Source organism: Triticum aestivum, chromosome 3B (genome assembly GCF_018294505.1).
Source record: "Triticum aestivum cultivar Chinese Spring chromosome 3B, IWGSC CS RefSeq v2.1, whole genome shotgun sequence".
In the NCBI taxonomy this organism is placed as follows: Eukaryota; Viridiplantae; Streptophyta; class Magnoliopsida; order Poales; family Poaceae; genus Triticum; species Triticum aestivum.
This window is the reverse complement of record NC_057801.1, coordinates 352,624,862-352,696,950: the sequence shown is the minus strand read 5'-3', so window position 1 is coordinate 352,696,950 and position 72,089 is coordinate 352,624,862. Positions and strand designations below refer to the sequence as shown.

Below are 72,089 nucleotides of genomic sequence, written 5' to 3'. Positions count from 1 at the left end.
CTTCAAGTTGGGGACGCTCCTTGTTTCTTCCGAATTGTTGTCGGTCTTGAAAACTGGTTCAACAAATCATCTCATCTTCGATCTTGAGGATCGCCGAAGTGAATCCAAAGAGTTTAGACGTCGGGTATCCGAGGAGCCCCTTTAAGTTCTCGGCCTTTATCAATGCCTTGTTATTTTTTTACACCACACCTCGGATTTGAAGTTGTTCCCGTGAGGCGGTGTCCTCTTGCATCCGAGCTCCAACGCCGGACTGCATTCGAGATATCTTTTACAGCCAAGAACCAACGCCAGACTATATCCGAGCTCCAACGCCGGACTATATGATGTAGGGTGGAACCCTATAGAGAAGATCTTTCACAAATTGGAGGTGGAATCCCCAAGAACAAGATAAACAAAGGAGAGAAAACAAGAGGAGCACTCAAGAACAAGTCAAATCACACATCCACTAGACAATCAAACACATAAGATCCACAAGGTACATGAACAACAAAGGGAAAGAAGATACATGGTAGAGTTCATCCCAAATCCTATGAAGGAGATGAGGGCTTGATGATCTAGATAGATCCTTCCCACAAGGGGGTCTTGAGCTAGGTCACTCCAAGAGGAGGTCTTGATCTCCTAGTGGAGTGGATCCATGGAGCAAAGCTCTCATATGTCTAACATATCCTTTGCTAAGTCTAAATGGAGGAGATGAAGGAGTATATATAGTCCTCGGCAAAGAGGGGAATAGGTGGGGCGAAATGGTAAAACATGGGCAAAGCCCGCAGCATCACACAGGGGGCCCCGTGTGCACGGGGTAAGTGGAGCCCGTGCGCACGGGGTATCCAGGGACCTGACGCAAGGGCCCGTGCGCACGGGGTCCGTGAGGCCCGTGGACACGGGGGTCCCGTGGGCACGGTACACGCCCGTGCGCACGGGGTCTTCAGGACCGCCAGCCTGGGAGGCCCGTGGGCACGGGGTCGGAGGGGCCCGTGCGCACGGGGTCGCCTGGGAGCTGCTGCCTTCTTCTTGGCGCTTCCGTCTCCACTTCCAGGCTTCCCTCTTGGATGGTGTAGTAGTTCTCTTGCGCTTGGACTCCTCCATGATGAATGTGTAGCTCTGCTCACACCTAAGTATGCACACGAGAGAGGGGTCAAGTAGTATACCATCCTCGAAGGGTACAAGTGGACACGTGTAAAGGAGATGATTCACGTTTGTATGCATGAAGTAGATGTGGCACGTGTCACTTGTCAAATGGACTCTTGACATGGTGATGTCCATGGGATGCTCCGCATCATCCCCTCCCCCTTGGGAAAGATCCGACCTCGGATCGAAATCCAAATCACCATGGGAAAGAGATGATGGCGTCGTGTAGAAGTGGACGATCACCAAGCATTCGTCATCTTGTAGTTCCAAATGGGCACTCTCCAATGTCGCACCGTCTTGTAATTCCTTCAAAAGGAGCAAACATAACAAGCACTTGGAAAAACAAATGTGGTTGTCGTAAGAGCAAAACCAAGCATTCAAGAGGTGTTTCACCCAACAAGTGTTGTCATCAAGCATAGCATATGGTTTGACAAAGAAGTGTGTCATGGCATTTGAGCATATAAATTGAGCACAATCAAGTATATCATGGGAACAAGCATGCAAATGGGAGGTCAAGATGCAAATATATGTGATAAGTGAACAAGCATCTACCTCAAGGTCATAGCAAGAATGCGCAAAGTGCTCAACAAATGGTCTATGGTACGCATAGGAATCATTCACAACACCAAGTATAGTGAAATGTCTAAACACATGGGGCAAGTGCAAGACAATCCGAGCATAACGTGCATAGGGTGTAGTGAAGATATCGTGGCACTCAACACAATGAAAAGAGCAATTGTTCAACATGTGTGAGGCAATCAAGTCAAGCATGTGATAAGCAAAGGGACATGGCATATGTGAAGAACTAGATGCAACACACAAGGCATATATGTCATCAACCCAAGAAAGCAAGTAATAGTGGAACATGGGTGATGCAACATGGCTAGCTATCATAGCGATCAAGTCAAGCATGCTAGTAGTGCGAAGATGCAACATACTAGAAGGAATCATGGCAATCATGTCATGTGTACAAATAGTGGGCATGAGTAAATCACATGACATAGCACAAGCATAAAAGTAAGATATGAGTAGAATGGCATGGGGCACATGATAAACATGGCAATAGCAACAAGGATCTCCACCAAGCATGCAAATACACATAGGAATATCATAATGGTGCATCATGGGTAAATGCAAGCAAGGGTCACAATTGCATGGTAAAGGAATAGGAGCAAGCATAGCACGCAAAGTGAACACGGTAAAATGAGCATAATGTGAGAAGTGGTAAATGGCCCATAGCCGTGTGAGAGCCAAGTAGAGGAGTTGCGCGTAGTCCTTGCGCGAAGGGGGCGTTGGTGAGGATAGTCCACGGGATCCCAAAGCATCGTTGCTCTCAAGAGCTCGTTTCGTCAACTCTTGGGATTGAGAGGTTGACAAGTATTCATGGGTACCTACACAAAAGAGACACAATCCAAAGAAATTGTGCGCGTGGTAAATGTACACATCATCCATCATGATGTGTATGTGCACATGCGAGTTAGCACAAGATAAGCATCGCTCAAAGAAATTTGATGCATGGTATAAGAACATGTCATCCATCATGAAAGAATAGTTATTATGTATGACACGATGGGGACACAAATTGAGAATGCAAGTATATGGCACATCAAAAGCATGTTTATTCATGGGGAGCATATGGTGCACACAAGTATGGGGATCATGCAATGAATGGGATGGATCAAAATCTCCTAAAATGTACGAGGAAACTATGGGGGCCTCCTCATGAGCAATAGCGGAAATATCATATGGAGAAAATGGACAACATCCAAAACAATGCATATCCGAAACTAGGTGGTCATGGCATGGCATATGAGATAAATGATGCAAAGGGAGCATATCAATATCATCACAAGAGAAACAAATGCCAATAACCATGGGCTTGTCATCTATGCCATATGTGCAAATTGGGTTTATTTTAATGGCATATGCATAGTCACTACGATGAGATTGCAAATATGACATACGGGAGATCTCATGCATAGCATATGACAAGTCAAGTGGATTATCAAACATGATGTGACCAATAGAATTTTCACATGATATCCTATGAAGCATAGCATCACAACTAGGCAACTCAACATGCTCATCATCATATTCATCGTAAATAGGTAAGTCAAGGCATGAAGAAGTTTCACTAGCATGAAGCATGGTAATAGGTGGGTCAACATCATGCAAGCAATCAATCTCAAGAATGTCCACTAGTGGGACTAGAGCATCACCGTCACCTTTGTTACCTTTGTCATTCCACTCAAGTGGTGTAGGTGAGGTGGGAAAGACCAAATGGTGGTCATCTTCATCTTAATGGAACCATGTGGGGGGTGCATCATATTCCACCATGGCCATCGTCTTGTCCAAAGGGAGGACGTAGTCGTTGCGAATCGGCGCGTCATCATGTATGGGACCTAGCACCAAAGGAGAAGACACAATAGAGGTAGAGGTTAAGTTGTTAGAAAGTGAAATGGCCTCATATGCCTCATCAACTACCTCACTCTCTCTATGTGGTGGTGGCTCACTCACTCCCTCAATGTAGGTGCACCCAATGTCGCATATGGTGGAGTCACTCAAATCACTCAAGTGGTGGTGGTGGTGGCTCTCCTCACATGGGAATTGGGGCAGCTCATCATGTATGGGGCTAGTGGTGAAGTCACTCTCACTCTCAATATGGTGGCAAAAGTCACTCAAGTCATTGGACGTCGCCGTGGTCGAAGGAAAAATCCCATGCTCAACCGTCTCATAGTCGTCGCCGTGGATGAAGGCCGAAGATGGCACATCATCACTCTGGCCTCCTAAGATGGAAGCATCATCCTTGCTCGCCACCTTGTCGCTCACCTCCAAAGCTTGGTCCTTGAAGGTCTCCATGGTCGTACTCATCGCCGCACCATCTTGAAAAAGAGTCGTGGAGGACTCGGCATCATCAATGCCACAAAGAGGGATGGCGGTGAAGTCGAACTTGGAAGCATCGTCTTGGAGCTCGTCGGGCTTGGACATCTTGGTGGTGCTAGCCTCATTCTCATCGTCTTTGAGCTTGGTCGCCGCGAAGTTTGCTTGGGGTGGAGAAGCCTTGGCCTTCATGAGTTCTTGTTCCGCCTTGAGAGCACCAATGTAGTAGTCGTCGATGGACTTGTAGTTCTCAAGGAAGATGGTCTTGGAGATGTCGTTGTGCAATCCCATCATGAAGTGGAACTTCATCGAAATGGGGTCGTCCACGCCGGCTCGTCGCAAGGCATGCTTCATCTCCTTGAAGTACTCGTCGATGGACTTGGATCCTTGTATTGTGTTCTCCAATTGGCGTTGAAGATGTTCCGTGTAGGTTGGAGGCACGAACTCTCGCCGCAAAGCTCTCTTCGTCTTGGGCCAACTCATGTCGTAGTACTCCGAAGGTGTGTGAAGCCACCATGCCGATGCGTAGTCATGGAAGTTTCTTGTGGCGCACTTCACTTGATCTTTGGGAGGAACTTGATGTAGCTTGAGGTAGTCGTCCATCAAACACTCCCACTCGAGGTACTCCTCGGGTTCATGAGTCCCATAGAAAGGAATCGCGTGGTCGATGTCGAGGTCGTAGTAGCTCGTGGAAGTCGCGGACTTGAGCTTGGGGAGCTTCTCTTGAGCGTAGCCTTGAGGTTCTTGTTGGCGAAGATGCCCTTTGTCCGTAGGCGAAGATGCCTTGAAGTCACTTGGCGAAGATGCCAAGGGAGATGGTGAAGTCCTTGAGCGGTTGTTGGTGTAGAGCTCTTGACCTTCACTTTCGTGTTTTTGCTGGTGTCGATGCCGATGTGATCTTGCTGGAGATGGTACCTCTGAAGCATGTGCTCTTGAGCGTCTTCTCGAAGATGAGGAAGACCGCATGCGGTTCTTGATGAGGGCCTTGATCTCCTCCATGCGCTTGTCCATCTTGGCGTCGGAGTTGTTGTTCGTGGCATCGAACTCGGTGTTGTTGTTGTAGACCGAAGAGGAAATGCCTTGCCTATCCATCACAAGACTCGAGTAGAGGTGAGTAGGAAATGAGATAAACAATACCAAGTTACCTTTTCCCAAAGTTGAGGATGTATCTTGTATCACTCAATGTGAAATGAAAGAATAGTGGAATTGGTACCGGACTTGTTCACTCACACCTACAAGTAAAGGCTTATGGTAGAGCTCGGTGAGGATAGTGGCACAAAAATTTGATGCAAAATGTTAGCAAGAGTCAATAATGTTGGAAAAGATTCACAAATTCGCAAGTAAAACAAGTAGACCAATAGCAAATGAGGTGCACAGAAACACACACACGGGTAGATAAATGGGGTCGTGCAACCAAGGAATGAGCACAAAATGTGGAGTCCACGGAAAATGCTCGTGTTGCACAACTCAAGAGAGACGCTAGCACGATTGCTCAATCGGCGGATACGACACTTGTGCACAACCTATAAGATGCAAAATGGATAAACTTTCTATCCCAAGTATGCTATGTATGTATGGTTCCCGGTGTTTCTCTCAAGATGATCCAAGATGATTGGATATGACAATCTTATGTGCAATAGGGTATGATGCTATGGCACTTGCTCACGAGCTCTTTGCTCTCTTTTTGCTTAAAAGATTTTTCTCTTTTTTTTCAATGGCCACTTTTGCACAATGCACAAACCAAGATAGCAATTGTATATATATGCGGGAACAAACTTGTGACACAAGAGATGACATGATAGCAAGATGATACCAATATGATATGGTATGTATGCAATGGAAGGTATGGACCACTAATGTGCACAAGTAACGTTGCCGGCAATACTCAAATGGCTAGTCTCGATAGGCAAGTAACGCAAAATGGGCTAGGGGTTAACAATGCAATTGCAAGGGGAATATACAATGGTGTCGTCTGGGTTACCATCCTTTGTGATGATGAGTAGCGGTGTTCTTGATGTAGATACCAAGATGATGTAGACTCGTCCCTAAGTAGCCGAAACACCTTAGGAAACGGTAAAAACCGCAAACTCAAAATCTCAAATGACAAATGTCAAATGGTGGAAGTGGAAATGGCAATGTGGAAGTAGTGGTGGTTTGTGAAGAAGCAAATGTCCCAAAGTAGCCGAAACACCTTAGGAGACTCACTTCTCCACTCAAACAACCACAAATGCTAAATGGAGTAAAATGGGTTAGGTTGAGGAAGGCTATGGTGGTTTTGCGGATGATATGGTGGAAGGCCTAGGCAAAGATGCCAAAATGTCAAAATTTTGATGGAGTCAAATGGTGTGGGAACCTATCTAGGTGGATGGTGGATGTTAATAGCTACTCAACAAGCTAAAGAACGCGAAAATCGGACTCCGGATGTGGAAGTTATGGACAAAACGGTGAACTGCACGCGGCTGCTGTAGGGGGGCCGTGCGCACGGGGTCTAGGGGTCGTGGGCACGGGGTCCCGTGCGCATGGTACACGTACCGAGGGCACGGGGTCACCTGGGACTCGCGGGTGTGGCTGATTTCTTGGCTATTTGGGCTCCAAATGGATGGATCTCGTGGCTGGGGTTGAGGTGGGGGTAGGGGGTGGTATGGAGGACGAAGGGAGGTCGAAGGAACACACTGGAAGGGCCGTGCGCACGGGGTCTGACAGGCCCGTGTGCACAGGGGCCCGTGTGCACGGGGTCCCGATGTCCCGTGTGCACGGGGTCCTCGAGGAGCGGATGAACAACTCCGGATCCGTGGGGAAACTCGATTTTGAGGTCAAATTCGAAGGGTGGAAGGTAGGGGAAGGTGCTAGAGGGGTGGATCTACTTACTAAACACCAAATCCATGGATCAAATCCAATAAAATCACACTAAACCAACAAATCACAAAAAAAATTGGGGCTATTTTTGGTGGGGATTTTCGGATTTAGGACAAGAACAACAAAATCAAGCTAGAAAACAAAGAGGGGGGCTCCAATTTCGTGAGAAACCAAGGCTCATGATACCATATGATGTAGGGTGGAACCCTATAGAGAAGATCTTTCACGAATTGGAGGTGGAATCCCCAAGAACAAGATGAACAAAGGAGGGAAAACAAGAGGAGCACTCAAGAACAAGTCAAATCACACATCCACTAGACAATCAAACACATAAGATCCACAAGGTGCATGAACAACAAATGGAAATAAGATACATGGTAGAGTTCATCCCAAATCCTATGAAGGAGATGAGGGCTTGATGATCTAGATAGATCCTTCCCACAAGGGGGTCTTGAGCTAGGTCACTCCAAGAGGAGGTCTTGATCTCCTAGTGGAGTGGATCCATGGAGCAAAGCTCTCATATGTCTAACATATCCTTTGCTAAGTCTAAATGGAGGAGATGAAGGAGTATATATAGTCCTAGGCAAAGAGGGGAATAGGTGGGGCGGAATGGTAAAACATGGGCAAAGCCCACAGCATCACACAGGGGGGCCCGTGTGCACGGGGTAAGTGGAGCCCATGCGCACGGGGTATCCAGGGACCTGACGCAAGGGCCCGTGCGCACGGGGTCCGTGAGGCCCGTGGGCACGGTACACGCCCGTGCGCACGGGGTCTTCAGGACCGCCAGCCTGGGAGGCCCGTGGGCACGGGGTCGGAGGGGCCCGTGCGCACGGGGTCGCCTGGGAGCTGTTGCCTTCTTCTTGGCGCTTCCATCTCCACTTCCAGGCTTCCCTCTTGGATGGTGTAGTAGTTCTCTTGCGCTTGGACTCCTCCATGATGAATGTGTAGCTCCGCTCACACCTAAGTATGCACACGAGAGAGGGGTCAAGTAGTATACCATCCTCGAAGGGTACAAGTGGACACGTGTAAAGGAGATGATTCACCTTTGTATGCATGAAGTATATGTGGCACGTGTCACTTGTCAAATGGACTCTTGACATGGTGATGTCCATGGGATGCTTCGCATCACTATATCTGAGGTGTCATAGATCACCTTGGCTTGAAAAAGTTTGAAGGTGGTTATCCGAGTTTAACGCTGAAAAGTTCTCTATGGAACGAGCCATTCGAATCCGAGCTTTATGCCGGACCACTTCCGAGCTCCAACGATGGTCAGCGTCCAGATGTCATAAACTACCTCGGTCTTTTAAAAGATTGAACGAATTCAGCCGAGCTTAATGCCGGAAATGCCCTCTATGGAGCCAGCCACTGGCGCCCGAGCTTTATGTCGGACTGCTTCCGAGGTGGTGCACCACCCTGACCGCGGGCTGATTTTTTGTGAATATTTTTAATTGCTGCAATTTATTCTCTACCGAGGCATATAGCCAGTATATGTATATCCAGTAGCCCTCAAGGTGTGTATCAGTCTAAAACCCGAGATGCACCTGAAGGAAAACATAAAACTGTTGATCCTAGTAGCCCCTGAGACTCAGGTCGATTTGCAAAATCGGCCTGAGGATCAACTCCTAGCTCGGCAGCATACGTAGGAATAGAAAGGCAGTGTATATTAGAAATTATGATCGGCGGACAGGCCCCTGAGAGAGGGTTGTGAGAAGTCGCCATGATATATTAGCTTGACGCCGGATAAGTCCCAGATGGTACTTATTGTTGTTCGAAGACGTGCTTGCCCATAGTTCGGTCATGCCAAACACTGAGCACTTTGAATTCTCTGCATTGAATAAGCAATGCAGTAGCCCCCGAGACACTGGTCGGGTGGCAACACCGGATGAGGGGATCGATGTACCCCTTTAATATTTATAAATAATGAGCACGAAGCCCAGTAGCCCATGAGCCTTAATGTGGGCACGGGTGGCCGAATTAAGGATCGATATCTGTTTGACAGAAAATTTTGTTGTGTTTAACACAAACTTCTCGGAGAGAGAATAAAGATCTCTTAAAGGAGCTTAGAGTTGGTCGAAATCTGAGCTCGCCAAGGTAGGCCCCAAAGGGTTTAAAAGATGGATTGCAGTAAATGGATTTTACTTGCAATTTGTATGTGTAATAATTCTATGTATCCAAGTACTTTACATCATGAATGCTCGGATCCGCATTGTACAACACCTTGTTGACCGACCATCGACTTCAACCTCCTCGGCCAGTGGCCGGGGAGTGTTTGTCCTACTTTATAAAGCCTTTACAAGGGCAAAGGTTTATGGCAAACAAGGCAATCCGGCCATATGGTTTTATAAACAAAGGTATGCGGAGAGAATGTTATATTACTATTTGATGTAAGAAACATCTCCCAAAGAAAATAATCCCGCTATCGCTTCCTTTCTTTGGGCTGTCATGCCGACCATGGTCATGAAATCTTAACTCCGTCCGTTTGGGCCATAGGTTTCACTAGAGGCTTCTGTCTTGAAGGTAAATAATACGGTGGGTGAACAAATTATTGTCGAGCAATTGATAGAAAAGCGCAAAGTTATGAAGATATCCAAGGCAATGATTATGAATATAGGCATCACGTCTGTGTTAAGTAGAGCGAAACGATTCTGCATCTACTACTATTACTCCACACGTCGACTGCTATCCAGCATGCATCTAGAGTATTAAGTTCGTAAGAACAGAGTAATGCCTTAAGCAAGATGACATGATGTAGAGGAATAAACTCAAGCAATATGATGAAAACCCCATCTTTTTACCCTTGATGGCAACAACACAAATACGTGCCTCGCTACCCCTACTTTGTCACTTGGTGAGGACATTGCAAGATTGAACCCAAAACTAAGCACCTCTCCCATTGCAAGAAGAACCAATCTAGTTGGCCAAACCAAACCGATAATTCGAAGAGAAATACAAAGATATCAAATCATGCATATAAGAATCAGAGAAGATTCAAACAACATTCATAGATAAACTGATCATAAATCCACAATTCATTGGATCTCGGCAAACACACCGCAAAAGTATTACATCGGATAGATCTCCAAGAACATCAAGGAGAACATGGTATTGAGGATCAAAGAGAGAGAAGAAGCCATGTAGCTACTAGCTATGGACCCGTAGGTCTGTGGTAAACTACTCACGCTTCATCGGAAGGGCAATAGGCTTGATGTATAAGCCCTCCGTGATCGAACCCCCCTCCGGCAGGGTGCCGGAAAAGGTCCCTAGATGGGATCTCACGAGTACAGAACGTTACCGCAGTGGAAAAGTATTTTGGTGGACGCTTCTGGTCGTTTGGGAATATTTCTGAATTTATAGGCCAATAATTAGGGTTGGAGGAGCACCCAGGGGCCCACAAGCCCTCAGGTTGCCCCCCTACGGTATGCCCCTGAGGCTTGTGGCCGCCTCGGGACTCCTCTGACTTCATCTCCAAGTCCCACGTGTGTCTTCTGGTCCTAGAAAAATCATCGTGAATGTTTTATTCCGTTTGGACTCCGTTTGATATTCATTTTCAGTAAAACCCCAAAACAAGGAAAAACAGAAACTGGCACTAGGTAATATAAAATTGCATATTAATGCATATACAACATCCAAAATAGATAATATAATAGCATGGAACAATTAAATTATAGATACGTTGGAGACGTAACAACTCTCTCTCCAACTTTCCTCTAGAAAGTTTGTGCTAATTTTCTGATAATTTTTCTGTTAAATGCTACTGACTCAAGCTTTTCAATGCAAAAAGAATCACTCAATTCTGAGTTGATATGAGGAGTCAAAAAATACTAAAACTGGCCTGAAAAACTAGAATAGGCCGTGTTCGCGAACTTTGGAGGGCAAAAAGACCTATTTCTAAACCGACTTTGAGGTGCCAAATATTGAACTAGCTTATGCAACTATTCAGATGCGGCTCGCTGCTAGCTTTAATTTGAGTACTCGCGGATCCAAAACGGGACTTTGTGTGAGGAAGATATGCTTGTTTTACTGAACAGTGCGCAAAACAGATTCGAATCCGAATTCAGGTACGAGATTTAGTCTAGATAGATCCGAATTTTATTTTATTTTCTCACACTTTATATTTTTCTTTCTCTCCTTTTTTCTTTGACTTTTTTATACTTTTTTATCTGTCTTTTTTTCTCTGTCCCTCTTTCCAAGACAAACTAGATAAGATGCAGATTGGATCAAGCGAATATGTGAATGACCTCAACTATAATTATGACAATGAACGATGGGTAGCACATGGTGGAAATTGATAGATGGGGTGGTGGACAACGAAAGGGATGATGATGCAGCAGCGGCGTGACTAATGTGATTAGAACTCGAAACTCTAAAGAAACTAGACACTAAGACCAGCAACTCGACACGACGATGCAACCGTAATTTAACTATGCAAGCAATGAAAAGAAAATTGTAACGGCTCACACTGGCTTGGACAAAGGACGAATAGATCTAATTTTTTTTTGGCTTTTTCTTGGACAATGGGTAAGAAAATAGATCTAATCTATGGAAAACTGGAAATTCTCACCGAGCAACCTGAAAACTGATACCACTTGATAGAGGCGACGGTGTCCCAATCTTTCGATGAGATGATAACTATCGATTTGGTGGAGACGACTTTGACAATCCAACTACAAACTTGCACGACGTTGCGCCTTGGCAATCGCTAAACCAACTCCGAGAGGTTATTGACCACGCCGGAGCACGGTCAACCTGACCACGAAGGTCTATTCCTGCAAGCAATCGAAGAAAAAGCAAGAATATGATAAAGCAATCTGAATATTGCAAATATGGATGAAGTATTGATAATTATGGGGATCCAAAAACACTCTTGGTCTGGTTGTTGGACACAAACGAAGTACACAAAATTGCATTGGCTAACTTTTAATTAAACAAATCCTAAGCAAAAAACTACTAGATTGATCTACTTATATAAGTGCAAGGGGTGGCGGCCAAAGAGGTGGGAGGACGTCCCAAGGCAGCCTAAAACTAACCCTAGGTCGTACAAGACCCATGGGCCCAAGTGGAGGTGATGCAACACCTTTGGACTTGTAGTTTAACTCGGATTCTGCTATAGCATCAAATTATTTCATCAATATCTCAATGCTCTGGATGAATTTGAAGGTAAATCCAATTGGGTTGGAAAGAGCATGAAATCTACTTTCCAACAAAAAAGGAATCACCCAATTTGGAGTCCGGATGGAAGAGATCTTGGCATTTTGAGTCAGGTATGTCTGTGCAGTCCAAATCTGAGTCCAGGACGTGAGAGACTTGGACTCTATCTTCTCTTGGCCCAAAAGTGACGTGAGCGGACTTTTCGAAAAAGCACCACTACTTCTCTTTTTCCCTTATCTTCATAGGTGGATTGTACAAATGTCCCATACACCTAACAAATATGCATGTGTGCAATATTTTTGGTCGTATCCAAGGTAGTCATGTCCTCATCACGGGCACTCCTCGCGGCGCTACACTCCGCCCCCACACTGAACACCTACACCGGTGGAGGTGACTGGTACGTGGATAGCAGGGCGACCGCCCATATGTCCACCCATCCCGGTAATCTCTTCACTTCTTTCCCATCAACACCTCCACTCGCATAACCGTAGGAGATGGTTCTTCCCTTCCGATTACTCACATTGGCCATGCATCATTTCCTTCTTGTTCTACTCCTATTAACATGTCTTATGTATTAGTCTCTCTCGATCTTATCAAAAAGCATGTCTCTATTCGCTCTCTTACTCGTGAAAATCCTATCACTTTTGAATTTGATGACTGTGGTTTTTCTGTGAAGGATGCCCGTACTCTTTGGTACCCCGCCGATGTACAGCCCTGACGAGCTCTACCCGATTCACCCGCCATCCTCCACCACCACCGCTCCCGTCGCCCACTCCGCTGGTGTGGACCTCTGGCATGCTCAGTTGGGTCATCCAAACCCCACCACACTTCGTCATATTCTTAGGAGTTTTTCTTTCACTTGTAAGAAATTTACCGACCACACTTGTCATGCTTGTCGTGTCAGCAAACACGTTTTGTCTTCCCTTTAGTGAATCTTCCACGGTCGCCTCATACCCTTTTCAGTTAATTCATAGCGATGTTTGGACATGTCCTGTTGCGAGCAACTCAGACTATCTTTATTATCTTGTCAGTTTAGGATTTTTCTCATTATGTGTGAACTTTTCCTCTTCGGTAGAAATCTGGTGTTATTTCCACTCTTCCAGCTTTTTACTCCTATGTCAGCACACACTTTGCGCGTCGCATTCTTGCGTTGCAAACTGACAATGGAAAAGAGTTTGATAATCTTGACATTCGCCATTTACTTACCACACATGGTACCATATTTCGTCTAACATGCCCCTACACCTCGCAACAAAATGGGTGTGTTGAACGAGTCCTTCGCACTCTCAATGATTGCGTTTGTACCCTCTTATTTCATGCCAACATTACGCCCTGTTTCTGGCTGGATGCGCTTGCCACGACATCCCTCTTGATCAACATCCGGTCATGTCGCACTCGCTGGAATTATGCACCTCAAGACCAGCTCTTCGGCATTCCCCCATCTTATGATGGACTTCGAGTCTTTGGATGTCTCTGTTATCCCAGCATTGCCTCCACCGCCCTGCACAAGCTTGCTCTGCAGTCGCTCGCATGCATCTTCCTCAGTTACCCACCCAACACCAAGGACTACCGGTGCTATGATCCTGTCTCTCACCGGGTGATCACCTCACGACACGTGTACTTTGACGAAAAAGTGTTTCCTTTTCAGCAGGTACCATCTGCTGACAGACCCTCATCGTCATCGTCGCCTTCCTTTGGCGGACCTTCACCGACGCCATAGCAGCCCTATGGCGGGCACCTACGGCCTACGCTTGGCTTCCCGGCGCCTTCTCCGGACTCAGCTGCCCCGACAGCCACCCGCCCTGCTGCCACGGTTGCCCTGCCAGCTCGGGTGTAGTTTCGGCAGCCTCAAACGAGGCCTTGGGCACGGCCTCCGATGCCTCCGATGCGTCCTCCCATGCTGTCTTATCGGACCCGTCTACATCAGCCTCGTCGGGTCCGAACAGGTCTTCACCGACCGACGCGGCTCCCTCACAGCTGCCCGCCCTGGTGCCTCGGCCTGGTGTCCTCGGGCCTGCACCGGGGTCCTTTGTCCGAGCATGAGGTACCCTTCTGAGCAGTACCTGTGCGCTGCTTCGATGTCTTCGTCGTTGCCGGTTTCGTCATTCGCCCATGCTGCCCTTCACGACCCTCACTGGCTCGCCACCATGCAGGAGGAGTTCGACACGTTGCAACTCAACCGTAGGTGGCAGCTGGTCCCGCGTCCCTTACATGCTAATATCATTAGCGGGAAGTGGGTCTTTCGCCACAAGACACGCTCTGACGGTACCCTTGAGCGGTACAGGGCTTGTTGGGTCATTCACGGTTTTCGGCAACGCAACGGAATGGACTTCACCGCTACCTTCGCTCCGGTTGTCAAGTCGGGCACGATCTGTATCGTCCTGTAGCTCACGGTGTCTCGTGCCTGGCCGGTGTAGCAGCCCACCGGATTCATCGATGCCACTCATCCCGATCATGTGTGCATGCTTTCCCGCTCTCTATACGGGTTGAAGCAGGCACTGAGGGCCTGGTACCAGCGCATTGCCACCTTTCTTTAGCAGATGGGATTCCGAGCTACTCGCTCTGACGCCTCACTGTTTGTGTACCATCATGACGATGTCACTGCATACCTTCTCCTCTATGTGGACGACATCATCCTCACGGCCTCCTCGGCTGAGCTTCTTGGACAGCTTACTGCTCGTCTCAGTGCCGAGTTCTCCCTGAAGGACTTGGGGCCACTCCACTACTTCCTCGGTATCGAGGTGGTCCGGTGTTCTGACGGCTTCTTCCTTCATCGACAGAAGTACACGCATGAGCTCCTTGAGCGCGCCGGCATGCTTAACTACAAGCCTGTTGCCACTCCTGTTGACATGAAGGCTAAGCTCTCTATGCTTGACGGCTCTCCCGCACCGGATGGTCTGTTCTGTTGCTCCATTATGAGTGCACTCCAGTACTTGAAACTCACCAGACCGGATTTACAGTACGCCATGCAGCAGGTGTGCCTTCATATGCACGCTCCTCGAGACAGTCATTGGAACCTGGTGAAGCGGATCCTTCCATATATCCGCGACACTATGGCTCTTGGTCTCACCCTGATAGCATCCTCCTCCATTGACATGGTTGCCTACTCCGATGCTGACTGGGTCGGCTGTCCAAACACTCGTCGCTCCACTTCTGGCTATTGCATCTCCCTCGGCCCCTCTCTCATCTCGTGGTCGTCCAAGTGACAACCCACGGTGTCGCGCTCTAGCACTGAGGCTGAGTATTGGAATGTGCTCAACGCCGCTGTTGAGTGTTCCTGGCTCCGGCAACTTCTTCAGGAGCTACATCACGACGTGACTCGCGCTACATTGGTGTAGTGCGACAACGTCTCCGCCGTTTATCTCTCCGCCAACCCTGTTCATCATCGCCGCATGAAGCACATCGAGCTTGATATTCACTTCGTGCGTGAGCAGGTGGCTCTCGGGCATGTCCGTGCCCTGCACGTACCCACCGCACAACAGTTTGCCGATGTCGTGACGAAGGGGTTAGGCCAACTCCAACACACGACCCCAAACGGACGTCTGTTTCGTCCGCTTTTCGTACGTTTGGGGGTGGCAATGGGGTCGTGTCCGCCCGGGTTTCTGGATACGCCGGCCGTGCGCCCAATGCGCGGCCGCATTTCGGCCGCATACCTTTTTTACAAACACATCTCTTTATTTTCATCATTGATTTTTGATACATGAAAGCACCGCACCAAATCTTGACTAGAATAACAAGACCAAAGAAAACAAGAACCACAAGAAGACATTTTAGAAGATATCCAACTTCCATAACTACTCCTGTAAGTTGGATTAGTGCCTTCTCGATGCATTCATAGTTGATTTGCGGAGGCTCGATCTTGGGTGCTTCTTTCTTCTTCGAGTCTAAAGAAATAGACGTTGCTTCCTCGCATCTAGTCTCATCTCTAGCCTCTATTCTAGCAACAAGTGCACGAACATCTACTAAATTGTGCTCTATCAATAGATAGATGTATTCTTCTTCCTAATACCAAAAGTTGCATCCATTCTACACAATAAAATTTGAGTGAGTACAACTAGTCGAATCCGAGAGCACAACCGAAGCTAAAGTAGCACATACCCCATCATTTGAGCACTTGACGAACACCCATCCGGGATGTTCCGGCGTTGTAGACACGCGGTGCAAGACCTTCCTTGGGCAGTCATCGCACTTTATGAGTGGCAACAATGCGCCGACGAGCCTTTGGGCCAGCATCGAGCCCGGCTGACTGTCGTTCGTGTATTTGCCGGCGAACCGCCGACGAGGTAGATCTGAGCGGCTAGAGGAGTCAGTACTTGCATGCGGCCTTGCCGGGGCCTTGCGGTCGGGTGCCCGGCCAGTCCATGGCACAGCGCGGCCTCCCGCAGCTGGGCGAGCTCAAGTCCGGCCGAATCCGCTCCAAATCCGACCACGGGTGCGCAAATCAGGTGGCCATGGTTGGGCAGCTCGAGGCGTCGAGGGAATGGCTGGGGACTGCGACAACGGTTGGGGCGAGCGCGCGGCCGAGCTGCACAACGGCGATGGCGGCGGCGACAAGGGACAAGAGGGGCGAGGGTGCGGCTGGAACGGGGAGGGATAGAAAAAGGGGGGTCTGCGTCCCCGACGGGCGGGCCAGGGGAGGACATGGGCAGGCACCACGCGCCGTCCACTTGTGTCCGTTCGGTCGCAAACTCGGCCCAAACTTGGGCCGGGAATGAGTCGAAAGCGGACATAAAACAAACGACGGTCCGTTTGCGGCCATACGTTGGAGGGCCTACTTTGTCCGTTTACCCCCAAACGGACACATGCAGACCATTTGGGGTCGTGCATTTGAGTTGGCCTTACCGACAACTACGTTCAAGGAGTTTCGGTCAAATCTATGTGCCACTAGTGACGTAGACGTATCAACTGCAGGAGGGTGTTGAGCATGGTTGTTATTGCATGTATATGTGGCGGCTAGGATCTCTTGTATTTACTTCCTAGCTTAGCGATATCTCCCAATCCTTTCCTTGTATAGCGGATACGGTCTGAGATCTCGCAGCCCATGCATGTACTCTATATATGCTATGGCATATGAGCAATACAATCATCAATGCAAATATTATCATTCCACACATACAGATGACCTGTTGCACAAAATAGTAGTAGTATGTAAATGGCGGCACAGAATGACAAAATATGCATATACTACTTTTATGAGCACCTTGGTTATATACCAACGCGTTGAAGTTAGTCCCCTAGCAATGCCATATACTATTCTTTTAAGGGTCGATCACATCGTGGAGGAACCTACGCCCAAAAATCGATCATGACACATGAACCTGCAACATGTATCCCGCCTATGCGAATTCACTGGTCACTCGAACTCCCCAATGTCCTTCTGGCCAGCAAGGATCCTTGAGATCTGGAGGCCCCGGCTGAAGGCTTGGTTGAAGAGCAACCGTGTCTGGAACTCTGAGACGAAGGGAAACCACGACAAGAAGCCGATGGGAAGGAAGAGGACAAGACCCATGATGTTGTCGTATGCCCTCCCTAGCTCCATGATGGAGTCCCACAGCGTAGTCTTCTTAATCAGTGGAGCGCATGCCTGCCCAATCTGTGCACAAGAAACAATATAAATCACTCATAAGCTCAGTTTGCTTCTGTTCAATGAGCTTGCCAGTCAACTGCTCGAGAATTAAGCGGCTAAATGTTCGTTATCTGGTTCCGTGCTCATATGCAGGTAGGAATTCCATCTCTTTTAGAGCACTTCGCTATGCAAAAGTAGGTTAACAGAGGTTTTACCCACCAGAAGAATACACCAACCAGTTGGTAGGAACCCAAGAATACTAGCGAAGACATCTGAAATCGTGAGGCTGCATACAACAAATAGGACCGACATCACAGAGATAAAGCCAAGAAAGAGAAGGCCCTTCAGGATGCGGAACATAAGCTGCAAGTCTGTCCCAAATTTCTGCCGTCCTATTGAAACCATCTGAAGACAAGGTAGAGCATCCAGATGGTAAGGTTTTTAAGCATCGGAGGAAACTGGTCAAGACCAAAGGCCAAAGTGTTACCTTCAAAACTACTAGAACCGTCAGCATAACCAGCCATGACAATCCATAAACCTACAGGTCGATAGCAAATGGAAAGTACATTATGATACGCTGCAACTCTATGAACTAAATATTAAGCAAATAAGGCAGCACAACATATGTAGTGAAAAGTACCAGGATGCTTGTGCTGCGGCGTGCAATGTTGAGATGATACACTATACCATACTGGTAGATCAAGAAACGAAGAGAGAGGAGGATTTCCAAGACAAGAGCACGAATGCTGGTTTTCCTGAGGTGCTCCTGCTCACCTATCCACCAAGCCTCCCAGCTTTGATCCACGGACATACCGATACCCCCACGGTTACCCATCCATTTCCTCCAATCTGTCCAGTCATCAACCGTCTTCTGCCACTCAAAGCATGACGGATTGAAGATAAATGGTGCAAATAGCCAAGATGCCACCAGGAACCATATGGAGAAGGTGACAAATAGGTACAGGCTCGTGCTGCGGTAGGATTTCCCATAGGCCAGATATACAACCAGAAGTATTAACAGCTCAAGTCCTTTAACAAAGTGGCTTCGGGAGTACATGCGATAATTATCAGCAAACTTAGCGTGGTACACAACAAATCCACGGCCTGTAGGTCTGTATTTAGCGCCACCATGGAGTATTGTTCGCCCATAGTAGTGTGTTTTGGTGCCAAGCTGGAATGTGAAGAACACAGAGGCCAACTGAAGCTGCATGATGATGAACTCTCCTAAAGCTGTGCGGAATCCCTTCTCTAAGCCAACTTCCATGACCATAGGGAGGACAAGCAACAACCCAAGCTGGAAAACAGACTGTGAAGCGAGTGCATTTTCAAGAGGCTTGATGTCCTCCTTAATACGTGGATCCAGCAAAATAGACTTTTCCAGACCACTCATGACGAGATATAACCTCCCATACAAAAATACATAGACTGTAAGTACAGTAACCTGGAAGAAGGAACTATGGATGTCAGTATCCCAAAATATGCAGAATGAGCACATTGTGTGTTTGACACCATGGCTAAACTATCAGTTAGGTTTATGAATAATAACTGAAGTCCTAAAAAGGGCCATTTTAGGAATATCCCATTAATGATACCAAATATTGTTGATTTTGTTGTAAAGGATGATATTGCTAATTACCAATTTAACATACTGGTCATGATGAAATAAATGGCTTGAACTTCGATCATCTCCACCTAATGCTCCCGTATTGTTTTATGGGATCTTTTTAATAATCTATAAAGAGCCCTCACAATTGGATTTTTTATCTAAATGTTTAGCATGGTTCTCTCATACGGCTCAATCATAAACGCATCAGAAACAAGGAAATAACATCAACATTTTTACACCTAGATATGTTCAGTTAATGTATTCTTACCATGCTACTGAAATAAAAGCCAACTGTAGTGAAGTAGAAAGACAGCATTCTATAGAAGTCAAATCTGCGTCCAAGACGATAGATGTCACGACTCAATGTTTGTTCACCATTTCCATTGGCAACCTTAGCTTCAAAGCTTGAAATTTGGTTCATCCCCACATCACGTCCTTTACCGACTTGCATATACTCATGATGTGTGATATTTCCTTCCCTCATTGTTGAATTAAAACCTAAGAAATTGTATTCAATAAATGCATGTTAGGTAAGGGATGGCTGAAACGTTCATAAGACATGTAGACTTACCTGAAAAGATATCTTCGCTTAAATTTATAGTCTTGGAAGCTTTACTTATGCCTCCCCTAGTAATATGGAAGAGTCTATCAAAAATATCAGGATGGCCATAATGGAACCGAACCCTGTGGTACATTACAATGGGTTAGACCGTTAGAGAGATACAAAGCCTCATAATCAAAAGAAAAATGGTGCATCTTACATACATGAAGATACAAACATCTCCATACTACTTAAAAAAAGAATAACATTCCTTTTTATCCAAGCCAGAGTGCTTCGTCCAACCTTACGTACGTTCGTACTGCCTCTTTCCATTTGATTTTTCCCTCCTATCTCTTGTTTTTTTCACGGGTGTTCCTTGAAAACCGTCTTAACTGTCCCACCTTTTATTGACTTACCAAATGAAATTATGTTTCCTTTGGTAAGCCAATAAGTTTTACCAAATAAGTGATTACAAAATAAGATCTAAAATTTACCTAGGTAGGCATATCATGGACAGGATTTCATAAGTGATTACTTCACTAGAATATTTATATCCCGTTGCAATGCACGGGCAATTATCTAGTGACCAAAAAAGTTTACTGATCCTTGCTTTGGACTGGAATATCACCAAAGAACTAGCCGTGGACAGGGGTGCGTGGAAGATAGCTATCACGTGCCAGAACCATGAGTTGGTTTCAAGATCTCATGTGTTTCAGCTCTAGCCTAATCCCAACTTGTTTCGGACTAAAGGCTTTGTTGTTATTGTTGCTATTGTTGCTGTTGCTGCTGCTGCTTTCATCTCATAATTCTGTTGGTTACCTTGGTGCATGGTACAGTTATCCACCATGGTCTGACATAGTACTGCAATGTAATGCCCTGACCAAACCCACCAGTTCCTGGCCGCTGCGCCTGGGATCTAGACTGACCACAAAGACCAACACTAGTCTTTCCTTCGCACTTTGTCCTCACTCATGCACACCCGGGATCAACTTCCCGGTTGGTCACCCATCCTCAAATTGCTCCCAACCAAGCACGCTTAACTTTGAGGTTCCTTTCGGATGGGGCTACCGGAAAAGAAGGTGCACCTTGTTGATATGAGTAGTCTATCATCCTATTAAGCCAGGATGTCACATGCAGCAACTTTTCAAACATCTTGAATTGCTCTTTTTCCTACCAACTAAACCATCATACTCCCTAAAATCATAATAGCCTAGTTAACAACATCTAGTGACTTATAGGTGCACCTTGTTGATATGAGTAGTCTATCATCCTATTAAGCCAGGATGTCACATGCAACAACTTTTCAAACATCTTGAATAGCTCTTTTTCCCACTAACTAAACCATCATACTCCCTAAAATAATAATAGCGTAGTTGACAACACCTAGTGACTTATTATTGGTTCCCAGAAGGACTGGGTGGGAAAAGATTCGAAAGTATCACTAGCTACATACAAGTGTCACTTTATGAAAACATGGTTTCAGGATAATCTTTTAGCAAAATAGCAATTAGTGGTTAGAGCAAAAGTACATTTTAGCTAAAAACTGACTGTAACGTCTTGATGCGACGTCGAGAGTCAATAAAATCTCCCTTAGTCGAAAAAAAGCTACAAACTGCCTGGAATTTGGATCGATATGGCCTTAAGAGGGTACTGTTTGCTCTTCTTTAGTCAAACAATAACTAATGGAACTTTAAATCTTTATATCAGACTTACGATCTCTAATTTTACATAAAAGATTCCAAAGTTCTTGCCTTCTTGGTAGCACATTATATTATTCGTACTAGACTACAACTGTATTTGACAGATTAGGAATTTAGTGTAGAGAATGTACGTAATTTAATCTATTTTATAAATATGAATTCCTCGTAAGACAAATCTATAATGTAATTTACTTTTATAATTTAATCTACAACTATAAGTCTTTTAGCACGAATTCCTCACAAGATAAATCTGAATAGATTGCAAGTACATTCCCCATGGTCATCGGCCTCAAATAGATTCTCATTCTAACTAAAAGCATTGGATTAACAGCTAGTACGTGGAAATGACAATGAGAAGAGGATCACATACTTGAGAGGATTGGCCAAAACACGCTGTCCAATCGTAACAAAGCTGTTCTCTTGGTTTGACATAAACCAAGCAAGTGATGAAACACTAGATAGAAAGGAAAAAAAGTTACTTATATGGGGGGGGATAGCATAAATGGCATGAACAAAAATTGGACAGAACTATGGATAGATGGATAGACCTTCCAGTAAAAATATGCTCCCGAAGACCTAATATAGTGGGCTTGCTCTTTCCATATTTGTCACTCCCGAACTCCTCCAGCACATTTCTCATTTTAAATGCCTCTTCAAGGTAATTATCCTAGAAGTAAAGGGGCAAAAGTTACCACTAATTTATTACCCATTGTCCTGTTACTCTAAAAATATGCAGGAACAGTTAGGAACTTTAGGTTATTTTCAACTGGTTCCACATAGTTCCTCTATGACTCCTACATGAATATATTGACCAGCTGGTCTGCATTGCAGATTATCGTTGTTTCTCTTCAAATCTAACGCGGAATTGGTATCAGAACAAAAACATTGGGAAATACCACAACAGTGTATGCCGGCATGTCAACATGATTTTTAGTGTGTTTGGGCAGAGAAGAGTGTGTGCCAGCAAATGAGCACGATTCAGTAGTACAATTAGATAGGGACTGTTTTGAGGTGTGTTTGGACAATGTCGACCAAGTGCAGTTTACCCAGTTTTGCCTCAAAATTTACTAATGGTTGACAAATCAGAGTGGTGAGGCCAAGGACGGCTGCCTCAAAATTTACTAATGGTTGACAAATCTGAGTGGTGAAGCCAAGGACGGATAGGAATGAACCAAATCACAGCAGCAGACCACACAAGCCTACATTATTGGCCTGGTTGACCTTCTTCGACAAGTTAAGCTGAATTGAACACGTGCACTGTGGAAATGGAAACTGTACCTGATTCATATCAATGGCCTGGAGTGCTTCTCCCCTGGTGAAAATTATGGCATGATTTTGATTTTCAGGTTTGCCCTCTCCAATATCTGTGGGTTTGCCAGGAAGCTTGATGCGGTAAATTTCCTAAATCAAGTTTACAGCACAAAGTATGAAACTATCACTGAACTAAAGATGCATATCCAAAAGATGGTGAGTGATGCTTTATGAGTTTATGAATGTGCACAGAAATAGGTGACCAAAAATTGATGAAAAGCTACTAACTTGTGCAGAGACTTCAAATACTTACATACAAGTGTAATTTCTACTTAAATAATACTCCCTCCGTCCCACAATGTAAGACGTTTTTTGACACTAGTCTAGTGTCAAAAAACGTCTTACATTATGGGACGGAGGGAGTATTATCTAAAAAAGGAACATAAAAAATGAAGTTTTCTACCTTTAGTTAGAGAAGCCAATGAAGCTTTTGATGGAAATGATGCTATGTGAAAACATTTATGTTTATATTCAGTAAGTACCTCATCATACTTTTCACCCACTCCTTTGACAAGAACAGAATAATAAGTCTTCTCTGTTGTTCCATTTTTGGTCGGAGCTTCTACCTCATCAATATAAGCAATCCGTAAGGACGGGTACCTGTGCATTTCAAATATCAGATGGATTGTAGTAACCTTACTATGATCTTCGTGGAAAGATGAATGCACTAGGTTTTGTACATTATCATGAGGTTAAGGATGTTCAGATAGCAAGCTTTATCTTTGAGATTCTTGGACACCTTTTGCATGCCATATACTTGACAAGACACAACATAGGTGAATTTGATATCAGCAATGGCAAGTGCCATATCTACAATGTTTCCACCCTCTTGATAGGATGTTGTTGTTCTCTGGCGGTCCAATTTAGCTGCAAAATACTGATGGAGTAAAACATATGCAGATTTGCAAAGAATGGGAAAGAATTCACAGGCAGATTTGCATAGGATGAAAAATATATGATGGAGAAAAAATTAATCTAACCAATATCAATTTTATCTTGAATACATTGAATCTCAAGCGCCCTCCTGTAGTACATCATTCCTCTCACTAGCACAGTAATAAAGAAAGTTAGAAAACTCGATAGATGTAGTTCATACAACATAAGAGAGTTAGTGACTTCACCAGTTCTGGTGAGCGTTTGTCCCCTATAAGATGCCCAGGGTGAGATCTCATCCATCCTTGATTTAAGGGACTCCTCATCCTTTGGTACAAATTTTATGCGCTCAAGACAATTCTTCCATTCATCTATTAGCATGCAATAGTTCATGATGAGCATTTGCTGACAGCAGAAGATAATTAACATTCACAATTATTAGATAAATGAATATACGAGTACCTGGATATATTTTCCGTAAATAGAACAGGATAGAAATCCCATCCTCATTTTTTTTATGCAGATCTTCTGTCGAAAAGAGCACCTCCTCTTTGAAGTAAGGAGTTAGAACACTGATGTGAAAACAGAAATGTTTGTTAACTGGTATTCCAGCAAAAAATAATTGTAGGGCGCTTTGACCTACGTGCCAAGTGTTAAGGAGTATTAATATTAGTCTAGGAGTCCTTATTAGGCTATGTCTCTTTCCTTGTACCCTAAGTCTTGTGTAATATATATATATGCCCCTTGAGCTATGCAATAGAGAGAAGTTGCATCCATAACATGGTATCCTGAGCCCAAGATTAGGGATTTTTTTGGGTGTCACAACTCGCCCTCCTGATCAAATCTCGCGCTGCCATTGCTCTCTTGGCTGTTGTGATTTCCTCTCCCTCGCCGGCTGCTGCTACTGATGCGGAGCATCCTTCGGTCATCCCCATGGATCTACCATCGTCTCACCAAGCACCAAGAGGACCCATGACAAGAGCTAGAGCTAGAGCTCTTGAGACCGAGGTGATTTCTTTCCTTAGTGATATCTCATATGACCCTCTCGAGACATGGCTACTACCTAAGTCCGGAATGTTGTGCATGATTAGGTACCAAGAGGACCCTCCCGAGGATGCACATGAAGATGGTCAAGACCCCAAGTCCATGGAAGAAGAGAACCAACGGGAGAAGGCGAGAACAGCTTCCAGGCACCGGACATCCGGCCATGGCCCCAGACATCCGGCCCCTGGAGATCTTCCCCACAGCCAGGCGACTGCAGCAGAAGCTACAGGGCCCGGACATCCGGCCCTCCTCACCGGAATTCCGGCCTCCAGTCCGGACATCCGGACACGGCGTCCAAGGAGCACAAAAGGTTGCCCCATCAGCCCGGACATCCGACCGTCGCCCCGGACATCCGGCGCCTCCCGAAGCCCCGGACATCCGGTCCAGCCGCCCGGACATCCGGCCCCGTCTAACCAGAGAGCAGCACGGCCGTCTACACCAGCCCGGACATCCGCTCCTTCAGCCCGGACATCCGGCCCCGCACGAGCCACCGGACATCCGGCCCGACGCCCGGACATCCGGCCTTCCCTGTCTGCGAACAGTGTAAGGGCCGAGGCCCAAGTACCCCCTTCGCCCCTAGACTATATATACTCCATCCCCACCTACGTTTTAGGGTTAGCATTGGTTTAGCTCATTTGAGATAGAGCATTGCTCATCCGTACCGGATCTACTCCTCGTGAGGGACCGCACCTCTTCGGAGAAGATCCACCCGGATTCAAGGCCTCCATCCGGAGAAGACAATCAAGACCTCCTCACGGAGAAGAACGGTTACTCTTGTATTGTCCCTTGTTGACTTTGGATCTCATGTTACTTTGTGCCTCGATGCACTTGTGTGATCAATTTCGTGTCGGTTGAGTGTTTCTCTTGTTTTCCCCTCGTGATTTCCCTCGTGTTCTTCCGTGCGTTCTTCGTGTTCCTCGTAGGGATCCTCTCCAAGCGTGAAAGATCGGCCCCTAGGGTTCCGCCCTACATCAGCTACTTTGGCCAGCTGCTGCTTTGCCCGCTGCCTGTCATCTCAATCTGGTGCGTGGCTGATTGATTTGGTGATCCTTGCTCGATCTGGTGCTGGTGTGCAGCCGCCCCCTGCAGGTCTTCAATCGGCACCTCAAGGTCTCCAACAGCCGCTCGATCGCTCTCCCGCAGCACGATCTCGACGCCACAAGTGGGTATGTATTTATTAATGGAGGCAGCGCAGTGCATGGAGGTCTTGCAAACAGATCATATTGACAAGGTCAACCATGGAAGCAGAACTTACTGCTTTAGACACAGCCACTGCTGAAGCAGAATGGCTGCGTGACTCTTGATAGACCTGCATCTGGTTGAAAAACCTGCACCGACTATTCTTATGGATTGTAACAGCCAAACAGTCATCGCTAAAGTGAACAATTCTAAGGATAATGGAAGTCATCAAGACACGTGAAGAGACGTTTGAAGTCTGTCAGGAAGTTGAGAAACTTCGGAGTAAGAACTGTTACATATATTCAAACAGACAAAAACCTGGCGGATCCCTTTTGATGCAGAGCATCCTATGGCATCACCATGTCAAGTGACACGTGCGACATCTACTTCATACATATAAAGGTGAATCATCTCCTTTACACATGTTCACTTGATCCCTTCTTGGATGGTATACTACTTGACCCTCCATCGTGCATGTATAGGTTTGAGCGGAGATTCACGGATGACGAGGAGTACAAGCGCAAAGGAATGACTACACCATCCGCGAAGGAAGCATGGAAGCGAAGACGGAGCTGCAGCGAGTTACAGCCACCAGACATCCCACTACCGGACGTCCGGTGCCTGAAGAAGAGAAGCCAGCGAGGAGCAGCCAAGTCGTGCTCCAGCGGCAGGACATCCGATGGAGTACCGGAAATCCAGTGCCACGCACCCGAGAAGAAACGGGCGGATTTCCGGTGTGTACTGGACATCCGGCGCCTCACGAGCCGTTGGACATATGGTACTTGCCTGCTCGCATGAGTGGGCCACGGGCCTCGTATCCATTCCTTCCGCGGTTCTGCCCCTCACTTATCCCTTCATGGCTTGTAATATAAATAGACCTCCCCCTCCTCATTTCTAGGGTTAGCTAAGATTAGAACAGACACCATAGAGCTTAGCTCATGTACCTCCCTTTGTGGGATCTATCCTCTCCTATGGAGATCAAGACCACCATGAGTGGAGAATCCTGAGGGATTGCAAGACCTCTGTATGAGAAGAACCATCTATGGTTGCAAGGCCTCTCGTGGAGAAGAAATGCTTCATAGAAGCATCAAGCCCTCCTTGTCCTAGGACTTAGGGAAGAACCCTATCTTGTTCCATCCACTCTTTGGATCATGGATCTATCTATGTGTGTCTTTATTTGCATCTATGTGTGTTGATTTGTATGTTTCCCTTCGTATTCTTCCTCAAATCCACCTCCAATTCGTAAAGATTGGGCCACATAGGGTCTCTACCCTACATCACCTTTACAAAGGGACAATCATAAAATGTGATAGATAGTGCATCGAGGGAGATGGGTAGACCCATAGATGTTACATCATAGTAGTAACCCAACCTTTGTGATCGGAGATCTCGTGAATTAGGACCTGGGAAGAACAAGCTATTGGTTAACAGAGGAGAGTAACATGTAACCCTCTCTATGTGAAGATGCAAAACTCTCAGAGCTGTAAAGCTCAAAGTTGTAAGGCAGGTTGGCAACATGCCTTAATGTGGTTCTATTAGCTATGATTAGCAAAGATGTTCTCCTAAAGAGCAGTCTTGAAAGAACGCACATATATGAGCCCGTCTGTAAACGTCACAGTTTATGAGACTTGGGTGATCTCTAGTAACCTCACGAAGAGACCAGGTGTTTACCCTACTGTACATAGTAAAAAAAAAAAAGAGACCAAGGAGTACGACGTATATGCTCCAAACCGCAAGATAGCCTACTGGCAGTCAAGTACTACACAAGTATCAAAAGATGTCTTACATTATGGGACAGAGGGAGTACTAGTTAAGACTTTCAGTGAAACCCGTTCACACAAAACTTGCAATCCAAAGCATAATCCATTGTCAAGTTGCAGATGGATGTAGCTTAAAGCTCTAGGCAAAAGTTCAACTTAACACTGGTATATTAAACAAGTAGCGAGAAAAGACAAATCTCTAAATGGGTATTTGAGATCTGGTGGGGAATTGTTAGAAATAATGGGCTAGGCCCATGTTCAATTTCTGCAATCTCAAAGAGGCACATTAATAAAATGGCAAGTAGTGGTTCTAAAGCTTAGTGCCACCCCGCTAGTGGAGGAAGTGTTTGACCTCTTCATATTGTGGGTTCTCCCCACAACACTAAGTTGTGTGTTGAGGAGAGAAAGAGAAGACCACACGTGCACGCCCACCTCGCCTGGCCGGGCTGGGGTCGGGCCGGGACGGCACAGGCGTGTGACATACGCGTGAATGGTCCGCCAAAATCGGGTCCGTGACCTTGCAGGGGCGCAGCTTCTTTTGCCGTTTTATTTTTTGATGTCTTGGCAGACAAGTTGATTGTTTCTTGTCCGGTAAGTATACAACTTAGAAACCAAGTCAGTTTGAGATCGTGATCGCGACACGATATTGTTGGAAATATGCCCTAGAGGCAATAATATTTGTATTATTATATTTCAATTTCATAATTAAGTTCATATTTCTATGCGATAATTGCATTGGTTCTTGAATATGAGATTAATAGTTGGAAATATGCCCTAGAGGCAATAATATTTGTATTATTATATTTCAATGTTCATAATTAAGTTTATATTTCTATGCTATAATTGCATTGGTTCTTGAATATGAAATTCAGAGGAAAACCCAATTGCATGTGTGGAACTGGAAACATAAACACCAAGATGATCCCTAGTCATGCATCTACGACTAGTTCATGTATTGATGATGATCTTGTTTTCCTGATCGTGAGCATTGTTATTGTAACAAGGATACGTTGTTACCGGAACGATGGTGTTGGATAGACCCCAACTTATGAATTACTGAGAGATGTTATCGTTGTTATGTTGTCAGTATTTTCATATAACTTGTTCATGATTACTAAGTTCCATAGACCATGCAAATATCATAATTCAACATGCTGGATGGTTAATTTGGTTACCGAACGTCACTCTGTAACTGGATATGTGAATAAAGGTGACTTACGTGTATACCTAAAAGGCTGAAACATATGTCTCGGTATCGATAGTTCAAGACTAGGATTTGCTCCTCTCACGATAAAGAGATCTATATATGGAAATTTTTGGGGGGTCTCAAAATGGGAGACATACGAAAAATCCGGGATTTTATTTGTGGAAGAAAATTGTGAAGAACCGTCATGAGATGACCACCCCCAGTGGGCCCCATAGGGCCCACATGAGGCGCCAACCCCCTAAGAAGGCCTAGGCCGAATCCTAATAGGGGTGGAGTCCTTCCCTCCTTCCACCAAGTGGAAAAGGAGGACTCCTCCTCTTGGGGGCGCCCCCTCCTCCCTGTCCACCTATATATATGTGTGGAGGACTCCCTCTTGCAACACACCAATCCAAAGGGGATCTCTCCCGCATAGTTCCACGTTCCCCCGGTCTAATTGGCCTAAGTGTTTAGGCTCCTAATTAGACGGGCAATAATCTCGATCTAATTGGTCTAACAGAATTAGACGAGAAGCGCTGCTAGACTTTCTCTCTCTCTCTAGTTTTCTCAGAGTTCTTCCTGCACGTCGAAGCTCTGCCGGCATACTACTTCGGAACGCGTAGATACCTCGGAGGGGTCGTCTACTTCGACTCTCGTCTCGAAGAACTTTCTCGCCGGCTGGGAGGTGCAACCTAGCTGCGAGAAATCGTCGCGCTGCACTGACTCTTCACTGCTTCCGCTACTCTGCTCGTCGGTGAGTTTGATCGTTACAACCATCTTCATAGTGTTCCTGGGTGTGATCCAGTAGCATAATTTTTTGTCGTGTAGGACGTTCCCCTACAGCCGATGCATATTTTCGTACGTTCTCGTTTGACTTCAGACGTAAGACAAAATTTACAGGATATAAAAATGATGTTAAAATAGAGGGCCTTGTGCTATGCAGTAGAGATAAGTTGCATCCATAACACCAAGAACCAAAAAAGGGTTGGTGGAAGAATAAGGTGGAGGGCCAGCCACTAGAGTTGGGTTTCTTACCTGAAGGACATCATGCTGCGGACCTGTGGAGCCCTTGGCATTTTCATAAATAGTGAGTTTGCAAAGAAAGTGATCCTGCGCCGAGCTTCCAAGTTCGTTGGTACATAAATTGCTGATTCTTTCGTTGTCAGCAACAACTGAAGCCTAACACACTGCTAACACAGAAATCCCATGGTTAATGAGGACACTAGTACTTGTGAACTTACAGAAATGAATACTACCATTGAAATAAGTTGCTAAGAAGATAAATGACCTTCTCCCTCCAAGCTTCATCCTTTATTGAGTCCAGATTCAGATTTGCAAACAGTTGATTGTCTCTATTTTCATCCTTCAAAATACTGGGATTTGAAAGAAAGTTGGTTGTCAAAAAGAATTCCTGAAGGCGCACATCTCAGCAATCAGCATAGATCTTACCCTTGTCCATTCTTCATAATATCCTGTGTAATGATTTCCATTGTATCTTGTAATAGATTGGCAATCTGTGTTTTTATTGTTGTGTCATGCTCCTCTTCAGTTTTCTGTAAAACAAGTAAAACAGTTTTTAGAGTGTTGAAATGGAAATATCATATAAAAATATCTTGCTAAGAAATCTAAGAACAGTAGCTATCAGTACCAATAATAGAGTTAGCAGCTTATCAAACTTAGCACTTAGCTGAGGAAGTTCATCCAATCGGAATTCCCTCACAAGTGACTGACGTTCTATGCTATCTTCAAGACTTTCACGTATTCGATCAACAACTCTGTACCCATGAAGCAAATCAATAGTAACTGTAGTTAGCAACATAACCATATGGTAAATTAATTTTCTCAGAACACAATATGCCTTACTTCTTATCACTTGTTTCTGCCATAAGGCTGTACAGAATATTTAACAAAGTCTCATAGCACTCTATTACGGCATAAAAGGTGTATGGATCCTGGTTTATCCTCTTCCGTAGTTCTTCATCCCTTTTCTTGACGCTCTTTGCCATATCAAGTGCAATTGGAATCTAGAACATCGTAGCCATGAGCACTACAGTACTAGCTCAGGGAGAAAATCGAGTGCTTAACCTAGTGGATGATTAAAAAGTGTACCTTGCTAGCGAGAAGGAAAGGAGGCCATTGAAAAACGCTAGTGTCACCCGCAGATGATGGAACAATCAATAAATCTCTCTCCCTAGAAGCAAATGGAAAACAAATTTAGAACCATGTTAACAAAAAGAAAAGACTAACACCAACAGCCAAAGCATGTTATAACAAAAAGAAAAAGACGCCAGGACCAACAGCAAACCTATTGTTTATCAAGTCTTCATCTCGCAAAGAGATAATAAATGCATTCCATATGTCGGAGAACTTATCAATATGCAAATTTTTGTCCTCCTTCTGAAAAGAGTTTACACAAGGCATTCGAAGAGACAATACATCAGCTATTATACCAGCCAAAAAGTGACAGAAAAATGATTGGTAACAAAATTTAGTAATATTGGACCTCACGCTCACGTCTCTTTGGTTGACTACCATGTCTAGGTACAAGATGTTTACCAAACGCTGTTGGGATTGCCTCGAATCTTGATCTTAACATCCCAAGGGTTCGTATCTGCAGGAAGGTAAATATTCTGCAAGATTTATTTGCGGTAGCTACAGCCTCAACACTTCCAAAGGTAAAAAGGTAAGAATAGACATGCTACCAACCTCACCCAAGCGGCTGAAGGCACCATTTACTCCACCACATATTGTTGAAAAAATAGCATACCATATTTGCGTATCCATGAAGTACACCTATAGGAGGAAAAATGAGCAGCTTCGTATTAACCCCCCCCCCCCCCCCCCCCCCCCACACACACACACACGTACAAAACACATGAATTGATACATACCATGACAATTGGTGCCCATATAGTAAAAACAACACCTAAATTATGCTGCACTGCAAAATTAGCATCCAATCAGTGTTCGAAACCTTATCTAAAGAATTACCGTGATACTGCACTACGACAACATAAATCTTACAGTATGGAAAGAACTCGTGCCAGATGTATTTCCCCCGTCCCAAAAACATAATTGTCCTGGTAGGTCCAACGAGAGGAGAAATCTGCCAACAGTGACCAAATGTCAGTACACTTCCAATATTTGAAGCTCAAAAAAATTATTATTACATGTGGCACAAAAAAACAGAAGGGTTGTATGTGGCAGGTTACTCAAAAATACTATTTGGATTCATTATTTGGGGTAGCAGGGGTCTAGCAATAGATAAATGGAATTCACGAAGATTAGTTGGGGATGGATTAGCTTATTTTCCTTTTTTTGGGTCAACCAATGCCTGTTGCCCTGTTCCTAATTAAGAGGCATAAAATACCTTGCTCAGAAAAAAATATCTATACTAAACATCCAAACTGCAACTGTCGGGGGATTGATTCTGAGCTACCAAAACCCTAGTTCGAACTCTGGGGGCTTGGCTTACTACCACGAAGCTACGAGCTACACGCGACGCACAACGGGGACATGCGAGCTACCCAGATTCGGGCCACCGTGCGGTGAAAACCCTAATCCTGCTTGGTGGAATTGCTTGTGGAGACAGTGCTCTTGGAGCTACAAGGTAGACGAGAGTCAAGGGTGCCAATAGTGCAATCCTTCTGAGGAGTCGATCCCCTACTACGGTGGCAGCACTGCCCCCTTTATAGGCGCCCCGGTCCTCCTCCCCGAAAACATTGGCGGGAAGGGCTACCACATTGCGGCAATTTGAAAGGGGACAGGCACCCAGGCTTATCCTGACAAAAGCGGTCTTCGCCTGCTAAAATTGTTATCTATGGCACGCAGGGGGCTCCACGATGACCTCCGTCCTGGTCTTATTTCACCAAAGCGGAAGGCTTTGGGACTTGCTTTACCGAAAAAGGCTTTTGGCCCGCTTTATATATAAAGCATCGACCAACAACAATCCAGTACAAGCGCACGCCACCACAACACATGCACACATCCAAGGCAAGATACATAGGCGCTGAGCGCAGCAACACCACCCCAAGCACTACAAGAGCAGCCGGGTCCTCGACCATGAACACGCCACCGCGAAGAGATGAAGCCGCATATGACGAACCATGGGCTCCAAGACGGTGCCTTCAGGAAGGATATGACACCGAAGCGCCGCCATAACCCGACCCGGAGTTTCCCCTAGAGCAACACCACGGGCAATGAAGGCCGCGACGACGCCTTCAAGAAGGGAACGAGCTTCACCGCCGCCGGTCCGTCCGAAGATAGAACAGGTTTTCACCCCGGCCAACACTCACCGCCACCGAACGCCACACCCCAGTGACCATGCCGCCCACACGACCATGGTCACCGGGCAGCACCAAGGCACGGGCTTTGCCCATGAGCACCGCGACACCACCACCAGGGCCGCCCCGGCATTCAAGACCTCGACGCCACCTCACCCGCCACCCAGCGCCACCCCACCCAAAGAGACGAGTGGAAAGGCCCCGCCTTTAGCCCCCTGAGCTGCCCCCAACACTGAGACACAATAGGACGGCCAAAACTAGCCTCCATCGGCCCGTCCTGCCGCCGGGCGCGAGATGTGCTCAGTCCTGTTGCCGGGCGCGAGACGAGCACGGTCCTGCTGCCGGGCGCGAGACGAGCGATGGACCACAGCTGGGAGAAGTCCAGTCCTTCGACGGAAGTGGCACGCGGACGACGGGGAGAGGAATCAAAGGCCGACGCACGCCACCTACGAACGAACCGACGCCGAAACATGTCAGCTGCCGCCGCATCCGACCTGCCAAGCTACCGTGGATCCATCCACGGCCGGAGCAGCAGCCACACCAGGCCACTGCCCATCCCGCGCCGCCCGGCGAACTCCAGGCGTTGAATCCGCCGGGCACGCTGCCACCAGATTGGCCAGCGCACCGGCCGCCATGAACACGGCCAGAAGCCGCCAGCCACCCCAAGCCAGGGGCCGGCCCAGGCGTGCACACGCACGACCCCGCCACAGGAGCCCTCCGCCCCCTGCACCCTGCCACGACACGACAGCCGCCGCCTGCCGCCACGAACCTTCGCACTAGCCGCTCGCAGCCCCCGCCGGCCCATGCCTAGCCGGATCCACGCCGCCTCCGCCGCAACCACGGCTGCCCGCGCCGCCGCCGTCGGGCCCTGCGCAAGCGCTGTGCCCTCGGGTGGCCACCGCATCCCACGCTGCAGGGGGCCAACGAGGAGGAGAGCCCCGCCGCCGCCTACGCCGACCGGGCTTTGGCTGGCGGCGCGCTCCGGCGGCGACGAGAGGGAGGAAGGTGGGGGGAGAGGCGGGCGGCGACCCGATCTAGGGTCCCCCCCCCCCCCCGCTCGCCGGCAGGACGAAGCGTTTTGGGCCTGAGACTTTTCTGGGACTTGCTTTAGGGGAAGGCAGGCGCAGCTGCTCCCTTATCATCAAAGGGGAAACTGCCCTGGCCATGCCGACTGGCACAGTCCTGCTACCGTCACCTGCCGCGGCGACGTCACCCACGTGATGGGCACGGAAACCCGCGTCATACGGCCTCCTCGGGAGGCCTCGCGGGAGGGCGCCTCGCGAGGAGGGCCTCGTGAGGCCGCCTGCTTCTGATGGTGGTACTTGGTGAAGTCCTTCAATGAGAGGGTCCTCGCAGGGCGCGGCCTCGCGAGGTAGCTGGCTTCGCGGCGCCGACGGTTGGGCCTCCTCTTGAGTTGGGCCGTTCCTAGGCCGTAGGCAGATGGCCCGTGGTACCCTGGTTCCCACTGGGCCGACAGCAACTTTCAGTTTTCATTCTAGTTTTGCCTCTAAGGGTCGAGTGCACTGCATGGACTATTTTCTAAACAACATGTTCCTCCGCAAGGATGTGGCATAGCTAGAGGCATCATTGACTCTTATACCAAATCGTCTTGAACGCCATGATACACAGTGCAACCAAACTTTAGCTAGACGCACTGGTGACAGCAATAACAACATCACAGCAGGGATGGGAGGGTGGGTGGTGATACCGAAAAGGGGAGAAAATGTCCACTTGGGGACAACAAGGAAAGAAGTAATGTCGAGCAGCTGAGGTAGGAACTCGTGGTGGGATTACTTGCTTGCAATCTTGCGTTGAAGGAGCCCACTGGCTGAAGAAGAACCTCACTACATGAAAATATTGAGTGGCAAAGCACTTCAATAGTGATAAAAGAACTATCATTGTTGTAACTTTTGGTGTTCTTTTAATAGATATAATTTGAAAAGATTAAGTGTGTGTGCATGTTAAGAGTATAACTTAGGAAGTGTATATCATGTTTTTGCAGAACAGTAGAAGAGCCCATTCGGCCCATGTAGGTGTGTGTGTATCTCCTCAGAGAAACAGAGGAAAGTGATTTGGCTAGGAAAAAAGGGTTCCTACTATGCCCACGTTTGAGGCGAGAGTGCCTGCACATGTGTGTGGAGGGGGTGAAGTTTATGTGGATTGCCCAAACCTCTCCATCGGTTAGGACTTTTGGGTGAACTTGTTGTGAAACGTTATATGGCATCGGATCCAGAGGTCACTCATGTCACCACTCTCACTATCTACGCATCAATATATCTCGGCTCGTACAACATGTTCATTTTGCAACCGATTATTTCGCAGATAGGGAAAAGCAATGTGTATTGTGAAAGTAGAACATTACAGAGTGTAAGTAGAACATTACAGAAAATTGTATTGTGAAACAATTTTTAACTCTAAATCCGAGGAACTATTTGTATCTAACCAATCTAAAAAAATCCCTAAAAAGACAATCTAAAATTTTAATTAATTAGTGATAAAAAAAATAAAGAAGTTTGACAGCTGACTTTCTAAGAGGACAAATCTATTTTCAAACGGATGGAACACAAAATTAAGTAGTGTGTAAAATAAACTAAAACTGGTGGATTAATTTGAGCAAATACTAACCAATAAAACATAAATTTGCTTATGGAAACAGTAACAGATCTAGTGTGATACTTAAACTAGAAATACGTTATTACAGTGCCTAGATTGTACCAACCTCAACATAATAACTGAAGGCGAGCTTGCATATAAGCAATAGAGTCCAGAATGTCGTGTACCTATTTTATGAAGAAAAACATTAAGTGTTAGGAAAAGAGAGAGAGAGAGAGAGAGAGAGAGAGAGAGAGAGAGAGACTTACTTAAGAAGTGAACATGTGTCCTCATACATGCCTCGGGCGACATATAATTTTGGCTGATAAGTAAAAAACATATGAGAACCAAAGACTACAATCAATTCTACTAAGAAGTCATGTAGATAGATCTAATCAATGTACCTGCGTCCACCACAAAAGAAATCTAACAATGCGAGAATTTGAACGCTCTAATGCCCTTCGCATTGGTAGAAATATGAAAAACAAGGCACTGAAAATGTTCGGCAGCATGTAAAGAGCAACTGCAAAATTATATATCGATTGACTCTGAAAATTTCCAATCCAATTGCTGAAGAACTTGATAAGGCCTGTGGGATTTTGGATGGAACTGGAGTACGTCACTGGAAGAATTATCAACCAGCCAATAGCTACAACAAATTTCAGAACATGCCGTATCATCTGTGAGCACACCAGGCTCCTCCAAGCCTTCCAGTTAAGAACTATCTCAAGTGTGGCTGAAAAAGTTTAAGAGACCAGTTTTAGAAACTGTGCAGCATTCGAATCAGTAAGAAAAGCCAAAGTAGTTTCAAATTCTACTCAGATGCCAAAAGGTAATTAAGCAAGGACTCCTTAAAACTGGGAAAACAACTAAGCAAGGTTACAAGATTCACAAAGTTCCTGAGACCAAAAGTGCATCCGTACCCTGAAGGAAGTTTAGAAATGCAGCTGTTATGAATATTGTCATAACATTTCTGAAAACAGCTGGCTCGAATATAGCAGAAAGTGATCCAGAAGGGCCCCATGCAATAATTACCATGGCCTAAAAGGAAGAAAAAACACATGATATAGCAAATGAAGAAACATGACATCTTTCAATTAATGATTAAGTCCATACCTGGAAAGCTAATATGAAAAAGGCCCACATTCGATCAAAACTTCTGAAGAGATGCAAAAATGTACGAACTTCAACAAAATTTGTTTTGGACATCCTCCGTCTGCTCATCGAATGATCGTGCCGCTGCGCATTGCATACATTTAAAGTTAGTTCCATTATATTACCAAATGTACTTAACTTGATCAAACTGCTTTTAGAAATACACATACAATACACTGAATACAAATGAGTACATGTCCCATTGGAAGTCTAGATTACACGTATGTTCCTTGAAAAGAAAGGAAAATATGTCATGTGGGCCAGCAATACCGTCAGCACCCTAAGCACAAGGGGGATGTTGCAGCATCTCAGGCCCAGATGGGTGCAGATGAGCACCAGGCTTACTGCTTAGAAACAAGCCATTTATACCAAGTTGGTGCTTTCCTCTCAAGTCAAGTAAGTTCTTCAGATTGATTGCTTAGACTGAGTTTGTTAGATCAACTTAATAGGGCCGGCTCCTTAGAAACAAGCCATTTATACCAAGTTGGTGCTTTCCTCTCAAGTCAAGTAAGTTCTTCAGATTGATTGCTTAGACTGAGTTTGTTAGATCAACTTAATAGGGCCGGCTCCTACTCTCCCCAGCTTGTATCGGACCTTCTACCTTTTCACTGCCGCGCTGTCTTCAGCTTGTATCATACGTATTTAAGGGCTTTATATTTAAAGCCGGGCGGAAGTGTACTTTCTACAGAAATAGGGTCAGCTCCTATATGAAGGATGACATGATTGGAAAATGTAAAGGTGTGTCCCTTTTGGGTCCATCAAGAAATAAACGGAAACAGAGATTAATATGATTGTGTCCATAATCCCTATTTCTACCTCTGTAGCCATTACGGCACAGCGCAGACCCAAGGGTGTGCAGCCACATGCTCCCTTCTCCCACTATTACTTTATCCAATCCATAGTCTGATGAAGTAGAACATGATTTCCCTTCAGTTCATTTTGTATGAACAGCTCTCAGCTCTCTCCCATCACTGTACTAAATTTGCATATGCTCAGTAGTAATATTGCATGTTACATTGGCTTACATCACCCCAATGAGTGAAAAGAATATGTGAAATTACAATCATTCTTGAAAAAAAAATTATAAAATCAACTACATAACCAAGGTTTTTGCATCCTTGCCTCTTCTTCACTATCCATTGCTAGTTTGTATCTACTATTAAACATTTCACTTCCTTGTACTCATTTCATTGCTATACTTTGGAACAACGGGTTTTGTGTTTCCTTATATTTCATTTAGCCGCTAATATTTTTGTACATATCATCATTTCATGTTCACCTTTTATTTTTTCCCTGGAACTGTTTGAGACTTTGAGGAACCACAAAAAACAATGATACTATTGTCTACTTTTAGCAATATTAAACAAACCTTCAAAGTAAACTACATTTAACCATGCAGTGGATAAATTTCTGTTCATGATTTCTTCAATTCAGAACCACCATGCAAGAAAATTTGTTCCAATTATACCACTAAAAGGTGTTGCTAGTTCCTCATCTACCATTTTCTGTTGGTTGACTGTTAAGTGAAGATCTTCAACTTCTCATGGTCATGTACTTTAGTCTCACCATATTCGATAGAATAGAATCAGTGAATAAATATATTAAACTAAAACCGCTAAGAATTTTAACAAATTAATGATGTCTGATATGATAATAAATAGTATCTCTTGCACAAAAAATATGCAAAGGATTATCCAGAAACCTCAATGTCATTTTTAGTTTTCGTAGGATCTGCAAAAAAGTCAGAGGCTGGATCCATTGGCCATCCAAGTTGTTTGAAGCATTTCTTCGACCTGAATGTGCGAAGGTTTAAGACAAAAACAGTGACCAGTAAGAAATGCTTTCTTAGAACCTACTGATAGGCAAAGCACAAAGATGAACTATTAAAAGCAACTTACCAAAAATATTCATTCAGGTCATCATAGTTCCTCCACTTCGAGTGGCTCACAGTACCACGCTTACTCATTGCAGCTTCCTTTTGCATCAAATGAACATTAAACGGATAAGAATAAGAAATAACATTTTGCAACGAACATTATACAAGATATCCGAGTGCATACATTATGAATAACATTGTAGATTGGTTGGATAACCAACTGTAGAAATGCATCATCACTCCCCTCTCGCCGGAAGGGTGGGTCAAACGACTCTTCTCGTCTATCAGATATTATGTCATATAAATCCCTTGCCATCTATCATGAATTTAAGGTGAAAAAGATTGGTCAAGAAGTCAGTGTATGTTTAGAACATGCCCAGAACGTTAGCTCGGGATCTGTTTAGAGAGAATTGTGAAACTCTAACAGAAGTGTTGCATGCAGACCCATTTATAAAGTATATCTAAAAATTCTCATTTCATAACAAAAAATAATACAAATGCCATAAAAACATTGAAGAAGAAAAAAAAAGACAATTATATTATTTGCCAAGACATCTATTATTTTGTACTTCAACCTTACATAATTTGCTTGGAGTTCATGCTCATACATAAGCAGTTAATGTGTTCCATGCAGTACACCATTTTATTCGCGGTAAAAAGTTTGTTCTTTCTGGTGTGCTAAAAATGTAGAGTCCTCAACTTACAGAAACAAACATAGCAGAACTGTGCTTAGTGTGGTATAGGTATTGAGTGAAATTATTAGCCCATGACAAGTGTCTCCCTAGTAAACCCTCATCATGTGCATTTCCCAATACTCGTGTTCTACATGTAGTCTCTCTTTTCATGGGTGATAACCAACCAGAATACATTATGCATACCTCAGAAGTCAGATGGCGACTTAGTCAACCTTTGTTGGTCATTTCAACTCTGTTATAAGGTGTTTTGGCCTAGTAGCTTTCCCTTATATAATAATATGATGACTGTGTGCATCCTAGGGTGCAAAGACCAGAAGGTATAACCTTCCTTTTCGGAGAAAAAAGATTCTATTTCTTTGTTACACGATTATATAATCACTGCTATATGAACAGGTATATAGATATATATATATATATATATATATATATATATATATATATATATATATATCAAAAGCAGATATCTCGGACGTAAGAACAAGATTGCCACTTACATGGTGGAAGATATAACAAAGGCATTCAGGCATAAAGCGAACATTAGAAGCTTCACCCCAAATCAGCAAATATAACCCGATGTAAAGAAGCTCTGGTTGTTGTGTGGAGGCATCATGTGGAATTCTGCGCGAAAATCATTTACAGTTAACGAGGAAACGAGGATAACTTTGAGCATCAGGTGTGCAACAAAATGCTATATTATTACTTGATGTTTGACTCCAAATGCAGATACCGACACCATGAAATGTAGTTTTGAAAGACTTTTTTCATCAAGTGATCCACTGTATCACGCTGTATCTGCAAGTCATATTAGAAGCTCGTGAATCAGTTTAACATGGACACTAGTAGAAGCGGAACACCACTTGCAAAAGGGCTCTGCCAAGTTGAGTTGATCCAGCATTACTGACAAAAACTAGTTCACAGAAATATTTACCATGTGATTTTGTCTTTCACCCTGGTGGAGATTGCCACTTCCTCTCATATCTATGTTAGCAAGCAGCAAAATCAAATGCTCCTTTTGGTTTTCCACGTTACCTTTCTACAATAATAAAGCAAAACATAGTATGAAATCCTAAACAGATAACAGAACACCTTGGTGCCTGACCACCCAACACAAAACCACCATATTACTTTTTGACTAGAGAGTAGTGTATAAATCCGCAACTCCAGTGACTAGAGAACAGCTTGCATGATTCATGAACGTTTGTGAACAAATTTTATATGTGATTGATGTGCCTAAAAGATTCATGTGCGTACTATAAACCCACAATGTATTTTCCATTAGCATAACATAAGCATTAAATATGTGAGTTCCATGCGAAACCAATTGGTCAAACTAATAAATTTTGCCAGCTGGTCACTTGAAGTGATTTAGAAAAACAAAATTCTAAAGGATGCAAGATTTTGATCATACAGTCCAGAATATAAATTCAAGTATTGGTTAGTATCCACCTGAAATCCAAATGTTTGCCAGAGCCAATCAAGCAAGTCACGAACAATAGGTCCATCATCTATCCCTTGAGGCCCGTTAGTCGTATCTGGCCTTGGCGTTGGAAGATTGTTTATCTTGCGAAGAAGGGCCACTGCTGCTTTTATCTGCAATTTTCACACACAAGAAAATCAATCATTCATAGTAAATGTTGTACTAAATAAAGCAGTTGAAACAAAGTTTTATGGTATATAACCTAACCTCAGGTATTTCCATTACAGGTTGTGTGGGACCAGAAATATTAAGGGGCAAAATGTTGTAATGTGAGAAGGAAGCTTTCTCCTTCTCAACACCTTTAGCATACTGGTCATACTGCAAGACATGTATTAATTCCAAGTTATAATGTTTCATGATGTGGAAAAATGTGATGAAGATAAAACAATTATGTTGCAATTATTTGCAGTTGCTAGATGTCGAACCTCGGAGTTAGGCTTGTCAGGTGTCACAGTTTTTAACACATCATATAGGACAGATGCAATCTGATAGTATCTAGCCATCTCATCCCTGTATGTTATGCATAGAGAAAGGGTTAACAGAGCTTAAGGGTGACCTCTTATATTTAAAAAAAATGCTGCGGCTTACGGCTTTCTCGTTTGAAGACCCTCCTCAAGATATTTTTTACAATAGTGTTCATAGAACCTCTGAATCTCTTTTGCATCAGTTGATGCAAGCCTGCGTTGTGTATCTTTTTCATCCTGTGAAATAACAAACATGAAAGATGTAATGTATTGTACTAGTTTCAAAGCAATCGACAATTAGGGTGAATATGAATGATAGGTTCATTCATACCTTTTCCAGCCTATGCAAGAGATAGGTTTTGAACTGCCGGACTCCACGGCCACTTGAGTTTGGATCCATGGTGTGCGCCTTCTCGAATGCAGTAAAACGGCCTTGTGGAGCAGGCAGGCAGGCAGGTCGGAGTAAGAATAGGTGAACTAAGTCAAGTGTGAAGAAAGTGCTAGTGGTAGTACTGACAGAGGTATGCGACGCGCGGGTTTTCGTCCTCGATCTCGTTGGCCGCACGGAGAATGGGCACGATGGGCGCGAGGGAGGATGGCACGAGCTCGCTCTCTATGATGGGTCCTTCCTCCTCGCCGGAGTATCCATCCGTCCTCATGGTGATTGCCCGCGAGATGTTACGCCTACCCATGGAGGGCTGGCGCTGCGGCGCCGACGGGCCGCCGCTGGACATGGACATAGCTCCCTCCCCGACGCTGCGGTTGCGATGATCGAATAGAGCGAGAGTGGTGTGGTGGTGGCGCTGGCGGTGGCGATGAGGGAGAAGGGAAGAGAAGGGGGCAGAGGGGGATGCATCGTTATTGTCTTAAGAGAGTCGAGGGGAAGTGCGATGCTGAGGGAGTTGCTTTTTCGCTTTGTGGCTTTGGGGCGGGCTTTTTCTTTCGGGCGGGGGCGGGGCGGGGCTGGTGGAGATGTTGGGGATGGCCGACGAGGGAAGCAAAGGAATTGTCTTGGCTTTTTCGTGTCGTCTCCCTGCTTTTTAAACTTTTGTGCTCTTTCTCTCTTATTAATTGCTCACCTCCGTCTCAAAACAAGTGTCTTAACTTCATACTAATTTTAGTACAATACTAAACTTAAGATGTTTATTTGAGGATGGAGGAAGTATATTATTAATTAATACTTTACTAGGATTCCATGCTTTTGTCTAGGTTTACAAGTATTGCGCGTATACCTAGGTTGTCAATTTTATCACCTTAATAAAACTATATAACACAAAAATTATACTCTTTTAAAATAGAACATCTGAAGTTTTATATTGGTATATTTTTTGTAATATATGACTTGTATTAGGTTGGTCAAATTGACGACCTAGGGGTACGCGCACGCCCTATAACTTGAGAGAGAGGGAGTATTTATCTTAAACAAAAAAAAATTATATAATTCTCTTCTCCGGTTCCATGCTTTTGTACATGTCGCCGTCGGCACCTTACCAAGTGGGAGTGCCAAAAGCACAGAAACCAGGATTTAGCAGCTTGCTTAGTGACTACTCCCTCTGTCTCATAATATAAGAGTGTTTTTTTATAACTACACTAATGTCAGAAGCGCTTTTATATTATGGAACGGGGGAGTAGGTTATAGCGGGCATGCTTAATAAAGGTTGCGCGCGCTTTTCAGAGTCATAATTTTTTTTCATTAACCATCTTAAACATAATAATAATTACATCAACATTCTGAGACTACAGAAAAACCACTACTGCTGACATGCGCTATCGCCGTTCCATTATCGGAGTCGACTTTACCTTGTCGATAACAACTAAAAAGTCTTCATACGCATGCCCTTAAGGGCAACTCCAACACGCCGATGTAAATTGTCCGCGGTTGTCCATTTGGATTGAAACAGACACAAATGATGGTGCAAAGCGCCGACGCAAATGGATCGGTGTTCGCCTTTTGTCCGCGCGCGACCCATTTGAGCCCTTGTAGCAACCACACCTCAAACAGTCTGATCTCTGTGCTTCAGTGTCATTCTTGGATCGGTAATGCTGACACGCACAGTACTTGAAGGATTTATAACAGAGTAGCAATCACACACTTATTACATCGAATGTCTCAAAAGAGAATTTATTACAATAAATATGGCTTAAGGTCATCTAATAACGATAACAGCGGAAGGCTTGGAAGATAAGCGAGTCCATCAACTCCAACGGTGTCACTGAGTATAAGATCACGACCTAAGGCACCTTACTCGTCGTCTGAAAAGTCTGCAACATGAACGTTGCAGCCCGAAAATGGGTCAGCACATGGAATATGCTGGCAATGTAACACACAGAGAGTAACAAAAGAATAATGTTATACTACATGCATATATGGCTGGTGGAAAGCTCTATGGTTACAGTTTTGCATAAAGCCAATTTTTCCCTACAACAAAGGAATAAATTTTATTTAACTATCATGGTGGTTGTTAAACATTGAGAAGGGTACTCCAACTCAATCCCAATTAAGCATCATCATTAAACCCAACAAAAATTAATTAAAGTAACATGATGAGATTCACATGATAATCCAAGTACTAGATACTCAAAACGTCCATAATCGGGGACACGGCTAACCATGATTAGTTTATACACTCTGCAGAGGTTTGTGCACTTTTCCCACAAGACTCGATTTCCTCCGCTTGATTTCTCGCACTACATGGTGTTTGAGAAACGGATGACCGAGACACAATCTTTCAGAAGCATTAACTCTCTACTCTGGGTAGACAGTACCAACCTACATCCCGTACATCTGTTAGTCTACCTCTTCAAGAGCTCACGCAACTTAATCAACTATGCTAGAGCCCATAGTAGCTTGCGGCTGCACACGGAAGTTTCTAGCATGAATAATCTCATGATCCCTTTGAGTCTGGGTGGCGGTCCATAGGAAAATCACACGGTACCCCGGGATTTCCAAAAATACAGGCAACACTCCACCCAGATGTGAATTAAAGTTGCCACCTAAAGTAAACCGGTAATTATCAATCTCACATCTGTCATGGAAACACTCACCCAATCCACGTCTACTAGCATAGCATGGCAAAATAAGCAAACGTAGAAGTAACTCTCAAAGGTTTGATAATAAACAGGTAATAGGTTCTACCTCATCTACTTCTCAAAAACCACATATTAATCAGATCCTAATCATGCAATTGTTTGAGGGTTGATCTAATGCAATAAAACTGGGTAGTAAAGAGTTATGATCAAAGTGTTACTTGCCTTGCTGATGATCCGTGAAACCAAGAGATTCGAAGTAGCAAGCGGCGCATTCGGGGTACTCTATCGCAAACAAACAAGCATACAATAAGCACTTATCTAATGCACGGGTAAAACTCAAATAAGAAATCTAACCAGAAAGTTCAACATAAGAACTCCGGTTTGCAAAAAGAATCAAATCAAACGAAGCAACGAAACTCAAACGGCGAAAGAAACAAGCTTCGTTTTACTAATCTGGACCTAAGTCAAATTTTACAGTAGCAAAAACTTGTTTGAGTTGGTTAAACGAAAAGAGGGTTTCGAGACGAAACTCTAGGCGCTTGAATCGCCTAATTCCGATAAACAAGCGAAAAGTTATACTAAAACGAAAATTGGATCAGAAAACGCGATCAGAAATAATCGTGGAAAATCCGAGAAAAAGAAAAACGAACAAACAGGCTAACGAACGAACGCTCGCTGTCTGCGACTAAACGACGAAAATCGTTCGTTAAAACGAACGTACGGACGAACGTCCACTAAATAGACTAAATCGGAAAAATAATAAACTGAACCGGATCTAATAAAAAAACGGATATAGGGTTTCGAAAAAAACGAACGTTTTACAAGAAAAATCGACGACTACCTCGGGATGTGGGTCGGCAGGGCGGCGGCGGCTACTCCGGCGAGGGCGGCGGGGCGGCGACGGTCGGCGACGGCGGGGTCCGACGGCGATGGGGCGGCGGGGTCCGGTGGTGGCTGGTGGCGTCGGGCGGCGGCGGCGGCAGCAGCTCGCGGCGGCGGCAGTGGCGGCGGGGACGAGCTGGGGCTAGGGTTTGGGTGGGCTGCGGGGTCGGCTCCCCCGGCTTATAAGGCCGGCCGGGCCTAGAGTCCTAGGCGGACACGCCCCGGTCAGTTAGTTTTAAAAAAAAACATTATGCGCAGAAAAACAAATAAAAGAAATACTAAACGGACTCCAAAAATCCCAAAATAAATTTTCCCCAACTTCTAAAATCAAGCCGGACAAGATGAACATTTATTTGGGGCCAAAATGCAATTCTGAAAAATGCGCATTTTTCCTAAATTCAAATAAAATAGCAATAAACTCCAAAATAAAATTTTATTTGATTTTATTATTAAATCCTCAATATTTCTTTATTTTGGGAAAGTCATTTTATTCCGTATCTCATATTTTTATAATAGAAATTATTGAAGATAAAATAAATAAAATCAAATGATCCTATTTTCAAAATTTGAGAAAACTCAAATATGAAAATAACGAAATCCCCAACTCTCTCCGTGGGTCCGTGTGTTCCGTAAAATTTCTAGGATCGAGCCAAAATGCAATAAAATATAATATGCAATGATGATCTAATGTATAACATTCCAAATTGAAAATTTGGGATGTTACAGCCCCAAATTTGGGCGGGTTTGGGACAGGGAGGGCACGGAGTGGACTCGCGCGACGCCCGCCCTTGTCCTCCCCATGGCCCGCCAGTCTGAAAGGATCGAACAGAGGTGTCTAGAGGGAGGGTGATTAGACCCTCAACAAGCAAAGATAACAGTTTTTAAGTTTTTCAAGTTGAGGTTGGAAATTAGCACAATTTCAAGTATTCACAATACATTTCAAGCAAACATGCAAAGAGTATATGAGCAGCGGAAAGTAAAGCATGCAACTTGCAAGAAAGTAAATGGATGTGATTGGAGTGTGCAAACGCAATTGGAGACACGGAGATTTTTGGCGTGGTTCCGATAGGTGGTTCTATTGTACATCCACGTTGGCGGAGACTTCAACCCACGAAGGGTAACAGTTGCGCGAGTCCACGGAGGGCTCCACCCATGAAGGGTCCACGAAGAAGCAACCTTGTCTATCCCACCATGTCCATCACCAACGAAGGACTTACCTCACTTGGGTAGATCTTCACGAAGTACGCGATCTCCTTGCCCTTACAAACTCCTTGGTTCAACTCCACAATCTTGACGGAGGCTCCCAAGTGACACCTAACCAATCTAGGAGACACTACTCTCCAAAAGATAATAGATGGTGTGTTGATGATGAACTACTTGCCCTTGTGCTTCAAATGATAGTCTCCCCAACACTCAACTCTCTCTCTCACAGATTTGGCTATGGTGGAAAGATGATTTGAGTGGAAAGCAACTTGGGGAAGGCTAGAGATAAAGATTCTTGTGGTTGGATTAGAATGTCTTGGTTTCAACACATGAGTAGGTGGTTCTCTCTCAGAAAATGAGTAGTGGAAGTGTAGGCACGTTCCGATGGCTCTCCTCATGAATGAAGAATGGGCGGAGGGGTATCTATAGCCTCCACACAAAATCTAGTCGTTACACATAGATTCTCAAACTCGATGAGACCGAATGGTAAAACTCGATCAGACCAATTCAGGTAAAGATGTGAACGTTAGAGTTTCGATGGACCGACAAGGTTAACTCGGTGGGACCGATGTGCAAGGGTTAGGGTAAAACCTCAACTCGGTTTGAACAATTGCACAAACTCGGTGAGACCGATTTTGGTAATAGGCAAAAAAAGAATTGGTCAAGCAAACTTGGTGGGACCGATTGCACAAACTCGGTGAGACCCAAATTGTTGCAACAGGTCATAGAGAATTTGCAAGCCCATCACGGTGAGACCGAACTGATTAGGGTTTGGCAGTGGCTATGTCAAATGAACTCAGTGGCGCCGGATAGATCAAATCGGTGGGGTCGAGTTTGACTTATAGGTTTAGGACATATGTGGATATGAGAAAGTGGTTGAAGGCTTTGGAGCATATCACTAAGCACTTTGAGCAAGCAAGCCATTAAGGAACACCTCATCCCCTTTTAATAGTATTGGCTTTCCTGTGGACTCGATCTTGGATCACTAAAATGAAAAATGTAGAGTCTTGAGCTTTTGCCAATGTTTGTCCTTAGCATCTTGAAGGCGTTCCACGTCCTCTTGTCCATGTCCATGCCACTCCAATGTTGAACTCATCAGAAGTATACTAGGTAGAAGTATTAGTCCAACAAGAGATATGTTGACATTAATTACCAAAATCACCCAGGGAGCACTTGTGCTTTCAATCTCCCCCTTTTTGGTAATTGATGACAACATACATCAAAGCTTTAGATGAAGATGTGAAGAAAATAGCAAGTAAAACTTTGGAAGGATATGCAACATGCATTAGCTCCCCCTACATGTATGCAATCATGTGATGATAGATCATAAGAGTATGAGAATGCATAAACATGACAGAGCAAGCAATGAGTTACATGTGTCTTGACTATATGCATCAGAGCAAATGGTGTAGATACTGGAAATATACCTTCATGTTCATGAGTCTCTCTTGCAAACAATATATACCACAGCAAGAGATCTTCATGCACATGAGTGTGATGCATATACTTACCTTGTGGTCTTGAACTGGCTTTGGAAGAGATGTACCTGGGTAAACAAGGTTAGAGAACACAAGAACATCTACTAGATAGAGCAAGAACAGGAGATCACAAAAATACCAAGATTGGGATGACATGTAGAGAGTGAGTACTAGGTACTCTAGATGGTTACAGACATGTCCCCAAGAATAAAGATATGCAATGAATTCCAAAGATTTTCTTCCCTTGGGACTGAGCTCTCTCCCCCTGAATCTGACATTGGATAATGGGAGAAGATAGGGTAATAGAAAATCAGAGCAAACAAGAAAATAACCAGAGCAAGATAAAATCATAACATATACTATCATGTCCTTCCCTTCTTGAAGACACGAGACAACTTTCCTCTAAAGAATAAGAAGCATCAGGAGAAGCTTTAGGAGTGCATTCTCTCTTATGTGATAAGCTTTGATGTGCTCACTCTCCCTCTTTGACATAACTTTCCAAGAAGGGACTTCTGGAGCATGAGTCAAGTAGGTTTGGTCCTTGAGTCACATTACAAAGCAACATGTAATAGGATGCTCGTAGATGACAAGTTTCATTGAGTGGAGCTGGGACAATTATGCAGGATGCAAGTGACATAGTTTTTATCTCAGTATTGAAATCGGTAGCACTGAGTTGTTACTTTTGGTGGCACCGAGATGGTCCGGTTAGGCCGAAGAAAAAAATCCGGTAAGGCCGAGTTCAATCCAGAGAGAAAATGCTTGTCACCTCAGCTCACTTAGGCAATTAAGATCTCACAGGGATATGCAAGGAATTAACTGAAGGAATTGCAATGAATTGGATGCTGGGAAATGCAGAAAATAACATAGAAAAGAAAAGAAAAGAAATCTAGATGAAGTTTTTTTTGAAAGGGGAACAAGCATGCAAGAGACAAATGCAAGAACACGGAGAAACAACAGAGGACTTTATCTAGAATTGATCGGCGACAAAGTCACCTATGTTAGAGTATATTGACTTAGGAGCCAAGTGAAGACACTTGATCATAGGTCATACTCATCGTTTAAGCTCAAAATGGGGTTGCCATTTTTCGTTTAAGAATTTTGACGTATTCACATCTTGTTGAGTTGCTTTGACCCATGTCTTGGGGTAAAACTTCTCTAAGATGGAATGGCATACCTTGGGTTGTGGTGTTGAACTTGGCCGTGTAGTTGAACTTGTGTAGGGTGCTCAAGTTGATGTAGATCATCAAGAGTTGGGAGCAGTTGAAGTTCATCTTCCTACATGGGTTAGTCTTGCAAAGGAGAGCACTTGTGTACCAAAATGACAATCATGAAATTTGATATAGGGAGTTTGCCAAAGGATATATTGAATGGATTCGTGCTTCCTTGTCTTCAACCACAACTTTGCAGAGACTTGAGATGTAGAGATTGCTTAGAATGTGATTGAGTTGCAATCTCATAGAGTTGGGCTCATCCAAGTGCCTACAAGGGTTAGATAGCATGCAAGAGTACAAGAATATCCAAGACATATGATCATCATAAGAGAAATATCAAGGATTAGTCATAGTAAGGCTCATGCCTTGCATGCATCCACATGGAGTTTCTACTCCAAGTTTGAGGCATCAATGATGTTCAATTCACCTCTCAACCTGCAAAGCACTTTCTCATCAAGTGGTTTGGTGAATATATTCGCCAATTGCTTATCGGTACGAACATGCTTAAGTTTGATATCTCCCTTAGCAACATGATCTCGAATGAAATGATGATGAACTTCATTATGCTTAGATTGAGAATGTTGCACGAGATTATGAGCAATCTTAATAGCACTCTCATTGTCACAAAGCAAGGGAACATGTTTCACATATATCCCATAATCTTTAAGAGTTTGGGTCATCCAAAGTAATTGAGCATAACATGAACCGGCGGCAATGTACTCCGCTTCAGCGATGGATAAGGATACCGAGTTTTGTTTCTTGGAGGACCAAGACACAAGAGATCTACCAAGAAATCGACTAGTACCCAAAGTGGACTTTCTATCAACATTGTTACGAGCATAGTCCGAATGGGAGTAGCCAACAAGATTAAAAGAAGACCTCTTAGGATACCAAATGCCAAAATTTGGTGTATGTATTAAGTATCTCACTATCCTTTTCACAACCTTAAGATGACATTCTTTGGGGGCCGCTTGATACCGTGCACACATGCACACACTTAGCATGATATTGGGACGGGAGGCACATAGATATAACAATGAACCAATCATAGAGCGGTAAACCTTTTGGTCAACCGGTTCGCCATCCTTTGTCAAGTCAAGATGTCCACTAGTAGGCATGGGGGTATGGGGGTATTCATACCTTTGCATTCTTGCATGTTGAACTTCTTGAATAAGTCCTTGGTATACTTTGTTTGAGAGATAAAGGTCCCCTTAGTTTGCTTGATTTGCAAACCAAGAAAGAACTTGAGTTCACTCATCATACACATCTCAAACTTCTTCGACATAAGCTTTCCAAACTTTTTACTAAAATTAGGGTTAGTTAAACCAAATATGATATCATCAACATAAATTTGGCACACAAATAATTCTCCATTAACCCTTTTAGTAAAGAGTGTAGAATCAATTTTACCAATTTCAAACCTTTTTCAAGAAGAAACTTAGTCAAGCATTTGTACCAAGCTCTAGGAGCTTGCTTAAGACCATAAAGAGCTTTGTGGAGTTTGTAAACATGGTCGGGTTTCTTGGGATTAACAAAGCCGGGAGTTTGTTTAACATAAACTTCCTCCTCAATTTCACCCTTAAGAAAAGCACTTTTAATGTCAAGATGCGAATGGACTCAAGTCTAGCAACGGGGGCATAAGTCTCACCATAGGCCATACCTTCGACTTGAGTGTAGCCTTGAGCAACGAGACGAGCCTTGTTGCGTACAACTTGTCCATCTTCATATTGCTTGTTCCCAAACACCCATTTGGTTCCAATGACATTGTGCTTCTCATTGGGCTTTTCAACCAACGTCCACACTTGGTTCCTCTCAAAGTTGTGTAGCTCTTCGTGCATGGCATTTATCCAATCCGGAACTTCCAATGCCTCTTCAACCTTCATTGGTTCAATGCCAGAAATGAATGAGTAATGTTCACAAAATTTAGCCAAACGAGTTTTAGAGCAAGTAATTCTCCCAGTTTGAATGTCATCAAAGATTTGTTCGACGGGATGATCTCTTGAGGCTCTTGCTCGAACTCGTGAGAGCTTTTGTTTGAGTCGGGTGGAACATCCTCTTCATTGTCTTATTCTTCCTATTGTCTTTATCCATTGTTGTTGGCGTTGTTGTTCTCCTGTGGAGGTGGAGAAGGAGGTCGTCGAGGTTCATCTTGTTGTACATCCTCGTTTTCATCGTCTTGATGTGTCCCACTCGTGGATGCCTCCAAGTCAACTTGTGGTTCACCTTGGCATGAAATTGAGGCTTCCACTTGGATGGACGAGGTACTCTTCTTTACCTCCATTGGGCGAATCTTGCCAATAGACAAGTCTTGGATTGCTTCTGAAGGATCTTTGTCACCTACATCAATTGGCAATTGCTCTACTTGCAAGCCGTTAGATTCATCAAACTTCACATCTACCATCTCTTCAACCTTTCGGGTGAAATTTTTGTAGACACGATAAGTGTGAGAGTTTGAGCCATAACCGAGTAGGAAACCTTCAAGAGATTTAGGAGCAAATTTAGAATGACGATGCTTATCAAGAATGTAACACTTCGATCCGAATACTCGAAAGTATCCAACTTGGGTTTGTTACCGGTGAGAAGCTCGTATGTCATCTTGCCGAGTAGCTTGTGAAGATATAGACGATTCATTGCATGACAAGCTGTCTCAACCGCTTCCGCCCAAAAGTGTTTTGGCGTCTTGTACTCATCAAGCATCGTTCTCGCCATTTCGATGAGCGTCCGGTTCTTCCTCTCAACAACTCCATTTTGTTGAGGTGTGTACGTAGCCGAGAACTCATGTGAAATCCCTTCTTCATCAAGAAAGGTGTCCACATTGGCGTTCTTGAACTCCGTTTCGTTGTCGCTGCGAACCTTCTTGATCTTCACTTCAAATTGGTTTTGGGCCTTCCTAGCTAAGTTTTTGAAGATCTTTTGGACCTATGATTTATCATCAAGGAAGAACACCCACGTAAATCTTGAAAAATCATCAACAATGACTAGTCCAAACGAGTTACCACCAAGACTCTTGTAGGCGTTGGGACCGAAAAGATCCATGTGAAGTAGCTCAAGCGGTCTCCTCGTGGTCATGATGTTCTTCACGGGGTGGCTTCCTGTCACGCCCAATATGTGACCCTATCCTAAAGGAACTCAAAGGTCCCACCAAGGATAGAAGCGCATATTGGAGACGCTTTTGCAAGGTGGATATCATTACATCATACCATTACATAATAGTTGAGGATACATACAAGAGGCATACAATGCCACAAGAATACAACATCATCATACATAGGGGCAACATCCGACTACAGATGAAACACAAATAGAAACTCAAACGACATCCACCCTGCTAGCCTAGGCCACCGACTAGGAACCTATCCCCTGAATGATGAAGAAAAAGAAGAACTCAAAACAAGCAAGCATCACTCTCGCATCATGATCATCGCATAACCTGTACCTGGAACTGTTGTTGTAGTAATCTGTGAGCCACGAGGACTCAGCAATCCCACTACCACGGGTATCAAGACTAGCAAAGCTTAACTGGGTATGGAAAGGATAAGTGGTGAGGTTGCAGCAACGACTAAGCATATATGGTGGCTAACATACGCAAATAGGAGCGAGAAGAGAAGCAATGCAATGGTCGAGAAGCTAGAAGTGATCCTGAAGTGATCCTGAAACTACTTACGTTCATACATAACCCAAACTGTGTTCACCTCCCGGACTCCGCCAAGAAGAGACCATCACGGCTACACACGCGGTTGATGCATTTTAATTCAAATCTGGTGTCAAGTTCTCTACAATCGGACATTAACAAATTCCCATCTGCCACATAACCGCGGGCACGGCTTTCGAAAGTTTATACCCTGCAGGGGTGTCCCAACTTAGCCCATTATAAGCTCTCACAACCAACGAATGATATTCCTTCTCCCGGGAAGACCCGATCAGTCTCAGAATCCCGACTACAAGATATTTCGACAATGGTAAAACAAGACCAGCAAGACCACCCGACTGTGCCGACAAATCCCGATAGGAGCTGCACATATCTCGTTCTCAGGGCACAACGGATGAGCAATCCGTACAACTAAAACCAGACCTCAAGTTTCCCCGAGGGGGCGCTGAAAAGGGATCTAGTTTGGACCAACACTCAGAGTAGCACTGGCCCGGGGGGTTTAAATTAAAGATGACCCTCGGGTTTGCAACCCCAAGGGAAAGTTATAGGTTGTTAGGCAAATGTAAAACCAAAGTTGGGCCTTGCTGGAGGAGTTTTATTCAAAGCGGACTGTCAAGGGGTTCCCATACACCCGGCCGCGTAAGGAACGCAAAATCAAGGAACATAACACCGGTATGATGGAAAATAAGGCAGCAAGAGTGGAACAAAACACCGGGCATAAGGCTGAGCCTTCCACCCTTTACCAAGTATATAGATGCATTAATTAAACAAGAGATATTGTGATATCCCCAACATAATCCTGTCCATCATGGAGCAATCTTCGACTTCACCTGCAACTAACAATGCTATAAGAGGGGCTAAGAAAAGCGATAACATAGCCAAGCAACAGTTTGCTAGGAAGGGTGAAAAAGGTTAGAGGACGACATGGCAATTTGGGAGGATTGATAAACAAGTGATAGGTAGCACAGCATAGCGATAGAACGAAGCAACTAGCATAGCAATGATAGTAGTGAGATCCAGGGTAATGGTCATCTTGCCTGAAATCCCGCTAGGAAGAAGAACAGTCCATGAAGAATACGAACGGGCGAAGACGAACCAAGCGTAGACGAACGAATCCTCACGATCGCAACGAAACAGGAACTATCGAGAAGAAGCACAACCGAAAAGGAGCAAACAACATGGTAAACACACAACACATAAACATGATGTGATTCTCAACCAAGCATGATGCAAGACAAGGCTAGATGAGTCTACTCATGGCAAGAGATGATGCATACAAGAACAACACATCAAAGCAAGTTTAAATGAGGCAGGTACAACATATAACAAATCCGGTAAGTCCTCATATGCAAATTTTGAAATGGGTCCAGATTTGCATAAACCTTATGTTCAAGTTGTTAAACAGTAAGTTAAGATGCACCAAGATGATCTACACGAAATTCTAGTCAAGTGACATATAAAGTTCATTTAGTTCGGAGCTACGACCTAGAAGATATGAGCAAAACAAGTTAAACATGCATTGATGCAAAATGCATTCAAACATCAAGCAAACACTCTCAAAACAAAGATTCAACATGGCATGATGCAACTACATGCAATTCTAAGCAAGTTTCATATAGAGCATGCTCAAAACGAAGCAACAGTGCAACACATACACTCCAAACAAGATATAACAATAATCTGCCCAAAACAGCAAGTAGGCACTTTGCAATCATCAAAACAACATGCTACGGGAAACATATGAGCATAAACTTGACATGCACTTCATTTACAGATAACATACTTCAAATATCATTAAGGTTCAGGTTCATAGGCATCAAGATTAAACCAATATGATCAATGTAAAATACAACTTTGTAACATAACATCATATACATGAGCAGAGTTAATATGATGGCAAGTTGAGAGCAAGAAAGAGATAAGCTACAACAAGTAAACATAGAAACCAAGGGCATGGCATCAAACTAAACATAAAAAAGATCAAATAACATCATGGAATCATAAACATATGGCTCATGGATTAGTGGGAACCAACATGACAAGATTGAAAGTTGAAACAATTTCAGCAAGTGTAAAACAGGAACATTGTGATGGCATGTTTGCAAGCATGGAACAGAGGCATGTGACATCTAAAATTAGCAAACATGCCAGGTAAACAAAGTACTCATAGCATACTTGAAAACATTTAATTGGAGCATCTCCATAAGATGCATGGATCACTCAATAACAAGCTCACAACAAGGCATCATGAAGTTAACAGGAATCTGGAATATTATATAAGCATGTTCATGGCAATGAAAACATATGCTACATGACATATATAGGGTATCAAAAGGCATGTAATGATAGAGAATAACATAGAAAACAAAACATCGCAACTAAGCATCTCCAGATTATGCATGTATTAATTGGTAGCATCATGCAAACATGGCAACATGATATAGCAGTTTCAGCATTGACAGAAAGTTAACAGCGAGTGGTCCACTTCACAAGCTTGATGCACTCACTACAGGACATATAAAAATACATGGATTGCACCCCTATAAATATGGCATAAATATGCTCCTAAAACATGTAGAAATCATGCTCATAGGATGCACACACAAAATGCAACAAAAATGACAAATCAGCAAGTTACAACAGTTTTCAGCAGTTAACAGCAACATGCACTTTTACAATAGGGATTAAGATATCAAGATGCACCCTAACATGAATGAAAAGCACATCAACATGTAGAACATGAAGAGCAGAACATTTGCATAATAATATCGTCATCATAGCATCAAGAGGGACAAAGTTGTGGCACTCACAAGATGCACAAATGATGTTAACAATCAACAGATTCCAGCAGTAAACATCATATAGCACTCTTGCAACGACGATTAGGGCATCAAGATGGACTCAAACAAGCATGTCACAGTACAATAAAATGGAGAGCATCACATATTGAACATTTATATATATCATACACGCAAAACGGAGCAGTATGCATGAAGTTATGACATGCCAAAGTGGTGCACATGATGCTGAAAACGATGGGAAGCCATTTTTTTTACCCTCGTGGAAAGCTGGACAGGACGGATCGGGATGGCGAGATCCAGGGCCTCCAGGGCGCGTTTGGTTAGTGGTTGGCGGCGTCCAGGGACGGAGGGATGCAGATCCGGAGCTCCGGCAACGAGATGGCCGGCGGCACGGCTCCAGCGAGCAGGGGAGGCCAGGGGTCAACGAGGGAGGACGGGGTCGGACGGATCCGGCCGTGGGGCATCCAATCCAGGCCGGATCTGGCTGGAGTTGGCGAGCACGGCCGGCAATGTCCTGGCGCCGGTGCCGTACGGCGGGGCGGCGCCGGCCAGGGACTTCCGACGGGGGCGGGGCGGAGCTTGGGGCTAGGTGCGGCGACGGAGTCGAGGCAGAGTGGCCGGAGGACGGCGGCGCACGAGACGGGCGGCGAGGAGGCGACCGACGATGGCGCATGAGGCACGCCGGCGGGGAGGCGGCGGAGGCGAGCGCCAACGAAGGTCGATGGGGCTGCGCGCGGGGCAGCACGGAGGACGGCGGCGGGGTCGAGGCGCTCGGGTGCCTGCGGGCGCGAGCGATGCGGCGTCCGGGCCCGGGCGGGCCAGATCTTGGCCTGGCGGGCCCGCGGCGGTGCGGGGAAGCTGCGGGCGACGTAGCATGACGGGGTTGGACGGGGGCGGCGGCCCGGACATGTTCGGCAGTGGAGGGACGTGTCCGGTGGCGCGATGAGGGAGAAGGCTAGGGTTAGGGTAGGATTCATCCGGAATTTCGGGGAGGGGGTGTTTATATAGGCATAAGGAGCTAGGAGAGTCCAAATGAGGTGCGGTTTTCGCCCACACGACCGTGATCGAACGGCGGAGAGTATGGAGGGGAGTTAGATGTGCTAGTGGGCTGTGGTGAAAGGGTGCTGGGCTGCAAAGAGAGAAGGGCTTTCGGTTAACTCGGTTAACCGTTGGGGCATCAAACGACCTCCAAATGGAACGGAATTTGACGGGCGGTCTACCGGTGATATACCAAGGCCACTCAGCAAATCTCGGCCCATTCCGAGAATGTTTTTCGGCGGCTCAGAAAACAAGAACTGGGAGGATCCAGACGGATGCAAGTTTTGAAAAACATATAGATGAAATGCAGATGATGACATGGCAAGATGCATCACGCAAACAAATGACATGTCAACAATGGCGAATAACTAGAAGACACCTGGCACATCGGATTCGGGGCGTTACACTTCCTCCAACCTATTTTCCTGCTTGGCAAGCACTGTAAAGTCTATCCTTGTCAAATATGACATCTTTAACACCAAGAATATGATCACCTTTAATAAGCTTGTCAAGGTTTCGCATGCCCACATGACCTAACTGTCTATGCCACAACCAGCCTTTAGAAGGTTTAGCAATTAAGAAAGTTCTAGGTTGAGCCTTTTTAGTGAAATCAACAATGTATAGATCACCTCTACGTATGTCGGTAAAGACCATTTTATGATTATCTCTTCGAAACACTTGGCAATCTATTTTAGTAAATAGGACATTGAATCCAAAGTCGGCTAGTCTAGATACAGAAAGTAGATTATAGCCAAGAGATTCAACGAGCATAACATTTTGTATGGAGATGTCATGTGAGATGGCCACCTTACCGAGGCCAACCACCTTACCCTTTGAGTTATCACCAAAAGTGACATACTTTCGAGGGCCATCGTTTTCAGCAAGCTCACGAAAACATATCTTTGTCTCCGATCATGTGATCGGTACATCCACTATCAAGGACCCATTCCTTTCCTCCAGCCATGTAGCCGTGAAGGTTAGCCATAAGACCAAAGTGATGCGGAGCATCCCTCACTCATCCCCATGGACTCTACGACAACTCGTCAAGCACCTCGTGGACCAATGACAAGAGCACGTGCACGTACCATTGAACCCGAGGTTAACTCTTTCCTCTTCGAGTTTCATTCAGATTCACATGAGAGTCAGATTCTACCTCAAATGGAAACTCCATGCACTCGTAGGTACCAAGAAGAGGACCATGAAGAGGCGAGGACGGAGACACATGCACCTATGGTGGAGGAGAAGGAAGAAGGACGCGTGAGGCATGAAGCAAGAGAGGTCGCGGACCACCCCGGGTGCCCGGCCACCTGCCACCCCGGGTGCCCGGACCCCAACCGCCGGAGGGCCAAGTCCCTGGCCACCCCGGGTGCCCAACCACCAGTAGCCCGGGTGCCCGACCCTCCCCTGGGCACTGTCCCTGCCGGCCCCGGGTGCCCGGCCCTTGGCCCAGCCGCCTCCTGGGCGCTGGTGCAGCCCACCCGGGGTGCCCGGGCCATCACACCCGGGTGCCCGGCCTCCTCCTGGCGCGGCCCAGCACCCCATCGGGTGCCCGGGCCATCAACCCCCGGGTGCCCGGCCCAGCTCCAACCGACCTTGGCCTAGTCCGGGTGCCCGGACCCCTCCGAGGGCATGCGTGCCTTGTTGGGTTTTTGCCCATGTAATCCCTCCCCCCTTCCTAGTCCGTCCCTAGACTATAAGTACCTCCCACCTAGCTCATTTAGAGGATAGCAAAGTATATGAGATGATTTAGAGAGCTTTGCTCCTTGTACCCACTCCTCTAGGAGATCAAGACCTCCTAGGAGAAGATCCCTAGTGGATATCAAGCCCCAACTTGGGAAGGATCCCCATCATAGGATCACCAAGACCTCTCTCCTCATAGGATTGGGATGAACTAGTACCTTGTATCTTTCCTTTGTTGTTCTTGGATCATTGTGACCTCTTGTGTGTTCTTGGATCTAGCATATGTGTGATTGGATCTAGTCAATTTGAGTGTTTCCCCTCTCTTGTGTTCTTCGTGTTCTTCGTGTTCATGGGGATTTCCCCTCCAATTCGTGAAAGATCTCCATCTAGGGTTCCACCCTAGAACATCTTGGTATCATGAGCCACGTTGATCACGAAATTGGAGCCTTCCCTCTTTGTTTTCTAGCCTAATTTTGTTGTGTTCTTCCCAATTTCGAAAATTGCCAACCAAAAATAGCCCCAAATTTTTCTGTGATTTGTTGGATTTGATCCATGGATTTGCTTGGTTTCAAGTGGATCTAGCATTCCCCCCTTCCATCTCCACCTTTCCCTCCACGAAATTCACCAATTTCTTCCAATTATCCATGAATTTCCGCCCAAATCCGTCACCCCCGGGCACCCGGACCCCCCACGCATCTCCGTTGACCACCCCGGGTGCCCGCACCCCGAGCCCCCGGGTGCCCGCACCCCAGGCTGTTTGCCCCGGACCACCCCGGGTGCCCGCACCTCTCGCCCCCGGGCACTCAGACCCCCGGGCCTCTTCTTCAACCCAACCTCGCTGACCACCTCGGGTGCCCGCACCCCCCGAATCAGCCCACTTCCACTCACCATTTCGGCCATCACTTTCGCCCCCGGAGTCCGATTTTGAAGTTCTTTAGCTCGTTGAGTAGCTATTGACATCCCCCATCCATCTAGATAGGTTACAACATCATTTGACTCCATCAAAAATTTGTCATTTTGGCATCTTTGCATAGGCCATCCACCATATCATCCGCAAAACCACCATAGCTTTCCGCAACCTAACCCATTTTCGATCCATATAACATTTGCGGTTGCTTGAGTGGTGACTTGAGTCTCCTAAGGTGTTTCGGCTACTAAGGGACGATCGCTTAGTCATCAACCACCACCACCACTTCCGCATTGCTAACTCCGGAACCACCAACGCATTCTGCCACCACCATTTGACATTTGCCTTTGGAGATTTTGAGTTTGTGGTTTTTACCGTTTCCTAAGGTGTTTCGGCTACTTAGGGATGGGTCTACATCATCTTTGTATCTACATCAAGAACACCACCACTCATCATCGCCACGAGGTCGTCTTCGACATCAACCCCTTCACCATTTCGACAACCTAACCGTAAGCAAGAACGGTAACCTCTATATCACCTTGGTATCGTGGTATCCATTCATTGTACATTCTTGCCATTACATTGTTAACCCCCTAGCCCATTTTGCGTCACTTGCCTATCGAGACTAGCCTCTGAGTATTGCCGGCAATGTTACTTGTGCACATTAGTGATCCGTACCTTCCATTGCATACATACCATATCATATTGGTATCATCTTGGTATCATCATATCATCCCTTGTGTCACAAGATTGTTCCCATATATACACAATTGCTATCTTGGTTTGTGCATTTCGCATAAGTGGCCATATCAAAAAAATGAATAAGCTTTTAAGCAAAAAGAAAGCAAAGAGCTTGTGAGCAAGAGCCATAGCATCATACCACATTGCACATAAGATTGTCATATCCGATCATCTTGAGAAAAACACCGGGAACATCATACACATAGCATACTTGGGATAGAATGCTCATATGTTTTGCATCTTATAGGTTGTGCACAAGTGTCGTATCCGCCTATTGAGAAATCGTGCTAGCGTCTCTCTTGAGTTGTGCAACACGAGCGTTTTCCGGGGATTCCACATTTTCTGCTCATTCCTTGGTTGCACGACCCCATTTATCTATCCGTGTGTGTGTTTCCGTGTGCCACATATTGCTATTGGTCTACTTGTTTCACTTGCGAATCTGTGAATATTTTCCAACATTATTGACTATTGCTAACAATTTGCATCAAATTTTTGTGCCACTATCCTCACCGAGGTCCACCATAAGCTTTACTTCATAGGTGTGAGTGAACAAGTCCGGTACCAATTCCACTATTCTTTCATCTCACATTGAGTGAAACGGGATACATCCTCAACTTTGGGAAAAGGTAACTTGGTATTGTTTATCTCATTTACTACTCACCTCTACTCGAGTCTTGTGATGGATAGGCAAGGCATTTCATCTCCGGTCTTCCACGACAACGACAACGCGAGCAACTACATCAACAAAACGTCCATCTTCAGACTACAACGAGCAATGCAAGGCCTTGAGCGACTCGCCATCAACATTCGCCAAAACGAAGCAAGGATAAGGGACTACCTCGACACCAAGTTGGCCGACCAAAGGGATCAAGTACAAGACATGGTGGCCAACTACAAGTCTTCTTCCCCTTCGTCATCTTCAAGGCGGTGACGCTCAAGTGGCCAATCTTCGGAACGTCATCAAGCTCAAGCACTACAACACCATCAAGATGAAGCTGCTCGCGATGCATACACCTACAAGTCCCAAAAAACTCTACATCAAGCTACGGCCAAATATCATGAGCACAAGAGAAGACCGCGAGACAAGCACCACCAAGACGGAGCTACGACTACTGCGACCACTTCGGCATCTTCGCCGTGTCATCAAGGCATCTTCGCCTTTGGACGTATGGCATCTTCGCCTACCTCCAACGAGTACGCCTACATCGGCCTTCCTCCATGGTGACGGTGACGAGATGATCGAGCATGGGATTTTCCCTTCGGTCATGGAGGCGAGTGATGATGTGCCATCTTCGACCTTCATCAACGGCGATGGCAACGAGATGGTTGAGCATGGGATTTTTCCTTCGACCACGGCGACGTATGATGACTTGAGTGACTTGTGCCACCATATTAAGAGTGAGAGTGACTTCACCACTAGCCCCATATATGACGAGTTGCCAAAATTCCCATGTGAGGAGAGCCACACCCCCCACCACTTGAGTGAGATGAGTGACTCCACCATATGTGACATTGTGTGCACCTACCTTGAGAGAGTGAGTGAGCCACCACCACATAGAGAGAGTGAGGAAGTTGATAGGGCACGTGAGGCCATTTGCATTGCTAACAACGTGACCTCTACCTCTATTGTGTCTTCTCATTTGGTGCTAGGTCCCATATATGATGATGCGCCGATTTGCGACGACTTCGTCCTTCCTATGGACAAGAGGATGGCCATGGTGGAATATTATGCACCCCCACATGGTTCCATCAAGATGAATATGATGACCACCATTTGGTCTTTGCCACCTCACCTACACCACATGAGTGGAATGACATCGGTAACATATGTGACGGTGATGTTCTTGTCCCACTAGTGGACATTCTAGACATTGATTGTTTGCATGATGTTGACCCACCTATTACCATGCTTCATGCTAGTATGATTTCCCCATGCGATGATTTACCCATTTATGATGAGTTTGATGATTTCCATGCGGAGTCTAGTAGTTGTGATGCCATGTTACATAGGATTTCTTGTGATAATTCTCTTGGTCACATCATGTTTGATAATCCGCTTGACTTGTCATATGCTATGCATGAGATCAATCATATGTCTTATTTGCAATCTCATCATAGTGACTATGCATATGCCATTAAAATTAATCCAATTTGCACATATGGCATAGATGACAAGCCCATGGTCATTGGCTTTCGTTTTTCATGCAATGATATTGCCATGCTTCCTTTACATGATTTGCGCAATTCATCTACTATACCATGCCGTGACCACATAGAACCAAATATGCTTTGTTTGGATATTGTTGTCAATATTCTCCATGTGATGTTTCCAATTTTGCTCATGAGGAGACCCCCATAGTTTCCTCATACTTTTTAGGAGATTTTGATTCATCCTATCCATTGCATGATCCCAATACTTGTGTGCACAGTATGCTTCCCATGAATAAACATGCTATGTGCCATATACTTCTATGCTAAATTTGAATCCCCATCGTGTCATACACAATAACTATTCTTTCATGATGGATGACATGTTCTTATGCCATGCATCAAATTTCTCTGAGCGATGCTTATCTTGTGCTAACTCACATGTGCACATACACATCATGATGGATGATGTGTACATTTACCACACGCACAATTTCTTTGGTTTGTGTTTCTTTTGTGTAGGTACTCATGAATACTTGTCAACCTCACAATCCCATGAGTTGACAAAACGAGCTCTAGAGAGCAACGATGACGTGTGATCACATGGATTGCCTTTCCCACCGCTCTCTCCGCGCAAAGACTTCGCGCATTTCTTCTACATGGCTCTCACATGGTTATGGGTTATCGTCCATTACATTTTATATGCCCATCTTGCCATGTTCACTTTGCATGATATGCTCATCCCTTTGCCTTTGCCATGCATTTGTGACCCATGCTTTGCATTACACATGATGATTGATTCTACTACTTGTATGTGTATTTGCAAGCTTGGTGGAGATATTGCTTGTTCTTGCCATGTTTCCTTAGTGATCCATTCCTATGATGATACGATGATCTTGCTTTGTGTTCATGCTTGCGATATGTCATGTGCATTGTCTATGCTTATTATTTGCTCACATGACATGCTTGCCATGATTTCCTCTAGTGTGTTGCATCTTCGCTCCACTAGTTTACATGACTTGATTTCTATGCTTTCTCATGTTGCATCCAATTCTTGGATTACTTGCTCCTATCATATGTTTGGTTGCAACAATGTCATCACTTCACATATGCACATTATTACTTGTCACTTGCTTGTCTTGATTGCCTCACACATGTTGCAAAATTGCTATATCATTTGTGTTGAGTGCCTCACTTTCTTCACCACACCATATGCACATTATGCTTGGATTGTCTTGCACTTGCCCCATGTGTTTAGACATTTCATTTCTCTTGGTGTTGTGGATGACTGTTATGCCCATATACCGTACATTGAGAGTCTTATGCATGCTTGCTATGAACTTGAGGTAGATGCTTATTCTCTTGTCACACATATGTGCATCTCTACCTCACGTTTACATGGTTGTTTCCATGATGCCCTTGATTATGCTAAATTTATGTGCTTACATGCTATGCCACACTCCCTTGTCAAATCATATGCTATGCTTGATGACGGCACTTGTTTGGTGAATCACCTCTTGAATGCTTGGTTTTGCTTTAATGCCAACCACATTTGTTTTTACACGTGCTTGTTATCTTTGCTCCTTTTGAAGGAATTACAAGATGGTGTGTCATTGGAGAGTGACCATTTCAAGCTTCCACATGACAAGTGCTAGGTGGTTGTCCACTTCTACACGGCGACGCCCTCTCTTTCCCATGGTGATGAAGATCACGATCCGTGGACAGATCTCTCCCAAGGGAGGGGAGATGATGCGGAGCATCCCTCACTCATCCCCATGGACTCTAGTACAACTCGTCAAGAACCTCATGGACCAATGACAAGAGCACGTGCACGCACCGTTGAACCCGAGGTTAACTCTTTCCTCTTCGAGTTTCATTCAGATTCACACGAGAGTCGGATTCTACCTCAAATGGAAGCTCCATGCACTGGTAGGTACCAATAAAAGGACCGTGAAGAGGCGAGGACGGAGACACATGCACCTATGGTGGAGGAGAAGGAAGAAGGACGTGTGAGGCATGAAGCAAGAGAGGTCGCGGATCACCCCGGGTGCCCGGCCACCTGCCACCCCGGGTGCTCGGACCCCAACCGCTGGAGGGCCAAGTCCCTGGCCACCCCGGGTGCCCGGCCACCAGCAGCCCGGGTGCCCGACCCTCCCCTGGGCGCTGCCCCTGCCGGCCCCGGGTGCCCGGCCTCGGAGTCCCGGGTGCCCAGCCCTTGGCCCAGCCGCCTCCTGGGCGCTGGTGCAGCCCATCCCGGGTGCCCGGGCCATCACACCCCGGGTGCCCGGCCTCCTCCTGGCGTGGCCCAGCACCCCACCGGGTGCCCGGGCCATCAACCCCCGGGTGCCCGGCCCAGCTCCAGCCGGCCTTGGCCTAGTCCGGGTACCCGGCCCCTGCAGCCCCGGGTGCCCGGACCCCTCCGAGGGCATGCGTGCCTTGTTGGGTTTTTGCCCATGTAATCCCTCTCCCCTTCCTAGTCCGTCCCTAAACTATAAGTACCTCCCACCTAGCTCATTTAGAGGATAGCAAAGTATATGAGATGATTTAGAGAGCTTTGCTCCTTGTACCCACTCCTCTAGGAGATCAAGACCTCCTAGGAGAAGATCCCTAGTGGATATCAAGCCCCAACTTGGGAAGGATCCCCATCATAGGATTATCAAGACCTCTCTCCTCATAGGATTGGGATGAACTAGTACCTTGTATCTTTCCTTTGTTGTTCTTGGATCATTGTGACCTCTTGTGTGTTCTTGGATCTAGCATATATGTGATTGGATCTAGTCAATTTGAGTGTTTCCTCTCTCTTGTGTTCTTCGTGTTCTTGGGGATTTCCCCTCCAATTCGTGAAAGATCTCCATCTAGGGTTCCACCCTACAACACAAAGTGTCTCATAGACTCTTCAAGATCAAGATCACTATCATCATCCTCATCATAGTATCCATGTTCAACACCGTCTTGCAAATGATCATTTTCTAGAGAGAGTGATTCATTAGATATATGATTTTGACAATGTTCATCTCTATGAATTCTAATAGCTTCGGAAATGATATTGCTAATAATTCCAACATCTCCTTTGGCACGCATAAGGTCACGAAGCTCAAATAAACAATCTCCAAACTTAGGATCGTTGGGATTCATCTTATTTAAAACAATAGACTTATGAAGAATATCATCTAAGTTTTTGAAGGAATAGTCTGGAAAACGTTCCTCAAGAAATCTCCATATAGTATAAGCACAATCAAGAGTTGGCAAGTGACCACTCAAGTTTCTAGGCAAACCTCTAGTGATAAGATTGATAGTTCTAAGATTGTGAATCATGTCAAGAGACTCATCATGGGTAGGATGCAAGGGGTCAACAAGGGGTTCACAAGGAGTAGTAATGTACTTGTTCAAGTGATATTCATGAAAAATTCCAAGCATCTCATTTTTCCACTCACTAAAGAACTCTCCATCAAGCATAGGCACTCTACGTCTACTCCCCAACGCAGACTCATCCATCTTCCTCCAATGGTGATTAAACCAAACCAATGGAGACCAAAGCTCTGATACCAATTGAAAGGATCTAGAAGAGGTGTCTAGAGGGGGGGTGAGTAGACCCTCAATAAGCAAAGATAGCAGTTTTTAAGTTTTTCAAGTTGAGGTTGGAAATTAGCACAATTTCAAGCATTCACAATACAATTCGAGCAAGCATGCAAAGAGCATATGAGCAGCGAAAGTAAAGCGTGCAACTTGCAAGAAAGTAAAGGGATGGGATTGGAGTGTGCAAATGCAATTGGAGACACGGAGATTTTTGGCGTGGTTCCGATAGGTGGTGCTATCATACATCCATGTTGGTGGAGACTTCAACCCACGAAGGGTAACGGTTGCGCGAGTCCACGGAGGGCTCCACCCACAAAGGGTCCACGAAGAAGCAACCTTGTCTATCCCACCATGGCCATCGCCCACGAAGGACTTGCCTCACTTGGGTAGATATTCACGAAGTAGGCGATCTCCTTTCCCTTACAAACTCCTTGGTTCAACTCCATAATCTTGACGGAGGCTCCCAAGTGACACCTAACCAATCTAGGAGACACCACTCTCCAAAAGGTAATAGATGGTGTGTTGATGATTAACTCCTTGCTCTTGTGCTCCAAATGATAGTCTCCCCAACACTCAACTCTCTCTCACAGAATTGGCTATGGTGGAAAGATGATTTGAGTGGAAAGCAACTTGGGGAAGGCTAGAGATCAAGATTCTTGTGGTTGGATTGGAATGTCTTGGTCTCAACACTTGAGTAGGTGGTTCTCTCTCAGAAAATGAGTAGTGGAAGTGTAGGCACGTTCTTCTGATGGCTGTCCTCACAAATGAAGAATGGGTGGAGGGGTATATATAGCCTCCACACAAAATCTAGCCGTTACACACAGGTTCCCAAACTCGGTGAGACCGAATGGTAAAACTCGGTCAGGCCAATTCAGGTAAAAATGTGAATGTTAGAGTTTTCGGTGGGACCGATGTGCATGGGTTAGGGTAAAACCTGAACTTGGTTTAACCGATTACACAAACTCGGTGAGACCAATTTTGGTAATAGACAAACAAAGAGTTGGTCAAGCAAACTCGGTGGGACCGATTGCACAAACTCGGTGAGACCAAAATTGTTGCAACAGGTATACAGAGAATTTGCAAGCCCATCTCGATGAGACTGAGATCCCATCGGTGAGACCAAACTGATTAGGGTTTGGCAGTGGCTATGTCAAATGAACTCGGTGGCACCGGATAGATCAAATTGGTGGGGCCGAGTTTGACTTATAGGCTTAGGACATATGTGGATATGAGAAAGTGGTTGAGGGCTTTGGAGCATATCACTAAGCACTTTGAGCAAGCAAGCCATTAAGCAACACCTCATCCCCTTTTAATAGTATTGGATTTCCTATGGACTCAATGTGATCTTGGATCACTAAAATGAAAAATGTAGAGTCTTGAGATTTTGCCAATGTTTGTCCTTAGCATCTTGAAGGGGTTCCACATTCTCTTGTCCATGTCCATGCCACTCCAATGTTGAACTCATTTGAAGTATACTAGGTAGAAGTATTAGTCCAACAAGAGATATGTTGACATTAATTACCAAAATCACCCAGGGAGCACTTGTGCTTTCACAGTCGGTGGCCCATTGGCCATTCCACCTTCTCCCCCATTGGCAGCCACACGCCCGACCGCCCCTCCCTCGACGCCGTCGCCCAGTTCCGGTGCCCAGTCCGCCGCCCGCACCCACATACGATCAGTAGCTAGCACACACAATACTCGATGAGATAGAAGAAAATCACATGTCATAGAGTAACATAAATACTATTACATTATAGCTCACACAACAGAAATAATAACGGAGTCCCATCAACACCAACGATAAAGTTGAGTGTAGACATTGTAATAACCCTAACGCATCACTTACCCGTCATATAATTTCTACAACATAATAAGTTGCAGCTGTGTAGGTCAGCACATGGAATGTACTGACAAGTCACACCATAAGAGAGTATAAAAATCCTATCTCTACATGCAATTTTGGCCAGTGAAAGGTTCTAAGTTTCGTTTGCATAAAGCCATTTTTCTGTACTATCGAAAGAATATTTTGTTTCTACAAATGGCCTATGATTGAGATGGTACTGTGACAGCTCGAGACCGATTCATTTCCATAATTATTAATTATTATTTGCTTTATACTCCCTCTGTCTCAAAATAAGTGTCTCAACTTTATACTAACTCTAATACAAAATTGTACTAAGGTTAAGACACTTATTTTGGGATGGAGGGAGTATTATTTTTGCATTGCATCATTTCATCATGCTATCATGTCATTAAACTTTGTATCTCAAATAAAAAAATTGTATGGATCTTCGATCCATTTAAACTAAGGGAAATGCACATGGTGTTTTTTCTTTAGAACATTTATAATATCCTCCCAATATTCTAGGGAGCTAAAGTGATAGTCCATTTATTTGGGAATCAACCAACACACTTGCAAAATAAATTTCATGCCTATTCTACTTCAGGTTTGGCCTTCAAACTTTGCCACAAATTTCTTTATCACTTTCGCAAGCTCCACCAAAAATCTCTTGATTTTGGACACTTCTAACTCATACATCTAGTTCTACTCCCTCTGTCTTGGTGTATAAGTCACCTTACGAAAACCAAATAATCCCAAAACACTTAGGTGCGGTGCATTAACTCCTACCTCGTTTTTAGTTTCTTGACATATCAACCAATAAGAGATGTGGGGCTTACATGCTTTCATTGACTTGAGACTACCATACATGACATGCAATGGTTAGTTTATTGCATGCAATGTTATTAATTAGCAAATAAACATTAAGTCTCTCGTTTTCTCCTTCGCCTTGGTCGCCGTGCACAACCAAAGATGACTTATACACATTGACAGAGGAAGTAACTCTTTTGGTTGACATTCAATTCCATTTGAATTTAGACATTTTTTTCAAATTGTTGGAAGCCTTCTTTTCTTTTGTTTAACCAGCCGACCACGGCCATTTCCCTCTCACAGAACCACCCGCAAAGCCCAGCCGCACCCCTATTAACCCTAGCCTGGTCGATCCCCATCTTTCCCGGCTCTTTCCCTCCCTCAATCCCTCGAGTCCCCCAGACAATGTCGCCTCCTACCAAATCCCCATGCCCGATAAATCCCTCCCGGTCGCCACCGCGTCGTCATACACACGTGCTAGGAAAGACACACGCACCAGATCCCCATGGCCTCTGCCGCCTTGCCTCGACTCCAGTGGCTCTCTTCTCCTCTCGCTAGGGCTGCTGCGTAGCCAGCACCCGACCTTCACCCCTTGATGGCAGCCGCCGCCTCAGCCATCTGTTCCCCTCGCCTCGAGTCGTTGGCTTGGCCCGAGCTATGCCACCATTTGCTGCAACAATCGCTGCTGCACCGCCCCCTGACCTGGCCTCAGCCCCTTTTTCAGCGTTGTGCCACCGCCTGCGTACCTCTACTCCAATCGCGCCCTCGCACAACGCATGGCCGACCTCCAGCAAAAGCGTCGCCCCGCCCTTGCTCCACTCCGACATGCCTATCCTTCCATTTATCTCTTCTCTGCTCACAGCTGACATCTACCTAGTGTTGCTTTGCAACATAACAGAGCTTGAATCGTCCCAGAACCTCGTGTGGACCACCTCCTGCCATGTTCCAAGCCAGCAAGGCCGTGGTTGTCACCAAGACCAGCCGACCAACTACCCTTGTTTGGCATGCATGAAGCCACCCCCATCTTCGACCCTCTTCGATGCCCCTAAGCAGCCCCCGAGTTTCACGAGTTCCATCTGTCACCCGCAAGACGGCCTCTGGAACCGAAGAACGACAAGTAACACCGTCGTTTCACGCCAAGTACCTCTACCTACGACCCAAACGTCTACAAACCCTATGCAACTACCATCGCCCCAAGACCTAGGATTCGCCAAGTTCCACTTCAATTGGTGTACCTCTACCGTTACCGAGTACCACTACTTCCACGATGACAGCGACTACTTCCCCTATGCCGCACCGACTCAAACTGCCCCGAATGCACGCTTCGAAGGTATAACCACCAAGACTCAAACTACCATGAATGCACGCTTCAAAGGTATAACCCCAAATGCCTGTGTTTGCACCGTGTCTGAATTGATGTTTGCATGTTCCTTCCTTTCCATGGCACCGACACGTGGGACCTCGGTAATCGGGATCACCCCACTCATCACTCTTGCATGAGCCACGCTCACACCCACGTTTAATGCTTTGCACTGGCATCTCAACAAGTTGCCGGATCGCCAGAATTTTGTCGTGGCACCATTTCCGTTATCGGTGCTGTGGCACCCATTTCTTTCCGCCATGGCGGCAAATGCTCCATATCATATTATGCCACCATTTCCATAACATTGCATATAACTTGAATATGTCATCTGCATCATGATAACAACATTTAAAATGTTTAAAATGTAGTTTGCATTAATTTGCATAAATAACTTGCTAAATGGTTTATTTCATAATTAAATAACAGTAACTCCGAATTAAATATATATATATTATATATATATATATACATATACATAAACACTATTCTGATTACGGGATCAGAATAATATTCTGATCACAACCTGACCTGCCCCGCTTGTAGTACGTTGAACTTCCTCGTGAACTCGGTTGAACTTTCGTCAACATTGCCCAAACGGGGCTTGCGATATACCGTTGGAAAGCTATGGACACCAATATCATGACCCAACTTTTTTTTTTGGCAAAATATAAGCGGTTTAAGAGCAGTTTTGAAAACCGTTTTTTTCGCACAAAAAACGCGAATCGTATTTTCGATCGCATTTCTAAACTGTTTATCGAAATGAGGCATATAATATGGCGTTGGAAAGCTGCTGCAAAACCGCTCCTTCCACATGTTGAAAGTTTTTTCTAATTCCCTATTGTTAAAGAGTAATTTGAAAAAACGTAAAATTTCGTAAACCAAACAGCTGAGTTCGTTTTTTCGATGTCATTTCTAAACGGCTAATCCAATGGAGGCATATGATATGGCGTTGGAAAGCTTATGAAAATGCGCTACTTTTTCATCTTGAAAGTTTTTTTTCTAATTTTGAATGGTTTAAGAGTAATTTAGAAAATGGTCCAAGTCCTACCGAGTTCTTATTTTCGAGCTAATTTTTTAACCGTGCATCCGAATGCAGCAAATGATATGTCCTTGGAAAGCTTGAAAAAATGTGAAACTTTTTGGTATGTATTGTTTCTCCCAATTCTTTACGGTTTTAAGTCAGTTTCTAAAATGACGAAAAATGTATTTTCACCGTAATTTCTACAAACTTTATCGGAATTGGGCAAATAATATACCGTTGAAAAGCTATGGAAAATGCAAACCTTTTTTATGTTTATGGTTTTCTCTGATTCCTAGCCGTTTTCAAGTAATTCTGAAAATGGCGGGATCATTCGTTCTGCCTCTATCGCGAAACAAATTATTCGAAAATGCACCGCGTGAAGAACCTGAACTTCTCGGTGCGTGTACCTGAACTTCACTCTGTTTTTTCACGTGGTTTTTTTGCTCGTAGATCTTCATCCACTACTCGTAGCTCTCCATCCCACTCACGGGAATTGAGCGGGTGATATACCGATGGAAAGCTGCTGTAAACACGCAACTTTCCCGTGTTGATCATTTTTTCATACCCGCGACGATTTTAAAGGTTTTTCATGTGAAATTCATCCACTTTAGTAGTTAAACTTCCTGTTGTTTTCATTTGAACTTCTGTGACGTATTTTCGTTTGTAATTTCTATCCATTCGTCAGTGTTACACAAATGTTATTCCTTTTGTACAAATCTCCCTCACAATAATTTTTTTTAACTTTCACCGATGAAGGACTTGAACTTATAACAACAAAACTTTTTGTCTTTGCTTTTTTATTCCTTTTTAATACAAAATGCACACCATGTATTACATGAACTTCTAGCAGTTATCAACCTGAACTTCTCTCGGTTACATGAAAATATTTGAGTTTTTTTATGAATTTTTAATCTTATTTTTCTTAATCGTTTTTATGAATTTTGAAGCGCTCTATTTTTAATAGTTAAACTTCTTGTTATTTTATTTTTGAACTTCTTGTTTCCATTCTCTAATAACGGGGAAAATCTGAGTTTTCTATAATCATCGAACTTCTCCATCTTTTTGATATGGACTTCCTGGTTTTATTTCTTAATCTTTTTTTATGAAATTTTGAAGCGTTATATTTTTAAAAAGTTGAACTTCTTGTTTTTTATTTTTGAACTTCTTGTTTCCATTCTTAATAGCGAGGAAAAATCCAAGTTTTCTATAATCATCGAACTTCTCCATATTTTTAATATGGACTTCCTGGGTTTTTTCTTAATCTTTTTTTATGAAATTTTGAAGCACCCTATCATTAAAAGTTGAATTCTTGTTATTTAATTTTTGAACTTCTTGTTTCCATTCTTTAATAACGAGGAAAATCTTAGTTTTCTATAATCATCGATCTTCTTCATCTT

General features: G+C 44.8%; 1 protein-coding gene across 2 annotated transcripts; it reads right to left on the bottom strand.

Annotated features, from left to right (window-relative positions):
- Window positions 1-17,087: 17,087 nt before the first annotated feature.
- Window positions 17,088-42,191, bottom strand: LOC123069878 (putative callose synthase 6). 2 transcript variants are annotated; one of them, XM_044492837.1, is made up of 42 exons: window positions 41,832-42,191; window positions 41,646-41,746; window positions 41,439-41,551; window positions 41,276-41,360; window positions 41,058-41,168; window positions 40,820-40,963; window positions 40,302-40,406; window positions 40,074-40,165; window positions 39,868-39,991; window positions 38,863-38,994; window positions 38,701-38,777; window positions 38,505-38,595; window positions 36,764-36,886; window positions 36,571-36,688; window positions 36,052-36,383; window positions 35,917-35,969; window positions 35,775-35,835; window positions 31,797-31,878; window positions 31,664-31,713; window positions 31,479-31,565; window positions 31,276-31,383; window positions 31,078-31,169; window positions 30,882-30,963; window positions 30,636-30,796; window positions 30,421-30,547; window positions 30,222-30,325; window positions 30,061-30,145; window positions 29,808-29,959; window positions 24,069-24,178; window positions 23,855-23,977; window positions 23,714-23,779; window positions 23,414-23,600; window positions 23,137-23,333; window positions 22,701-22,786; window positions 21,971-22,089; window positions 21,793-21,876; window positions 19,753-19,865; window positions 19,450-19,679; window positions 18,216-19,016; window positions 18,063-18,113; window positions 17,795-17,980; window positions 17,088-17,602 (listed from the first exon to the last, which is right to left on the bottom strand). In XM_044492837.1, the coding sequence occupies exons 1-42, from the start codon at window positions 42,052-42,054 to the stop codon at window positions 17,363-17,365; spliced, it is 5,808 nt and encodes a 1,935-aa protein (XP_044348772.1). In that variant the 5' UTR covers window positions 42,055-42,191; the 3' UTR covers window positions 17,088-17,362. The 2 variants fall into 2 exon arrangements, with proteins under 2 accessions (XP_044348772.1, XP_044348773.1); XM_044492838.1 differs by having other exon boundaries at window positions 22,701-22,823; window positions 23,216-23,333; window positions 41,832-42,189.
- Window positions 42,192-72,089: the final 29,898 nt, after the last annotated feature.

Coding starts and splice junctions, on each gene's coding strand:
- LOC123069878 (XM_044492837.1), bottom strand. CDS start 42,054: ATGTCCATGTCCAGCGGCGGCCCGTCGGCGCCGCAGCGCCAGCCCTCC. Junction 41,361..41,438: donor GGTCTTCAAACGAGAAAGCC/GTAAGCCGCAGC, acceptor CATAACATACAG/GGATGAGATGGCTAGATACT. Junction 23,334..23,413: donor ATCCTTAACCTCATGATAAT/GTACAAAACCTA, acceptor TGAAATGCACAG/GTACCCGTCCTTACGGATTG.